This window comes from Callospermophilus lateralis, chromosome 14 (genome assembly GCF_048772815.1).
Source record: "Callospermophilus lateralis isolate mCalLat2 chromosome 14, mCalLat2.hap1, whole genome shotgun sequence".
Taxonomy (NCBI): Eukaryota; Metazoa; Chordata; class Mammalia; order Rodentia; family Sciuridae; genus Callospermophilus; species Callospermophilus lateralis.
Window position 1 is genome coordinate 60,412,647 of NC_135318.1, and position 72,089 is coordinate 60,484,735.

At 39.6% G+C, this 72,089-nt stretch overlaps 1 protein-coding gene and 3 pseudogenes across 1 annotated transcript; 3 read left to right on the forward strand and 1 right to left on the reverse strand.

Annotated features, from left to right (window-relative positions):
- Window positions 1–20,542: 20,542 nt before the first annotated feature.
- On the forward strand, window positions 20,543–27,426 carry LOC143380484 (uncharacterized protein C2orf78-like). Its single transcript, XM_077105158.1, has 4 exons — window positions 20,543–20,639; window positions 23,949–24,710; window positions 25,280–25,336; window positions 25,511–27,426. The coding sequence occupies exons 1-4, from the start codon at window positions 20,543–20,545 to the stop codon at window positions 27,424–27,426; spliced, it is 2,832 nt and encodes a 943-aa protein (XP_076961273.1).
- A 10,249-nt stretch (window positions 27,427–37,675) lies between these two features.
- On the forward strand, window positions 37,676–38,212 carry LOC143380721 (CYFIP-related Rac1 interactor B pseudogene; annotated as a pseudogene).
- A 1,045-nt stretch (window positions 38,213–39,257) lies between these two features.
- On the reverse strand, window positions 39,258–39,981 carry LOC143380000 (activated RNA polymerase II transcriptional coactivator p15 pseudogene; annotated as a pseudogene).
- A 7,919-nt stretch (window positions 39,982–47,900) lies between these two features.
- LOC143380001 (centromere protein I pseudogene) lies at window positions 47,901–57,739 on the forward strand (annotated as a pseudogene).
- Window positions 57,740–72,089: the final 14,350 nt, after the last annotated feature.

Here is a 72,089-nt window from a genome sequence, read left to right on the forward strand (position 1 = left end):
GGGACTTGGCCAAGTGAACTCAGAAGCATGAGGCCAACCCAGAACATGGCCTGGAATAAATCACCATTGACTCAATACCCATGCACCAGGGCAGCAGAGATACACTACTTCAGTTAACATTCACACAAAAGGCCAGTATCACTCTGACACTTTACTAATGATCAAATTGTTTGCAGAGAAGCAAGGCCTCAATCTGAGGCCTTGGCCTCAATTGCATGGGGTTGGCAAGTGCTCAGCAGGCAGCAGACCTGGCTTTCAGAGCACAGCTTCCAGAGGTTACTAGTAGAGAGATCATGCTTCAAAAGGGGGATAAATACTGAACTGATTGGCTGTCAGGTCCTCCTCCATTAATTCCGGCATGTGCCACCTTCAGAGACATTGTCATCAACCGATGCTCATGAAAAAAATTAGTTCTTGGCGTCCATCTCCAGCCAACGTGAGTAGAGTACGCATGTGCAGGGAGCAACCTGCCAACCACTTTAGGACCCATCAGTCCAAGGGTTGTCTGAGGTGCCCAGGCTTTGCAAGAGGTAGGAGTCCTGGGGCACAGATGCCCCATGAGGGACCTGGTGGGAGGATAGGGGAGAAATGGAGTGGGGCAAGAAGATGACGGAGGCAGCAGACCATCACGATCGAAAGATTAGTAATTTATATTTTTAAATTATTTCTTAAAATTCACATAAAATTCATTAAAAACGTGCAGTTCAGGAGCATTTAGGACTTTCACGAGTTGTGTAACCATCACCAATTTCTAATTCATAACATTTTCATAATCCCAAAAAGAAACACTGTGCGTGCGTGTTAGGTCATTCCACTCCCACCACCCCCTGGCCCCAGGCAACCATTAATCCCTCTGGTTTTGCCTTTTCTGGACATTGCATATAAGAGGAATCATACTATATGTGACCTTTTATATATGGCTTCTCCCACTTAGAAGATTGTTTTCAAGGATCATTATCCATGCTGTAAAATGTGAGTCTTTCCTCCCCAGTTAAGACTGCCTGATATCATATTGTATGGATACACCATCTTTGTTTATCCACACATCCCCTGTGGGCATTGAATTGTTTTCACTAGTAATTTCATTCATGGAGAATTTTTGGCTGAAAGTTATGCTCAGCCTCTTGATCTTTAAAAGATAATGTCAATGATTTGCTCAAGATTAAGAACTATCATTTAACTGGGAATGTGGGATTTGAACTCTGGCATTCAACATTTGGAAGTAATATAATCACACAATAGAACACTTAAAAAGATGCAAAAGAGTCTAAATGGAAATCAACCCTTTCTCTCCAATTTTCCAGCCCCCATCTTCATCACTCTTCCTACAGGAGACTTTGCCTTGTCCCACTTTTTGGATCCTTCCAGAGATATTTTTTATTTAACCCCAAAATATATGTATCACAATTTGTTAAATAATCTGTCCGATTGATTTGAAATGACACCTTTATGGCATACTAAATTCCTATGTGTGTTTGCATTATTCTTTGTAGAACCCTCCTGGCTTTTTTCATTTTATATTGACCATTGTCTCTGAAATATTTTTTATCATCTTTCTAAAAAATTCTTTCTTCTTTCTTTTAGGTACTATTTTATGTTCATTTACTCTCTGTGTTCCCCTTTTGTCTTCATTTGAGTTCTACATCTCATCTAATTTCCATTTATACTTTTCTTTTTAATTTTTTTTAATTGTCAATGGACCTTTATTTTATTTATTTATATGTGGTGCTGAAAATCAAACCCAGTGCCCAACACATGCTAGGCAAGTGCTCTATCACTGAGCCCCAACCCCAGCCCTACGTTGTTGTTTTTTATTGTGGAACAACACATATAATATAGAACTCGCCGTTTCAACCATTTTTAAGTAGATAATAGCATAGCATTAAATAGATGCACAATGTTGTTCAAGCATTATCCACTATCCACCACCAAAATGTTTCACCATCCCAAACAGAAACTCTGTATCCATGAAATAATAATTCCCCGTTCTTCTTTCATGTTCTGTCACATTTTGCATTGTTTTATGTAATGTCTTTGAGCTAGGTTTGAAAGAGTTGTTTTCCATCTGATCTGCTTAGTAGGTTCTTTCGGACTTGTTATCATTGAGAGAATGCAATTTTTTTTCTTAGAATACCTTTATACGGGATCTGGTTTCCATCTTTTCTTGCTATGCATTTTTATGTGAAATTTGTTGTCTTTGTAAAAGTGTGTCACAGGATACAGTTTCTAGTGGAATGGAACAATGACTTCCTCCCTTTCTCTCTCTAACTGTTCTCTCCCTCTTCCCTCCCCTCCGCCTCCTCTACCCACTTATTCTCTTTCTGGTCTTCTTCTCCTCCTTTTTCTCCTTTTCCTTCTTCCCCTTCTTCTTGTACTATTCAAAAACATGGTGGCTTGCTTTCTAAGATCTTCTGGCCATTTCCCACCTGCAAGTTTTATCCTTTCGGTCTATTGTTCCTCCCAGCAATTTGTCTTCTGTGTGGGGCCATGTTCTGAAAAGGAGTGTTGGCTGTTCATTTCTCAAGAGAGTAGAGGGGCCAGACAGTGTCAGCCCTTTAGATTTGAATGTGGGACACTTCTACTTATAGCTGCTCCTCAGTATCCACAGACAATTGCATCTAGGAACCCTCACAGACACTAAACTCCACAGATGCTCAAGTCTTATTTAACATGAGGTAGTATTTGCATAGACACCACACACATCCTCCTGCATGCTTTAAATCATCTCCAATTATCATACTTAATACAATGTCAATGATTTGTAAATAGTTGTTGTACTATATTGATTAGGGAATAATAACAAGAAACAATCTGTACATAGTTAGTAGAGATGCGATTTTTCTTTTGCATATTGTTGACCTGAAGTAGGTTAAATTCACAGATGCAGAATCTATGGATATATGAGGCCAAATGTACTAACTTCCAGGTTAACCAGAACCCCTCTCAGTTTCAGCTGCTCTTCTCCTGCTGGCCCACAGTGCTTTGCAGGAGTGCCTACTGGAGCTTTGAAAGCCTCCTGTCTCCCATTTCCTCTGCTGCAAGTGCTGCTGCCAGGCAGGTCTGGTGCCTCCTGCTGGTGGTTGGCCCTATCCTCTTATTCTGAGGTTCCTAGGGAATACTGTGTTCTCTACTTTTGTGGTAAATGCTACTCCAGGGTTTGGCTTTCTTTCCTCTATTTCTATGGCCTCTGGGCCAAATGTGTCTTTTTCTTTTCTTTGTTTGGGGACAATCGAAACTGCACTGCTGCCTCCATCTTTGTGAAATCCTGATTATTCTTTTAACATAATTATTTTACATTTCGGACATTGAAGTTTTCAGTTCCCTAAAGAAAAGCTCCATTTCCCCCAAACTAGTTAAGACTCTGAGGAAGACTGTGACTCCCTTCTAACAGCACCTCTGTTTTTGGTTTCTGTTCATGTTTTGAATGAGAAGTTACAACAACAATCTTAGGGTTCAGGGAAAGGGACATCTGGACACAGGAAGAGGGAGTAGTCTACTGCACAGGTGGAGAATGGGAACATGGCCTCTAGTCCAAATGTGTGTTTTTCTTTTCTTTGTATCTACTTTCTAAACATGTATGAAAAGGAATCTCCAATTTGTTCTCCTTCAACTGGTGGAGGGGAGTCTGGGATGGTGATCTGGTCTATGCAAAATTTCCTTTAGTTAATGTCATCTTTCCAGTTGCCCAGGCCAGAATCCTTTGACATCATTTGACTCCTATCTTTCTCTCCCAACTGCACACTCAAAATAGTAGCAAATTCCAAATACCATCTGCTCTCTCTTCAAATTGCATCCATTTCTGACTACATCCCTTCATTTCTACTCTCGCATAACCCCTACAATTTCCTGCCTGTTTCTACCCATATTAGGGGTCACAACCATTTTGTATAAAATGCTGGGTAGATGTCAGTGTTTACAAGACAGATTTTCTCTGTCTCTACAACTCCACTCTGCACTTGTAGAAAGAATGTGGCCATGCAAAATAAGTAATCACATGGACATTAGTTGTGTTCTAATAAAACTTTATTCACAAAAACAGGTTGCACTGCTTCACTGACTCTGGCTCTGCCTGATTTACTTCTATGATCCCTTCACTCACTGCACTCTAGACCTACTGAGCCCACTTGCTGTTCCATGGCTGGATCGCTCTTCTCATCCTTCAAGTTTTTTGTCCAATTGAAACTTTTCAATGAGGATTTCTCTGACTATTCTATTTGAAACTACAATCACCTCATATTTTTTCTCCATTACTTGTGTCTGATTTCCTTCCCTAGAGCCCACTTCTCCTATAGTGCTCTGAACTTTAATTACATTATGTAATTTACTTCTTTGTTATCTTTATGGCTTATACTCTCCATCAATCCCTTACCATCACTAAAATGTAACATAGTCGAAGGCAAGAAATTTTGTTGTCTGTGTTGTTCACTTCGATGCACCCCATGTCTTAAATGGTGTCTAGAACATAGAGATAATCAAGACATGTTTGTTGAATGACTGAATAAAAGAACTTTTTGAAGGAGTACAAATAGATTGGAATGGAATTCTTTCTGCCTTAAAGAAAGTTATAGTGTTATCTCACTCCTTGGAATATATCCAAAGGATCTAATATCAGCACACTATAGTGTCATGGCTACATCAATGTTTATAGCAGTTCAATTCACAATAACTAAGTTATGCAACCAACCTAGTTGCCCTTCAACAAATGAAGGGGTAAAGAAAGTGTGGTATATAAGGGCATATAACTCACAATGGCTTATAACTCAGCCATGAAGAAGAATGAAATTATGGCATATGCCAGTAAATAGATGGAACTGGAAACTACCATGCTAAGTGAAGTAAGCCAATCCCCTCAAACCAAAGGCCAAATGTTCTCTCTGATATGCAGATCCCAAAACACAATGTCAGGTGGGAGAGGGAAGAATACAAGTTCATTGGATTAGATAAAGAGGAATGAAGGGATGGAAGAAGGTAGGAATAGGATACAGTAGAATGAATCAGACAGAAATTTTCTATTTTCATATGTGAATACAAAACCAGTGTAACTCCACTTCATGTACAACCACAAGAATGGGAAGTTATGATACATGTATATATGTCAAAATACATTCTACTACATTGAGCACAGTAGCACACGCCTGTAATCCTAGTGACTCAAGAGGCTGAGACAAGAGGATCACGACTTCAGAGGTAAACTCAGCAATGGCGAGATGCTAAGCAACTCAGTGAGACTCTTTCTCTAAATAAAATACAACAATGGAATGGGGATGTGGCTCAGTGGTCAAGTGCCCCTGAGTTCAGTTTCTTGTACCCACCCCCCCCCAAATTACATTCTACTATCACATATAACTAAAAAGAAAAAAATAATTTTTTAAAAGTTAATAATTAGAAATACAAAAAAGTTATAGTATCTGCTTATAAGCCACTTTATAAAATAAAGATCTTAAATTTTTAGGAAATAAATTGTATAACTCCTAGCTAACTAGCCAGAAACAAAGGAAAAAAATATGTCTAAAATACAACTGATTCCTTATGTACACATATAATCGTTAATTTTAATAAACACACATATTAAAGATCTTTCCAGGCATGCATAAGAATATGTTTTCCAAACTTGTCATTCTTCTTGAAGACAGGAGATACAGTCTTTAAAGAAACTATAGGTGGCACTCCAAAGCACAGATTAATCTCCATGTTATGATTTTTACTGTAGCTTTCTTTTTTAAATTTTTTTAGTTATTCATGACAGTAGAATGCATTTTTGCACTTTGATATATCATACAGAGATGAGATAGAATTTCTCATTTTTCTGAGTGTACATGTTATAAAATCATATTGATCATGCAGTCACATGCCTTCTTCTTAAGGGACAACTTCATTAAGTAATGCCAACTCGAAGTAAAAAAACATAATTTGCATGCTATAATAATGTACAACTTTAAAATTCCAATGCATTTGAGACACTTTCCTATATTTGAACCAGCTCATCCCATCTTTTTCTTCCCAAGTATTTACTTTTCAACTTCTATCATTTTATATTCCCAATGGGTTCACAGCAAACATTTTACCAGGATGAACAATTTGTGAACAATTTCATTCCATTTCTGCTTTCAGAGCACCCCCATTCCCTAGCAATGTTCCACATAGGCTGCTGTAGCATTGCAATGCATGCAACTCACCTAGCATCCTCTGGAGGAATTTCCTCAACTTTAAAGTTATTTGTCCTTCTGATGGCTTTAAGCCCTCATAGATGAAAGCTGTAAAACAACAGGAACTATTCTTTTTCATTATAGATCCATTGGCTAACATGGATTCATGACCATGATAGCTAATGAAGGCATCTAGCCTTGAGGCTTTATGCTTCTGCCTCTGACTGCCTTGTGCAGAAGACTTGGACTCAAGAACCTATCAGTTGGTTTCTCATTGTGTATCTTGATTTCACCATACTTAGCTAGCCCATCCATATAATTGATTTTAGGCACAGTGAGACAACATTTATATCAGATATATATGAATGACCAGGAATATGTATTGAATATCCACTGGGGTCACAAAAGAATGTAGGTGCTGAGAAGGGAGATGTAAGTAAGTCAGAAAATCTCCTGTGTTTCTGGACATCATATTCTAATATGAAATGAAAGACAATCAACCCAAAGCATATCAGAGAGAGGTAAGGACTATCAAGAAAACTGAAACAAGACCAACTGTACAGGGTAACTGGGTAGCTCCTTAGAATTGAAGGACAGAGAAGTTCTCTCTGAGGAGGTGACATGAATGATAAGATGGAACCAGCCAAGTGAAGGGCACTACAAAAGCACCTCATGAGAGTAATCAGCTGGGCAAAGGTCTGGAGTGGAACTGCAGATGTTCTGAGGGTGTGGCTGGAGAGTAGCAAGGAAGAAGGAAAGTGGGAGATGAGGTCAGAGAGGCCACAGTGGCTGAATCACTCTGCAATCTAGGATAACCCATAATCACCAGTACTGGAAAAAAAGAGTATGAATTCTAATCCGAAGCCTCATGGGAGGTCATTGGAGGATTTTCGGTATTTTTTCCAGATACCTAATACATGGAGAGGAAAATAGAGATAGGAGTAAGGGATATTTGGAGCAACTATGAATTAGTTGACACTAATACAATGTGACAGTTCTGGATAAGACCTATGTACCATATGGATGCTTGAGGGTTTCCAATCTTTAATAAAATTGAGAAGAGAATATAAAAGGACCTCAGTGACAGATATTATGGTAGGGTGAACCAATATGAATCCCAGTCATTCTGATCAGTACAAAATGTAGGGATGGGGTTGCCCTTGGGACAATAACCTCAGTATAAAAACTGAGGGTTTTGGTCAGGGGAGGACTTAATGCTCAGTTCCAGAGTGTTGGACCAAGATTCCTTAAGTTCTTCTGACCACATTTTAGACTAGTTTTAGAGGGTACGATGATGCTGAGACTCCAAGTGAGATGAAATTATGAAAACAAATTTTTATGAAGCCTGGAAACAGGAAAGGCAAACAGCATTTGAACCTGCATATTTCAGTATGTACAAATTATATTGCTCTCAATTATGATCTTTCCACATGCTGTAAAGTTGGATCTGGAATGTCCCATAAAGGCTTAGTCTCCAGCTTGGCACTACTGGGAAATGGTGGAACCTTTAAGAGATGGGGCCTAAACCAGGCACAATGTTGTATTCTAAAATCCCAGCTACCTGGGAGGCTGAGCAGAATGATCTCAGGATCCAGAATGGCTTGGGCACCTGAGCAAAACCATGTCTCAAAATAAGATTTTAAAAGAGGAGCTGGTGATAACTCATAATCCCCAGTACCGGAAAAAAGGAGGGGTGCCTAGTAGGATATCTTCTGGTCATTGAGGTTTGAGGGTTTCCAGTATTGAAGGGGACAATTGGGCCCAATACCTCCTGTTCCCCATGCTTCCCTCTCTCTTCCATCCAGATCGTGAGGTAAGCAGCTTGTTCACCATGAACTCCCTTTCATCATGTGCTGCCTTGCCAACTGACTATGGAATGAATCATCCAAAGCTGTGAAACAAAAGAAATCTTTTCTTTTTTATAGGGTGATTATCTCAGGTGTTTGTTTCAGTTACAGAAAGCTAACAATACACCACATTCCTCCTGGTTTTATGCCTAATGCTTTTGAATGATATGGAAATGACGAACCTCCCAAACAGTGTGGCCTTTGAAGAAGATGGGGGAAGAAGGAAGAACATTAAGAACATTGATCTTTCCCAATACATCCTTTACTAGTGACAAGAAAATCTCTAGGCAGGAAGCAAACATTACCCAGTGATAGGACAATCCCTGGAAAGGGCAAGCATTGATCCTTTCCCAATATATCCTTTCTCCATGGCAGTGCAATAGATGCTCCATTATTGCCCTGTAAAAACACTGCTTAGTTAAAAAAAATTTGTAATTTTTGCAAACATTTTCCTGAATGTCCATTTCCTATTAAAGTCTTCAAAGGCAAGTCACCTCCCAGGGTGTAACCTACATAAATCAAGACTGCTCCTGTAATGGGTGGCCATTTTCTAAGTGTCCACCTGATGCCTGACTCCACAGCTGAATAAAGGCTTTGCTGAATTCATGAGGTCTGCACCTGTCTCCATCCCTCCCACCCCACCCGCAACCTTTTTCTTTTCTCAGTCACATGTAATGAACCATGAGACCTGGGAAGTGACTATTGAACACCTGTCACTCCTTTGGCCCTTTGAGGTCAGGGAAACCCCAAGCCACAGCTCACATAGCTACTGCTGAATCTTTAAACTGACTGTACCTCTACCTCCCTCCCCACCCTATACAAAGAGACCCTTCAGGTCCTCTAACTCCACTTTGACTCTCAATAACAGCATGTGACCCCAAAACAATGCGGCCCTGGGCTAGGTTCTTGTGGCCTTATGTCAACAGTGCGAGGATCTGCATCAGATTGTCTATTGGCTTTGAAGCATCTTCTTTCTGATCCCCTCTCCTCACCCTTGCCATCCTATTCCCAATCGCTCCCCTCCCCAATACCCTACAGCCCTCTGGATCAGAGACCTCTTTGCCATTTTCTTCCCAGAGCCAACGCTGGCTTTCACGTTCTACAGAGAGGTAACACCCTATCTGGTTCCGAGCAGAGAGATACCCTGCCCAGGGACACCACCTTTTGACTAGCCAGGACCCTGGTGTTACCCACCATTGAGACTGGAGTTGAGGACATTCTCCTCTTCTCCAGTGTATCAGTCCGGTCCAGTAACATGAGATTTCAGGGGATTCCCTCATCTCAAAACATCACCTCAAGCAAACCTCTCCAATATGTGAACTACGCAGTTATTCCTCAGGTCTCCCCATTAGAAAGTCTTATTAGTAATTTTAAGAATGTTTACTCCCAAACTAACCTCAATATCAAATGTCTCATTAGTCTCTGCACTCAAATTTAGCCCTAATTTAAATTATTTTAAATTTGCATGAATGGCCCAAGTGACAGGACCTTTGATAAATAAATTCTCCAGGATTTCACAAGTTACCTCCAACAATAGAGGAATGGCAAAGGGCCTAAAATAGCTTATCTCTAAACTTTCTTTTTCCTCAGATCAAAGCCTCTTTAAGTCAGCCCTGCTCTGCTTTACAATGAATCCACACAGACTCACACCTCTCCTCTTCATTCACTGATCCAGAAATAGCAGATGAACCCAATCCTTACAGATTCTGGGGTCTCATGACCCCACATCAGACTCCTCTCCTCAAAGTCCCACAACTCCCAATCTAACCCCACCCCTCAAACCCCACACTCATACTCTACCTTCCCCCCGCCATCACCTCCTCTACAGGATCCAAAGTCCTTAGAGTGCAACATGTGTTCCCTCTCAGTCAGGTGGCAGGGGCTGAAGGGATGGTCCAAGTTCATGTCACCTTCTCTATGACAGCTTTGTCACAAACAGAGGCAGATTAGGCTCATTTTCTGAAAACCCTACAAAGTACAGAAAGGAGTTAATTCATCTGATTCAGGCTTACCACCTTACTTGGGCAGATGTTTATTATATCTGAGCTTCCACCCTGACTCCTGATGAACATGCTCATAGTTTACAGGTGGCTAAACCATGCCAATCTCCTCCACGCCCAAAGTTCCCTTATCCATCCTGCAGCAGAGGCTTCCATCCCTATAGCTGAACCTGATTGGACATATCAGCCTCAAGACACTGGGTCATCAGACTCCAGCACATGATTATTTGCCTCCTTTAAGGCATGACAAATATTCTCATACCCAGGTTAATTTTATCAGGTCCCTGAATAATTTAAAAGGCAATTTTTCAGGGACCTGATAAAAACCCCACCCTCTTTTTGGCCTGGCTTACTGAGGCTGTTATATATATACCAACCTAGACCTGGATACTTCTGGTGGCACTCTCTTTCTCCATTTTAACTTTATCAGTGGGTCTGTACTTGATATCCATAAAACACTTAGAAAGTCAGAAAAGGGCCCCGAGACCCCACTACAGCAGCTTTTAGATACTACTTTCAAGGTTTTTTAACAGTATGGAAGACAAAGCCAAAAACAAGAGAGATAAATGTCTTTAAACTAATTATCAGCTACTGGCCTCAGCCATCCAGAGCCCTAAAAATGCCCCTGCGAGGCTGGGGATATAGCTCAGTTGGTACAGTGCCTGCCTCACATGCACAAAGCCCTGGGTTGATTCCCCAGCACCAAAGAAAAAGTGTCCCTGTCACTCGTGGTCCCACGTAATACACCTCCTGGACCCTGCTTCCGATGTGGGTGGACTGGATATTGGGCAAAATCTTGCCTTAATCCAAGGCCTCCCACCAAGCCCTATTGCAACTGTAGGCAATGGGGACACTGGAAGGCGAACTGTCCTCAGGCAAGGACACCATTCCCCTTGGTGCAACTATCTACTTCCCTTTTCCCATTCACTGAGTTACTAGAATGTGGGGACCTAGGCTCCACTGCCCCTATCACCTCAGGTTGTACGTCTGAGGAGCCCCAGGTTACAGGGTTAGTGAACACCCATGCAGTTTCATTTTTGATTGATACTGGGGCAAGCCTTTCACTTTTCACTCAATGCCATGGACCCACATTTTAAGGCAGACACTCCCATTATTGGACTTTCAGGAACCCCTACATATGCACTAAAGACACTCCAGGTTTTTGCATGATTTGATCCCTCTCATTATCCATTCTTTTATACTTATGCCATGTTGCCCTGCTCCCTACTGGGACAGTATCTGCTCCACAAAATAAAAGCCTCAATCATCATCCCCCCTTGTAAACTCCACTACCATCTTCTTAATACATTCTGGCCCAGATCTAGTCCCTGAGTCCCCTAAGCGTCCTGATTGTTCTTTGCCCATTGGAATCAACCCCACAGTCTGGGATACTTCTCAACCTAAAATAGCTAAACATCACTCCCCTGTTCATATCCAACTAAAAGATACCAATCACTATGTTCCCTTCCCCAATATCCATTAACTCCCTCACTCTCAGAAGTTTAAAGCACATCAATCATCTCCCATTTATTACAGGTCCATCTCCTCATACCAACCAACTTTCCTCACTCCTTCCCCATACTCAGAGTAAAGAAACCCAATGGCCAATTCTGGCTAGTACAAAATGTCAGAAAAATCAATGCAGCAAGTGTTCCCACATATCCTGCAGTAACCAATCCCTATACCCTTATCTCATATTCCAGCCTCCACCACACATTTCTCAGTGCTCCACCTGAAAGCTACCTTGTTCACTATTCCCCTCCATCCTGCCTCATGCTCACTTATGCCTTTACCTGGACTGACCCAGGCGCTAATGTGTCTCAGCAGCTCACCTGGGGTCTTCTCCCACAGGGCGTCCGCATAGCCCCCACTACTTTGACCAGGCTCTCCAAAAGATCTGGCCACCTTAAATTTATCCCCCAGCCATCTCATACAACATGTAGATGATTTCTTGCTCAGTAGCCCAACCCCCCAATTCTCCAAACATCACCAACATCCTACTTAATGCCCTGGCCTCCTAGGGTACCAGGTCTCTCAATCTAAGACCCTGCTCTGCTCCCCTCAAGTGCAATAGTTAGGTATCCTACTGACCCCCCAACTCCCATAAAATACCCCAGAATGCCTCCATGCCTTAAAGAACATTCCCCTACCTTACACAAAAAGAGATAGGCTTTCCCTCTTAGGCCTTTTGAATTATTTTCACATGTGAATACCCAAATTCTCTCTCATAGCCAAACTCTTTTGTGAAGCCTCAAAAGGGAATATTTTAGATCTTCTTCCATCTCCCCATTCCTTTTCTCCCACCCTTTCTACTCTCCAGAATTCTCTTCTGGAATCCTTAACTCTTTATTTACCTATCCCTAATAAGATTTTCTTCCTGTCACTCCACTCTGGTAAAGAAGACAAAGGAGTCCTTGGGACTTCTTTACCAGAAGTCCAGGAAAATCCCCCACCCCATTACATTGTTATTCAAACAATTAGACTTAGTTTATCAAGGCTGGCCCCAATGCCTCAAGGTTTTAGAGACTGCAGCGCTATTGATCCTGGAGGCCAGAAAATTTGGATTCTGTCTAACTTTTACTATTCTTACCACACACTCCCTTTCAAAACTTTTCAGTTGTTGGTCATTTCTCTCCATTCCCTCAACCTCCCCCCAACAAGAGTCCAATGACTACATGCACAACTACTGGATCCCCTAACTACCTAGCAGCAAGACTCCCTATTGAACCCTGCCACTCTTTCCCAACAAAAAAACCTCTGCCCATGTGATTTCTCACTCGTGTGAGATATAAGTAGATTTAAGAATGAGAAGCTTCTCAGAAGGATTTTTAGTTTTCTATAAGAAACATAAACACAGCATAAACATACACATAGAAAAACAGTGGGTTTGGCATAATTACACACATTGGTTTGACACAGTGGACTCACAACATTTCCCCTTTGCTTGTTTTGTTCAAAAGTGTTTCAATCTGGGTTGGGGTATGCTTTCCTGTCATGCACAGGGCCCTAGATTCAATCCCTAGCACCATTAAAAAAAAGTGTTCCAATCTGGGTGATGAATTATACTTCATGTACACTGCTACATCCATGTTCATAGCAGCACAATTCACAATAGCAAAACTGTGGAACCAACCTAGATGCCCTTCAATAGACGAATGGATAAAAAAAATGTGGCATTTATACACAATGGAGTATTACTCTGCATTAAAAATGACAAAATCATAGAATTTGCAGGGAAATGGATGGCATTAAAGCAGATTATGCTAAGTGAAGCTAGCCAATCCCTTAAAAACAAATGCCAAATGTCTTATTTGATATAAGGAGAGTAACTAAGAACAGAGTAGGGACGAAGAGCATGAAAAGAAGATTAACATTAAACAGGGATGAGAGGTGGGAGGGAAAGGGAAAGAGAAGGGATATTGCATGGAAATGGAAGGAGACCCTCAGGGATATACAAAATTACATACAAGAGGAAGTGAGGGGAAAGGGAAAAAAATATAAGGGGGAGAAATGAATTACAGTAGAGGGGGTAGAGAGAGAAGAGGGGAGGGGAGGGGGGTGAGGGGGGATAGTAGAGGATAGGAAAGGCAGCAGAATACAACAGACACTAGTATGGCAGTATGTAAATCAATGGATGTGTAACTGATGTGATTCTGCAATCTGTATACGGGGTAAAAATTGGAGTTCATATCCCACTTGAATCGAAGTGTGAAATATGATGTAATGTAATGTTTTGTGAAATATGATGTAATGTAATGTTTTGAACTATGTAATGTTTTGAACAACCAACAATAAAAATTAATTAAAAAAAAATAAAAAAGACTATTCAAGGTAAAAGAAATATGACAATACATGGTAAAATTAGAACTACTTTAGGACTCCTAATCTGTGATAATGTCAACTGACTGAAGAGTGTCTACTTGGGAGTACTCAAAGTTATGTCATTCTAGAAACTGAGAACTGCTAAGTGCAATTTAAAAACCAATTTCCTTTTATTTAGCCTTTAAGTGTGAGGGTGAACAAAAAAATAGTAATGATCAAGAGTTCTTGGCATAAAATAAAATAATTGTATCATGATTTTTAAAAAATCCCACCCTTGATTTATTAAAGAATCCCTTTTTACATATAACTGATCAGCCACTCCCTGACTCCCCAGACTGGTTCATAATTGGAAGCTCCCACAAAGAGTCCCTGTTGGATATGGAAAATGACAAACTCCAAAATAATGTGGCCTGGCAAGAGGGGGTAAAGTAGAAAGCAGCACATTGATGGCCTTCATCATTTCCTACTGCATTCTTTGCCAGTGACAGAAAAATCCCTAGAAAGGAAGCCAGAGCACTGATCCTTCCGCAAATAAATCTTTTCCCAGTAACACTACAATGGGACCCTGAAGGGAAAGAGTTAATCACTAAATGCTGACCCCAGACCCTCCATTCTTCTCCAAGTAAAAACATTGTACAGTAAAAACAAATTTTCAAATTCTCCCAAACCTGTTTCCCGAGTACTCATTAATTAAGTCACCTCTCTGTAACCTACATAAGCATTGATTCCCTGTTGGGCCCATGGCTCATTTTCCACCAAAGAAGTGGGTTACCAGAGGCAGCACTCTGTTCCTGCATAAAAGCTGTGCTGATCCATGAAGTTTGTATCCAGCCTGGTCCTTTTGTGCTAACAGTTCCCATACCTTGCAGGCTATGCTATACTTCAAGGAAAGATTACAGCAGATTCTTCTTTTGTCCTCACCCATTTAATTGAGGCTGCTCCCCTCCCCTCAGGCACCACATCTCAACAGGCTGAACTTGCTGCTCTCACTGGAGATTTTATTAAACAAATCAGTCAATATTTTTACTGATTCCAAATATACTTATAACTTAATTTATTCTAACAACCTAATCTGCAGGGAAAGAAATTTTCTTCCTCAGGCAGGAATTCTTAATGCTAATTACATAAGAAATCTGCTTGAAGCTGCTCCTTTATTCCACAAGATGGCAGCATTGCACAGTGAAGGACATCAGGCTGGCAAGGGATACATTCCCTTAGGAAATAATACAGGGGACTGGCTAGAGAAGCAGGCTGCTCTCTCTCACCACCACCCTCAACCATCACAATCCACTATGTCCACAAATCTCCACTTTCTCCCTGATGAAACTAAAGTCCTATTATCTTACCCTGATATGAGCTCGCTCCAATGATTCCTGAAGAATTCACTAAGCTTTTCTTCTTCAGATTTACAGAATCTCAATCCTGCACCATTTGTCTCAACCCCAATCTCAATGTGAGACCCCTCCCATTTCTGACACACCAAGTTAGGGAGACCTTCCTGCCACAGATTGGCAACTTGACTTCCCCCACATGTCCCCTGTAAGAAAAACAAATAGCTCCTAGACTCAGTAGACACCTTTACTGGATGGGTCAAACCTTCCAGCTAACAATAAGAAGGCTTTTACCATTGCAACATAGCTTCCCAAGAAATAATTCCATGTTTTGATTTACCTGCCTCTCTGCAGTCTGATATAGACCCCAAGTTACTTTCTTTATTACCCAAGAATTGGCTAAAGTTTAAATATAAAATGGAATTTCCACATTCCTATCACCTGCAGTCCTCAGGAAAGGTTGAAAGGACAAATAGGACCTTAAAGGCAATCTTAACCAAATTATCTAGAGATATTCCTTGGATTTGATTAAGCTCCTCCCTTTGGCCCTTCTCTGGATCCAGGGACTGCCCTAAAAACCACTTATGATCAGCCTCTTTGGACTTCTTTATGGGAGACCCCTCATTCCCCCCACCATTCAACCTAAACCACCTAGCATTCCTCTGATGTCCCAAAACTCTCCTACCTCACCTCAGGGATGCCCTCTGGAAATATGCCCACACTCATCTTCCAACCCCCAATCTTCAGGATCCCCTCTTCCTATTTCCATAGGGGACTTAGTTTACCTCTCCCCTTTCCAACCTATAGTCCCCTTACCAAAAAAAAAATGAAAAAGGCCCTTTTGAGGTGATTCTGACCACACCCACCACAGCCAAACTACAAGGCCACCCATCCCAGTTATCTATCGTAACATTTCCTTTCATAAGGAACTGTACCTTCACAGTATGTGTATTAAATCCCTATGTTTTAGGGTCCAGACCCATTCAAATACCCATTCAAATTTTGTGATGCCTCACAAAAATCTATATTATGTTAAATGTGTAAAGTGTATGCTACAATAACATTTGAACTCTATGGCAAAGTTCAGAACAAACTATAATGACTCTCAAAAGGCTCCTTGTAAAATTAAAAGTACCATGGCAGGAGGCCCCTTAAGTAGCATCCACATAGGAACTACTGAGGCACCTGAAACACCACGCTAAATGGCTCATCTGGTGGCTGAGAGCTGGGACTGTTGTTTTGACTGGCATCATTACCTGTGCCTCACTGCAGTGGAGACATTGCTTCAGCAGGTCCAAACACCCATTACCTTCAACAATTCCATAAGAATGTTTCCAAAACCGGACAAACTAAAGAACATATGGATCCGGATCATTCAAACAAAATTCAACAACTAAAAGATTCTATTATTTGACTAGAGAATAAGTACAAGATTTGCGATGGGCTCAGAGACTTCAGTGTCATTGTAACATCACCCAATTTTGTGTCACTAGAGATCCATATGATGACACTGAGACACAATAGCAAAATGTTAGTAATCACCTAATGGGACTTGATCTTTTTCATATCAATACTTGTTTGAATTAAAATTACAATCTCAGGTTCTGCCACAGCTAATGCAAAAACACCTATTTTTGGTAAGAAATTTGGGGCAGTTTAGCTAAAGGGATTTCTTCCCTCAAGCCTTTGAAATACTTTTCTACACTTATAGCTGGGCTACTAGCTATAACTATACAGTTAATTTCTGTTCTTCTTCTGCAGGGTCTGTCAAGCAGGATGGAAATGATTAAAACATCAGGAAAATATGCTTCCAAAGTTAATCATGCTTGCAATGCTCCAAAGGACCCGAACTCCTGAGATCATGGAAAGTGTACCCTGAGTTTGAAAGGGATACAATGGCCTTGATTAAGGGAAATAGGCTCCCCAATGATAGGACCTGCTAAAATTGTTTTCCTAGAACTAACAAATCAGTTAGTGTTCACCTTTATTTTAATAACCTTTCTTCTCCCTATTCTTAATTGTGTACAAAAAACATTTTCTTAATGAGGTGAACCTGTCTGGGTAAAGCCCTCTCCAGAATCAGTCCAACATTCTGAAACCACAAAAGGAGGACTGTGCCTGAGCCCCCAAGTCTACTCCCACATATACTCTTCTTAAGCCTCAACCACCAGAGAACCCATGTTCTTTTCCAGAACTCTGAGAGCAGGGGTCCTCCTACTTTACCCTTTCTCAGCAAGAAGCAACCAGATCTGAAATCATTGCCACTATTCATTATGACTTTTCAGAGTCTGGAATGAAAGATCTGCAAATGACAACCCAAAAACAGTGTGGCCTATGAAGAGGGAGGGAGGAAAAAGCAGAACATTGATAACATTGATCCTTTTCCAATAATTCCATTCCCAGTGACATAAAAATCTCTGGGAAGGAAGCAAACATCACTCAGTGACAAGTCATCCCTGGAAAAGGGCAAGCATTGGACCTGTCCCAATATATTCATTCTCAGTGATAGGACAATGCACCCTCCATTCTTGCCCTATGAAAACACTGCCAGTAAAAACAAATTTCTCGTTTTTGCAACCTTTTTCCTGAATGCCCACATCCTGTTAAAGTCTTCAATGGGTAAGTTACCTCCCACTGTGTAACCTATATAAACCCAGACCAGCAGCCATTTCTAACCAAAAAGCCTGCCCATTTGATGCCTGACTCCATAGCTGAATAAAGGCTTTGATGAATTCATGAGGTCTGCACCTGTCTCCATCATTTTGTGCTTATACCCTTAACCTATAGTAGCTGTGGATACCCTTGATTTCTAAGAGAACGTAAGGAATGATCTGGCTTAGAGATACTCACTGTATGTTCTTAGTCTCACATTACATGCCAGTATTATAGAAGTAAGCTATCTGAGGCATGCAACTGAGATAAAAAGAAAAAAAATATGCCCTGAAAAAGTTGACATACTCCAAGCCATATCTTTATACCACCAAACATTTCACAATCCCTCTTAGCTAAGAATTATCCCACACACAACCAGCAAAAAAAATTATATTCCATAATTAGCGGTGTAAGAGATGGGAAAAATAGGCCTGTAAATGCAGTATTTATCTTTATTTATGAGCAATTTTTTCTATATATGCGCTTGTCTTCCTGTGGGTTCTTGACATCGTGAATCACACTATCTACTCATTGTCTCTAAAGAATTCCAAAAATTAAATAAAGGTCTATTGACAACTAATAGAATATTTTTTAAAAAAACAACTTACCACATTTCTGGGTGGGGTGACACATTGCCTATAATCTCAGCAGCTTGGGAGACTGAGGCAGGAAGATCTCAAGTTCAAAGCATACATCCGCAATGGCAAGGTGCTAAGCAACTCAGTGAGACCCTGTCTCTAATAAAACATAAAATAGGGCTGGTGATGTGGCTCAGTGGTAGAGTTCAATCCCTGGTTGAACTCTAGGTTGAATTCAACTCCTGGTTGAATCCCCCACAACCAAAAAAAAAAAAAAAAAAAAAAAAAAAAGCTAACCATCAAGGAAAATTATTAAATCTCATAGTTGTACTCCCCCAAACCAGCTCAGTACTCATATATATATTATTACCAATTCAGTCTTGACTGACTTTATTGCATTACAAGAGAAAGTGGTGAAACGAACACTCTCCAGGGGATCAAAAGCAAAAGCAATTTAGATGAAGTTGGGCTGAGCAGACACACCTCTTCATTGGGTGCACAGCATAACCACAATATTTTTTCCACATGTCTCTCTTTGCAAGTCTACACAAATCCATCAGGCCCTAAGCAACATAGTGAGACCCTGTCTCTAAAGAAAAATAAAAGGGGCTGGGGATGTGATGTAATGGGAAACTGTCCCTGGTTTAAATTCCAAGGACCCGTCCCCCCAGCAAAAAAAAAAAAAAAAAAAGTAATTGTCTCTTTTATTAACACAAAATGAGACCTCAATGTGTTGACTCCTTTCTAACAAAAAGTTAAAATTTAAAAGTCTATGTTAACCTCTCTTTTCTTTATGTTATCCATACTTTTTTATATTCTCTTAATGTTCTAACTATTCTCCTGGCCTTCCCCACCCAAACATGCAAGACAAAGAATGTGAGAAGCCCAAGATTCTATAGAGGCTGTTTACATGGGGGAGGAAGTCACAGTAACTGCCACACTGGATCCACTTACATAAGAAGAGAGAAAGGATCCTCAGTGCCTCTCACATATGAAAGAGGCTGATGGCAGAAAGTCTACATGACCCAGGAGCTGTCCTCAGGAAATTATAAGTTAAAGAACTACAACAAAAATACAGAGAGGGAAATTTTACAGTCAGCTAGGTCTTCCACCTCTCTAGAGTTGCTGCTATTGTTCAGAGTTCATTTTTCAAAGAATCACCTCACAGAAAAGAAGACCCCTGCTTCTGGAAGTCAAAAGAAAGTAATATCAATGTGTATAAGAATGCAGACTCAAGGCTTGTACATGAAAAAATGTCTACAATGAAGAGGGGTGGGGGAAGGAGAGCAGAAGAGAGTTACCAGTCTAACCTGGCCCAGCCCAGGCCAAAGAAAGTAGGGATCAAGAGAAACTAAAGAGGAACTTGGGCCACATCATTCCAGAGAGAATGCACTCAAGGAACTTCCCCCTAGGGCTGGGATTGTGGCTCAGTGGTAAAATGTTAGCCTAGCATATGTGAGGCACAGGGCTTGACCCATGAATAAAATAAAAGTATTGGGTCCATCTACAGCTAAAAAAACCCAAACAAACTAACAAAAAAACCCATTTTAACCCCTTTTTGAATCCTTGAATACTGCAATACCTTCACTAATCCAATCTAATTCTGTGTTCCAGAACCACTATACTTGCTCAACCTAAATGTCTCTTTCTTCCACTCCAGGGATATTAACTGCATATGTTAATAGAGCAATGTATCACTATTACCTCTTACACTGTGAAACATCATTTATAACATATTCATAATATTTTAATGAACATTTAACACGAACACGGAGATGATATCCCTAACACAAGAGCCTGGGGGAGGGGAGTCATGGGGTGAGCCCATTATGTCCCTCTTGCAGGGCTGCACCTACCAGAACTGAGTCATTTAGCTTCTATTATAACTTTCCTGTCACTTTCTGTCACCCAATCAACTCTCTTGTCATTTTCCCCACCCAATCCCACCTTCTCCTTGGGAGTCTGACCACCCTATTGGCTACTTCATACCTTTAAACGAACAGTTTTGTGACATCATTCTCCCACCAAACTTACTGCCACCTGCTAGAATCTTAGGCTTGCCATGCAGTTGTAAACAAATTTGGATCATCGCAAGTGACCAGTGACCAGTAACCAGTCATTAGAGTGGCCAGTAAACAGTGACCAGTGAACTCCATACTGGGAAACATGCATTCTCTACCCTCAGCCACCCACACATCCTCTGGGGTGGTCTCCTCATCCTTTGTATCTGCAATTGATGTGACCTCTTCTCTGACCATGTCAGGTAAGTAAAGAAACTTTTTAAAGTTTTTCATTAGACTTTTACCTTCCTCAATTTACTCATGGAGTCAAAAGAGCTTAGAATAATAGGGGAAAGGATGGAACTAGAAATCTGGACACCTAAATTAATTTGGAATTTGACATGTACTAGGTACAGAACTGGACTATCTTACTCTCTCACAAAATCTGTTTCTTGATTTGCTACATGAGGATAACAGATTGCCCATGTTCTGGTCCCTTACTTTTCTTGCATCTTGAGGGGCATGTTTATAGAGAATGAAATCAGATTTCATGGTTGTGTTGTTTCAACTGAAAGAGACAAATCCTAGGCAGGGTGGAAACCAAGAGGTTTCCTCTGTAACAGTCTCCCTCCACCAAGATTTGCACTTCATTATTTCAAATTTAGGGCTGTTCATAAAAGGGACATTCACATATTTGGGAGTTTTCTGTTTAAACTAGGTGAAAAGAGAAATAGGAAGAGAGGAGCAGGAGGACAGGGCTGTAAGGAGGCAGATGTTCTTGGGAAAGCAAGTTTGTGACTGTTTAAGCACAAGGCAACAGGAACTCGGTGGAGGAAGAAAATATAAAAATAAGGGAGAAGAAAATGTTAGAATAATAGAGATGAAGAGAATGATGTTCTCGAGAAAAAAGAAGTTGTTGGGATGGATGTGGAAGAAAAGCAAAGATTTTATTTAAACCAAAAGAGAGTATAGAGTGAATCCTCCCAGAGGCTGGTTTAGAGAATGTTTAGATTAACGGACCAGCAAGGAAACTAAGACTTGAATTGGGGTATCACTGGGGTAAGCAGGTTATCAGAAAAGTCATATTTGGCTGTTACAGTTTTTCTATGACCTCTTTGAAAACCGACGATGTTGACAGTTAGAACATGAACATGTTAGAAGTATGTTTTAGAAATGAGTCTTCCTCCAAACATGCCAAGGAAAGTGGTTCTAGACAGAGCTGGAGAAACAGCATTTTCCCTCCTATTTTGTTCTGATTTTTAAACTACAGGTATTTCTAAAAAATGGCTTGTCCAAACCTGCATCAGAAGGACACATTCCTTTGTGTGATAAAAGCTGTCAAGGTGAAGCTGTTTTCCATCTTTACAACAGTTTTTTTTTTCTAAAACAGACAATCTACAAATAGTCATTGATGATTTCTAAATCTAAGAACCAAAAGAAAGAACTATATGAGAATAAAAATTCAAGCTCACATCTCTAATTCCAAGTTTATTTAAATAATTATGTGAAGAATTTTGTTTTGTCTATATTTCAAATAATTGTTTGGGGCTAGGGTGTAGGGTAGCTCAAACATTTTTGTTTTAATTTTGTTTTAATATAAAAGAGAGAAGGAAATGTCATAATAAAAGACAAAAATTGTTTTAAATTTGTTATTTTATTAACTATGATGGTTTTCTCAGACTTTAGGGACAAGATTTTCCTCTAAATGTGATAATAAAGTAGGCTTCTATGATTTTGTTAAAGCATTTTTTCTACTTTATTTTATAACCAAAAGGATTATCAGAAAATCTGTTTATATTAATTGAAATATGTACCTAGTGGGATTAATGTCTTTTATTTGGTGTGGGTAATCCTTAGAGGAAGAGAAACAAGAACAGTAATGAAATTACTTTACACTTATTGTTTTTTTCTCTAGTATGTACAAAATTTCTTGCGTCCTTCCTTCTGTTCTCCTTCCCTTCTTCTTTCCCTCACTCCATTTCTCTCTCCTTACCTCCCTGCCTTGCTCCTTGTTCCTTCTTTCCTTCCTCTCATTCATTCATTCTTTCTTCCTTTCTTCTCTTCTTTCCAGTTCTGAGGATTGAACACAGGGTATCAAGCATGCTAAGCAAGCATGCTACACAAGCTATATCTCCAGGACATTTTATTTGTTTTCTCAGATAGGATCTTGCTGAATTCCCCAGAGTGTCTTTGAATTCCCGAGTGCTGGGACCAGAGACCCACCACACCATGCCCAGATTCATAGTGGGTTTTGGCTTCGGTTTTCGCTTTTCCACATGGCTACCCATCTGTTCACTTAACTTAAATTTGTGTTCACTTTACTTCAAATTACACACATTTTTAGTATAGTTTCTCTGTCTATATGTACTGCTTGAGAATGTATTCAAACTCACCTTCAATTATGAGCTTTGTTTTGATTAACAGTATTCACTAAAATCAAAGAGAAACATTCACTTTCATAATATTGTATGCATGATAACAGAACTCATTTCTTAGCAAATTTGATATACACTCACTTTTGCTACATATCCATATGTTCATTACTATCTAGTCATTCCTTTTAGTTCTGAGCTGTTTTTTATTTTTGCTTCTATCTTTCCAGAACATACTGTAACTCCCTCCAAATGAAACTTTTTGTAATATCTATTTATTAGTTGTAGTTCAAAACAATACCTTTATTTTATTTATTTTTACATGGTCTGAGGATTGAACCCAGGGCCTCGCATGTGCTAAGCAAGCGCCCTAATGCTGAGCCATAACCTCAGCCCCCACATGAATCTTATGTAACATGACTTTTATTCATGGATGAATCATCACTGTTGGTATTGTTATAACCACACTAAAGATGAGTAACCTGAAGCTCAGAAAGTTTCCATTTCTTTCAAGAAGCATTTCTTGAGAAACTGAATTTCAGGTAGTTATTTTCATGTAGGATCAGCAGTTAGGCTGAAAGAGGGCAAAGAATAACGCTTAAATTATCATTTGGATGGTAAAACTGAACTCCAGGAAATATCATGTGACCTGGACAAACAAAAGGAGATACTAAACATCACTGTGGTGATATCAGTAGATTTTCTATGAACAGGGAAAAACAAATTTCTGTTTCTCCAGATTTCTGATCTTTGGAACTAGAGTCCTGGCCAGGGAGTAAGTTTCCATAATCTGTTGCTGATTTTGAACAAGTCGATCTCACTTCACTGACCCTTGGTGTACTCATTTGCTAACTGGTAATGTTGGGGTTTTCCCTGAGTTCGAAAGTGCTTCAGTTCTAGGGCAAATTCAGGAGTCAATACTAGTGCAGGCTCAAAGGAACCGTAGGAGAGGAAAAGGATGCTTTTAGGGAACAATGTGTGAAACAGACCACTTGGGACTTCTGTGCCCAATTTGAGAGAAAAGGCAGGTAATCAGAAGAGTACTTGCAGACATCCTAAATGGAGTGATTTGGGGTCTCTCAATGATTATTAGAATGAGGGCCCTCCTGATTACTACAACATTAAGATGACATTATTCCTCAAATATTGTAAGAATCTGCCTGTCTCATCAATATTTTCACCACCCTCTTCTGCCTACAGAAAATTTCCAAAATTCTTCTTTACATGGAAATGCTGATTCTCGGCAGCTCTCTCTTCCTGTGGTGACCAATGCAGCTTCCGTGACAGGAGGGGTCTGCAACTTCTACAGAGCCTCTGCTGCAGCTGCCACTTCAGCATGGTTACTGCCCTCAACCTGTGGCACCTCCTTCCAGCCACTCATGGGCAGTGCCTACCTTTATCAACATGCTAGCACAGCCATGGTGTCTGGGGTTACTGGCCAGAACCAGATTCCCATGGCACCTGCATCATATCCAAGTATTTCTGAGTGGTATATCCCAGGAAGTGCTGAAAAGAGCTCATCTTCACTCGGGGACTTTAATCTGACTGTCACTAACCAGAACACAGCAGATTATTCCCTGTCTATGATATCCCAGTGTGAAAAAACTTCTGAATCCAATATCATGGTCCCTGGGTATACACCACTATCTGCTAGGCTTGTCCAGGTGACACTAACTCAGATTGCAAATCAGGGACAGAGCCTCTCACTACCCCACCAAGAAGGAAGCCAGGTCTACTACTATGATCAAAACTCTCTGGGGACTCTGCTCTCTGGAGAAAATTGGCCCTGCCTGCAATCCTATGGCTCTGTGCCATATGCAGGAAGTAGTGCCACTGCCCCTCAACCAGAAATGGTGACAGGGCTGAAGGAAGTTCAGCCCACAAATGTCCTACCATCAGTCCCTACACCTGTGACCTACTACTCTGTGTCCACTCAAAGAATAGAAGGAACAAATTTTCAAGGTGAGTACAAACACCAAAAAGGGGAAGAAATAAGATTACCACTCGAAACGAGGGTCCAGTTTTCAGCTGGTAACTGTGGGTCCACACATCCCTAGAATTCAAGTGCTGAGATTTTAACCACAATCTTGTTCAGCAGTCCCAATTTTCAGACTCTGAGAAGCATGCAGGACAGCATAATGGTCATCCATGCATTTAAGAGACCTCTAGGAGCACACGGAAGGAAGTGGCTGTTCACTATTTTTGCACCCAGTCCAGCTACACAACCACACTATAAATATATTTCCCTAATTTTACTTTGGTTTAGAAAAATACATCAACACATATCAGGGTGTGACAGTTTAATTAATCCTTAATTGACTGCAGGATTTAACCTCTGTATGTAGAGATGCTGTCCAAAGCAGGAGTCCAAAACCCCTGACCTTTCACATTGATTTCATGTGCAACATCTCCACCCTCTCCTAGTTCATGGTGTTAAGTGTTCTTACATTCTGGGGAGAGTGGAGAGAATTGAGAGGCCCCTATATAAGGACGAGAGACTTCATGAAACAGTTTTTCTGTGTTTCCCACAGAGGAGACAAGTGCTCTACCAGAAACCCATGCTGCCATGGTGATGGACCAGACCAAAAGTAAGACTTCAAGTGATCACCTGTAACTAATATGCAACTCTTAACAGATACCTGTCAGTGGTCCTTACAAAGAGCTAATAGAAATGCTTTCTCCACCATAGGTGGTTTCCCTGAATAGTGTGTTGCTGGGAAGGGGGAGCATCCTACTTACCATTGTCCTTATTTCCTTTGTAGGGATGGAAACTTCCATAGGGATGGAGGCTTCCTTGGGATTGCAACCTCCAAGTCAGACATTTTGTCTGCCACAGCCTCCAGAATTCCCATACATCTGCAATAAGAGAAAAAGCCAAATAATTGAGAACAACTCACAAACTGAACTTGGGGACATTTCCACAATAACTCCAGTCCAGAGTTCCACAGATTTCTTGGCATTGCCTCCAAATCAAAGCCAGGAACAAACAGAGATTAAGAATTTGTGTGAGATTAACACCATGCTCTCAGAGCCACTGGATGCCTACCAGATTGCCATGGAGAACAAGGATCCTCCACTACTCCCTTTAGACATCCCTGAAATCCACCAGCTTCTGGCTTCCATTGGTCCTCTGGACCAAGAGGAGAATCCACATTCTGACAATATCCATCTAGAAAGGAATAGCCTGAGTCTTGAGGACCAAGGCACACTTAGAAATGGGATTGAATTTAGCAGTGATTTTGCAAACCTCACTACACTGGTGGGGGATATTCACCTTCCTGAGCTTTTCAATTCCTTAAAAGAGTTTGACCAACCTAAAAGTCCCACAATAACAAAATCCAATGATACCAGAGCCATCATGGTGAATCAGGGTCAGGAAATCACAAGTGCCTTAAAGGGTCCTAGTGATCCAGTGAGGAAGAACAAACATAAAGCCTCAGAGTGTCCTGATGGAACTCCTCAGGCCAAAATGCAGCCAAGGAACCTGGAATTCACATTGGGAGGAGAAATTTCTTACAGGGATGCAGACAGTAGCAGGGCCCCTGTGCACACAGCCAAGCACTCTATCAGCAAAGCTCAGAAAGCTGCATCCAGCAACAACAGCAAGGCTAAGGGCCATGGGCAGGAAAAGACCAAGAGGACCAGAGAAAACAACTCCAGGAAAGCCCAGGAGAGGAAGGAGCCACGCAACAAAGTCAAGGCAGAGGAGAAGCCAACTCTGCTCAAACTGAAGGGGAAGAGGAACCAACCTGACCTTTGCCAAGAGGCCTTTAAGAAGCCTCGGAGCTGTCTCGGCATGCACATGCTGGAGTCGGTGCAGGTTTTCCATGCATTAGGGAAGAAGAATGATAAGAAAACTGGGCTCTCTTCCTCCCGGGCCCCGGGAAACTCAGGCCGTAACCAAGACCCCTGTCCATACCCAGCTATGAAACCATGGCTGGCAGTTAAGGGTCCTGAGAAATCACAAGTCAAAGCCCAGAATCCAGATATTAGTGCTGAAGGAAAGGGTCCCTCTCCATCCATTTATGAGCCTCCACCACCTGGGAAGGTTAAATTGGTACCTTTGCCTTTTCTGACCCTGGAGAAACCTCCACCTCGACCAGTAATCAATCGGAGGCCACAATCTCTGGCCTCACGCAGACCCACTGGGGCTTACCCTGCCAAGCCGTGTCCCGCTAGCTCAGCTCAACCCATGGCAGTCAACCAATCCCAACCAGCTACTGCTAACCCATCTTGGATGCTTTCTGCCAAGCCAGCTAAGCCCGTTTTGACCCATGCCATTCAGTCAGGTGTGAGTGCTTCTACCCAGCCTAGTGTCCCTCGGTCTGCTGCTTCTGGGTCTGCACCCTACAAAACATCATCTTGCACTTCTCTCCATTGGCAACCAGTTCCCAATGTTGGGACTAAGCCCCAGTCACAACCGCCCAAGCCTCAAAACCAATATCTACTCCAAGACTTTGCCTTACAACCAATTCCATGGAGGAAACCCAATGTTCTTGGGCAAGTAGTATCAACTCCCATCACCAAACAGCAGAGGCCAGAGCGGGAAGCCATGAAGAAGAAGGCTCAACAAGAGCGTGAGAATGCTGCCAAGTACACTGCTTTGGGGAGAGTGCAGTGTTTCATTGAGAAGGAAAGAGAGATGGAGATTTCTCGCTACTATGGCTACACAATGTAAGAGCTGCTGAGATCAGTGGTGCCACTTAGGGACCAAATAGTTTTCCACATGTATATAGATAGAGAGACACACATTTATTTATTCTCAGATGCTTTCAAAGTTTAATAAAATTATATAAAGAAATGTAATATAATTCACTAATACATGATAAAGAGGCCTTCTGGTACCACTGAGAATGTTAGAAAATAAAGAGGCCTTTGGGTACTACATGGGTACCAAATGGTGTTCTCATATACACATAGATAGATAGATGAAAATTTATTCATTAGGCACAGTTGAAAAGGTAATATAGTTTAATAAAGAAATCCTATAGTATTGATTAGAGGGTAAGTTATAAATTGGATTTATGTTGCCATTTGAATACCAAATAGTTTTCCACATATATATACAGAGAGGTACATAGATACAAAGGTATTCACTTATAGATTTTTAAGACTTAATATAGTTGAATAGAGAAATGTAATAGAATTGTTTGAGAGATAAGTAATAAAGATGCTTTCTGGTACTGCTTGGGCATCACATAGTTTTCCACATGTGTAGATACAAAGTTTATAAATATGTAGATACAAAGATACAAATGTATTCATTCTAATATATTTTTAAAGTTTAGTCAAATTGAATGAAGAAATTCAATAGAATTGGTTAATAGATAATAAAGAAGCCTTGTGTTACCACTTGGCTACCAAACATTTGTCCTCATAGACATATGTATATGTACTCATTCCAATATACTTTTAAAACTTAATAAAATTGAATAAAGAAATGTAATGGAATTGATTAATAGATAATAAACAGGAATTTTGAGTTTGAATGGCTGTTAAGTGTTGTTTAATTTGGTAGCGGTGGGGATCACAGCCTGCATGAGAAGAAAGGAAGTCAAAGTTGGCCAGGATAATAGAAGTAAAGGCAAGGAATGGGGGAAAGAGGAAGGCATATGATCTAGCACTAGGAAGGCAAAAAGAAGAGAGATGTATGGGCTTACTGGAAGAATCAGGAATTGGCAAAATGGCTGACCAATAACACAATGTTGGAAACTAGGGTTAAAATGATAAAATGACAATCAAGTTGAAAATGATAGGAGATGGGTTCAGGTTGACCAGAACAAATGCAAAAATCAAACAAAAAACTCTCATGGAGAATGGCCTAATTTTTGGCCTACCTGAAAGATATTTTACAAAAGAAGTTTCAGGGCACATCTTCACCACGTTTGGGTCACTTAAGATCCTAGCTGGGAAAGGTGAATACAAAACACGGGGAATCTACCAGGGGTGTCAGAGGGTTCACAGTTACCCTGAGGGAAGCTGGTAACGTGGGACTTGGCCAAGTGAACTGCAGCAGCATAAGGCCTACCCAGAACATGGCCTGGAATAAATCACCATTGACTCAACACCCATGCACCAGGACAGCAGAGATGCACTACTTGAATTAACCTTCACACACAAGGCCAGTATCACTCTGACACTTTACTAATGGTCGAGAAGCAAGGCCTCAATCTGAGGCTTGTGTCCTCAAGTCCTCAGTGTTGGCAAGGGCCCCCTGCAGGCAGCCAACCTGGCTTTCAGACCACAGCATAGAGATGTTGGGGTAGGGGGTGAAGGAGAGAGATCACACTTCAAAGGGGGGATAAATACTGAACTGAGAAGCCTGTCAGGTCCTCTTCCATTGATTCTGGCAAGTGCTGTCTTCAGGGACCATTGCCCGGAACCTGAAGCTCACAAGAAAAAAAATCACTCCTTGGCTTCCATCTCCTCCCAACACAAGCAGAGTGCGCATGCACAAGGATCAACCTGCCAACAGCTGCAGGACCCAGCAGCCCCAACAGCTTTTACCCATTCCCTCCAAATTGCCAGTCACCATCTTCACCACTCTTCCCACAGGAGACATCGCCTTTTCCCACATTTTGGAAACGTCCAGAGATATTTAACCCCAAAATGTATGTATCACAATTTGTTAAATTATCTGTCCTACAGATTCGAAATGTAACCTTTATGAGATATTAAATTCCTACGTGTATTTGTATTTTTCTTTGTAGAATTTGCCTGGTTTTCTTGCTTTTCCTGTTTACCAGGTCTCTGGGATATTTTTTTATCATGTGTTTCATTTTTTTAAAAAAAATTCATTATTCTTTCTTTTTAGACATTATCTATTATGTTCATTCATGTTTTTCCTTTTAGATTAGACTTCTTTGATTTCTTCCATCTCCTCTAATTTCCATTTATGTTGTTCTTTTTTATTATGAAACATAAAACTCAACATTTCAACTATCTTTATGTGGATAACTCTACAGCATTAAGTAGATGCACCATGTTGTTCAAGCATTATCCACTATCCAAATCCAAAACTTTTCACCATCCCAAAAAGAAAGCTATATCCATGATATAATTTTCCTTTCCCCTCTCAGGTTCTGTCCTAGTTTCCATTGCTTGGCCTTCTGTGTTTTAGCTAGTTTTGAAAGAGTGGGTTACCATCAGATGTGCTTGGGGGGTTCTCTTCTGACTTGTTTTTGTCGTCTGAGAGGATGCTATTCTCCTGTTTTTTAGAATACCTTTATTTGGGATTTGGTTTTTTTCTTTTCTTGCTATGCACTTTTATGCAAAATTCATTTTCTTTGTAAAAGTATGGTTGAGGATAGAGTTTCTTATGTGATGGAATGGCAACTTCCATCTCTCCTTCCTCCACCTCTTCTTCTTCTTCCCTCCAGTTCTGTCCCTCCCCATTCTCCCTTTGCTCTCCTCCTTCTCTTCCTCCTCTTCCTTCTTGAAGAATTAAAAAATGTCGACTTATTATCTAAAATTTTCTGGCTGTTTTCACAGGGAGTTTCATCCTTTGTGTCTATTTTTTTTCCCAACAATTTCTCCTCTGGGTGAGGCCTTGTCTGAAAAAGAGCACTGGCTGTTCATTTTCCAAGACAGTTTAGTGTCTGGATAGCATCAGCCCTCCAATTTGAATGTGGGACATTTGTACTTACAGCTGCTCCTCAGTATCCACAGAGAATTGCACCCAGGACCCCTCACAGACACCAAATTCCAGAGTTGAAGAGAGACTGCCCACATTCAAATGATCTAAATCATCTCTAATTATCATCACTACAATGTAAATGCTATGTAAGTAGCTGTTGTATCATATTGATTATACATCATACAGTACATATTGAGGAGACCTACTGCACTCACTTTGGGGTGGGCCAGAACCCCTCTCAGTTTTAGCTGCTCTTCTCCTGCTGGCCCACAGTGCTTTGCAGGAATGCCTGCTGGAGCTTTGAAAGCCTCCTGTCTCCCATTTCCTCTGCTGCAAGTGCTGCTGCCAGGCAGGTCTGGTGCCTCCTGCTGGTGGTTGGCCCTATCCTCTTGTTCTGAGGTTCCTAGGGAACACTGTGTTCTCTACTTTTGTGGTAAATGCTACTCCAGGGTTTGGCTTTCTTTCGTCTATTTCCATGGCCTCTAGGCCAAATGTGTCTTTTTCTTCTCTTTGTTTTGGGAGACTCCAAACTGCACTACTGCCTGCTACTTTCTGAAATCTTGATGGATAACATGATTATTTTAAATTGAGAATGTTGCAGGTTTCAGTTCCCTGAAGCAGAGCTTCATTTCCCCCTAACTAGTTAAGACTGAGGCAGATTGTGAGTCCCCTGTAAAGACCATGGCACCTGGTGTCTTTGCTTGCTGTGTTGGTGTTTGAGTGAGAAGCAATCTCAAGGTTCATGGGGGAGGGACATCTGGCCACAGGAAGAGGGAGTAGTCTGCGGGACAGGTGGAGAATGGGGACATGGCCTCTAGTCCAAATGTGTCTTTTTCTTTTCTTTGTATCTTCTTTCTGAACACATTTGAGAAGGAATCTCCTATTTGCTCTCCTTCCCCTGTGGGTGGGGGTGGGATGTCGGGTCTATACACAGTTTCCTTGTCTTCCTTAGCATCATCTTTCCAGTTGTCCAGGCCAGAAACCTTTGACATCCTTTGATTTCTTTCTCTCTCTCCCAATTACACACTTGGAATTTTCGTAAATTTCATCTGCCCTCTCTTCACATCACATCTAGAACCTAACCACTTCTAACTCCATTCCTCCATTTCTGCTCTAACACAATCCCTAACCATTTACTGCCTTTCTCTATCCATGATAGGGGACATACACATTTTCCATAAAAAGACCAATAGATGGTAAATACACAACTGTCTGTGAGCTAGATTGTCTCTGTCTCCACAGCTCCACTCTGCACTTGTAGCATGAACGTGGCCATGCAAAATAGGAGAACACATGGACATTAGTTCTGTTTTAATAAAACTTTATTCACAACAACAGGCTGTACTGCTTCACATACTCTGGCTCTGCCTGATCTACTGCTATGCTCCCTTTCAATCACTCCACCCCAGACCCCCTGAGCCCACTTGCTGTTCCAAGCGTAAAAAACGCTCCTCACCTCCTTCAAGCCTCTTCTCAAACTGTACCTTTCAATGAGGCTTTGTGTGACTACACTCTGAAACTGCAATTACCTCTCAGGGTTTCTCCTTTCCTTCCATCTGATTCCCTTCATCAGGGACCACTTCTCCTGCAGTGTTGTGAACCTTTCAATACACTGTGTAATTGAATTCCTTGTTGTCTTTATGGTTTAGACTTTCCATCACTCCCTTGCCAGTCAATTTCTGAAATGTAAGACCTTTGAGGAAACAAAATTTTCTCATCTGTTTTGTTCACTTCCATGTGTCTCATGTCTTAAACAGTGTCTTGAACATAAGAAGTGATCGATACATGTTTGTTGAATGGCATATACCCAAAGGGCTTAAAAGCATCATACTATACTAATGCTGACACATCCATTTTTATAACAGCTCAATTCACAAGATCTAAGCTATGGAACCAACCTCGGAGCCCTTCAACAGATGAATGGATAAAGAAAATGTTGTATCTATATATAATGGACTATTACCCAGTCATAAAAAAGAATAAAATTATGGCATTTGCCAGTAAATGCATGGAAATAGAGGCTGTCATTCTCAGAGAAATAAGCCAATCCCCCCAAAAAGCCAAAGGCTGAATGTTCTCTCTGATATGCAGATGCTAATCCAGAATGTTGGGGGACAGGAGAGGGAAGAATAGAAGTTCATTAGATTAGAGAAAGAGGAATAAAGGGATGGAAGAAGGTGGAAATAGGAAAGGCAGTAGCATGAACCAGAAGTAAATTTTCTGGATTCATATGTGAATACATGTTCATTATAACTGAACCTCACATACAACCACAAGACTGGAAAGTTAGGGATATGTGGGTTGGGCAGCTGAGCACTGGGACCAAGAGCTAAAGCTGAGAGACTGAAAAAATGCAGACCACCTGGGCACTGCTTATTTCTCCAGTTCTGATCTCCTGTTGTACAATCTAGCCTTGAGGTTTCATGCTTTACCTCTGACTGCCTAGTGGAAAAGACTTGGTCCCAAAAACAATGGTTGGTTTCTCTTTTTTATATAAATTTTTATTATTTGTATATGACACCAGAATGCATTACAATTCTTACTGTATATATAGAGCACAATTTTTCATATCTCTGGTTACATGCATAGTATATTCACAGCAATTCATGTCTTCATACATGTACTTTGGATAGTAATAATCATCACATTCCACCATCATTAATTACCTCATGCCCCCTCCCTTCCCCTCCAACACCTCTGCCCTATCTATAGTTTGTCTATTCCTCTCATGTTCCCATTCCAATCCCTCTATGAATCAGCCTCCTTATATCAAAGAAAATATTTGGCATTTTTTTGGGGGGGATTGGATAAATTCACATAGCATTATCTAGTCTAACTCCATCCATTTACCTGCAAATGCCATGATTTTATTCTCTTTTATTGCTGAATAATATTCCACTGTTTATATATGCTACATTTTTTATCTATTTAACTATTGAAGGGCATCTAGGTTGGCTCCATAGTTTAGCTGTTGTGAATTTTGCTGCTATAAACATTGATGTGGCTGTGTACCTGTAGTATGCTGTTTTTAAGTCCTTTGGGTATAGACCGAGGAGTGAGATAGCTGGGTCAAATGGTGGTTCCATTCCCAATTTTGCAAGAAATCTGGATACTGCTTTCCATATTGGCTACACCAATTTGTAGTCCCATCAGCAATGTATGAGTGTAACTTTTTGACCCACATCCTCACCAACACTTATTGTTCTTTGTATGCATAACAGTTGCCATTCTGACGGGAGTTAGATGAAATCTTAGAATGGTTTTAATTTGCATTTCTCTAATTGGTAGCATAGATTCACGACCATAATAGCTAATGAAGGCATCTAGCCTTGAGGCTTTATGTTTCTACCTCGGACTGACTTGTGAAGAAGACTTGGTTAAGAACATAATGGTTGGTTTATCTTTGTATATTCTGGTTATCACCATAATTGGCAAGCCCATTCATGGAATTGTTTTGGGTACAGTGAGACAACATTAATCTCAGTAATATGTGAACAACTGGGAATATGTATTGAATATTCACTGGGGTCACAAAACAATGTCAGCACTGAGAAGTAAGCTGTAAGCAAGTCAGAAAATCTCCTGTCTTTCTGGGCATCATATTCTAGTGGGCAATGAAAGGCAATAAACAAACCAAACCATATCAGAGAGGTAAGGAGTATCAAGAAAACTGAAACAAGACCAACTGATAAAGAGTAACTGAGTAGCTCAGAATGGATGGATAGGAAAATTCTCTCTGAGGAGGTGACATGAATGATAAGATGCAACCAGTCAAGTGAAAAGCACTACAAAAGCACCTCATGAGAGCAATCAGCTGGGCAAAGGTCTGGAGTGGAACTGCAGGTGTTCTGATGGTGTGGCTGGAGAGCAGCAAGGAACAAGGAAAGTGGGAGATGAGGTCAGAGAGGTGACAGTGGCTGAATCACTCTGCAATCTAGGTAAAGAGTACACAATCTAATCCCAAGCCTCATGAGAGGTCATTGGAGGAGTTTAGATATTTTTTCCAGATACTAATACCAGGAGAGAAAAATAGAAACAGGAGTAAGGGATATTTGGAGCAACAGTGAAGTAGTTGACACTAATAAAATATGACAGTTTTTGGTAGGGCCTATGTACCATATGGAGGCTTGAGGGTTTCCAATTTTTAATAAAACTGAGAAGAGAATATGGAAGGACCTCAGTGACAGATAGCATAGTATGCTGAACCAAGATGAGTTCCAGTTATTTTGCTCAGTATAAAATGTAGGGATGGGGTTCTCCTTTGGACAATATTATCGGTAAAAAACTTAGGGTTTAGGTCAGGGGAGGACTTGATGCTAAGTTCCAGAGTGTTGGATCAAAGCTCTTTAGGTTCTTCTGACCACATTTTAGACTAGTTTTGGAGGGTATGATGATGCTGAGACTCCAGGCTAGAATTAAATGGATGGAATTATGAAACAAAAATTGCAAGGAAGCCTGAGAACAGGAGAGGCAAACAGCATTTTCCTGATTATAACTGAATGTTGGATCTGAATATTTTAGTATGTACAAATTATTTTGCTATCAAAAATTATCTTACCACATGCTATAAAGTTTAACCTTGAATGTCCCTAAAGGCACACATGCTCAAGACTTAGTCTTTACCATGGCACTATAGGGAAAAGGTGGAACATTTAAGAGGTGGGGCATAAATTAGGCACAATGTTTTATGTCCATAATCCCAGCTACCTTGAAGGCTGAGGCAAAATGATCTCAAGTTCCAGGCCCCCTGAGAACTACAGTGAGATTCTATCTCAAAATAAAATTTTCAAAGATCTGGTAATGATCCAGGGTTCAATCCCCAGTACTGGGAAATAAAGGAGGTGCCAGGTAGGATAACTTCTGGTCATTGAGTGTATGGGCTTGAAGTGGACAATGGGGCCCAATACCTCCACTTCCCTTTCTTTCTCTCTCTCATTCATCCAGGTCATGAGGTAAGCAGCTTGTTCCACCATATGCACCCTTCCATCATGTGCTGCTTCGCCATCTGACTAAGGACTGGAACCTCCAAAGCTATGAAATAAAACAAACCTTTTCTCTTTATAAGGTGATTATCTCAGGTGTTTGTTCCAGTAACAGAATGTTAACAATACTCCACATTCCTCCTAGTCTTACACCTACCACCTTTGGAGGACATGGAAATGACAAACCTTCAAAAAAGTGTGGCCTTTGAAGAAGATGGGGGGAAGAAGGCACCACATTAATAACAATGATCTTTTCCAATACATCCTTTTCCAGTGAAAAGACAATCCCTGGGCAGGAAGCAAACATCACCCAATGAAAAGAAAAACCTTGGAAAAGGGAAAGCATTGATCCTTTCCCAATATATCCTTTCTCAGTGGCAGTACATTAGACCCTCTATTATTGTCCTATAAAAACACTGCTTAGTAAAAAAACAAAACAAAACAAAAAAACAACCACTAATTTTTGCAACCTTTTTCCTGAATGCCCACATCTTGTAAAGTCTTCAAAGGCTAAGTCACCTCCCAGCGTGTAATAAGACTGCTCCTATAATGGGTGGCCATTTTCTAACCAGATAGTCTGCCCATCTGATACTTGACTCCACAACTGAATAAAGGCTTTGCTGCATTCATGAGGTCTGCACCCGTCTCCATATACCCTTAACCTATAGTAGCTGTGGACACCCTTGATTTCTCAGAGAACTTATGGAATGATCTGGCTTGCAGATGCTCACTGTATGTTCTTAGTCTCATATTACATAACAGCATTACAGAAGTAAGCTATCTGAGGTATGCAACTGAGATAAAAAGAAAAAAAAATCTTAAAAAAGTTTACATAGTCCAAGTCATATCTTTATACTGCCAAACATGCCACAATTCCTTCTCAGCTAAACATTACCCCACACAGGCACCAAAAAAATTATATTCCATAATTAGCATTGGAAGAGATGGGGAAAATAGGTCTATAACTGCAATATGTATTTTAATATATGAGCAATTTTTTCTATATATGCGTTTGTCTTCCTGTGGGTTCTTTTTTTTACAGTTTTTATTAAATCCTAGTCTAGTTTAACAATTTCTGATTTTACAGACATCATCCCATGGTAAACATATTTACTAAGTGAAAGCTAATCAGACATCATTATTTTCTGTACACTAAGCAGTAAGATGACTACACAGAACACAACGAGGTAATGACACACACTTGCTTGAAGTTTTTACACAAGCCACATACCAAACTCTGTCTCCTCTAATAATTACTACAGATTTAGTGACTGTAGTTCCCTTATTTTAATTATAAGTACCTTATTGAACTAACATTTTGACAGTTTCACAAACTTTTCAAATTAGCATAATATATTCAATGAAAAAAGCGAAATAAAGATAAAGAGATTGTTATTAAGTGGAAATGAATTTTTAAAAAAGTGACTGGGACAAATTTTAACATTTGGATGAAAGAGATCATGGATTTCACAAATCTAATGTTTAAAAACTTAATGCAATGCGAATCTTTTTCATGTTAAAACTAATAGGTCTATAAAACTGTTAATTTTGGCCTTAAAGAGTATCTAGTTTTTTGATCAAAAAAGGCCACAACAGTTAAGACTGTAATTACTTGATTTTATTTTACACTAGGTGGTGGGAACAAAGCAATTCTCCTTAATAAATTTGACAGTTTTTAAAAAATATTTATTTTTTAGGTATAGATGGACACAACACAATGCCTTTATTTTTATGTGGTGCTGAGGATAACTCTGAGCCACAATCCCAGCCCCAGAACACTTTTAATAATGCACATTAAACTCGTTCGTGGCTGCGCCGCCACATGGGCAGATGCAAAGGAGCTCCTTGCTCAGGGCCCGGGGCTTCCCCTAGCTCTGTTGAGGAGCTGCTGCCGCTGGAGGAGGGCGGAGGAGTGGGGCTTAGAGCCTGAAGGCTCGAGGAAGGATGCCCAGCCTACATAATCTGAGAAGGAAATTTATAATCAGGTGAATGTAGTATTAAAAGATGCAGAAGGCATCTTGGAGGACTTGCAGTCATACAGTGGAGCAGGCCATGAAATACTAGAGGCAATCCAACATCCAGCAGATGAGAAGTTGCAAGAGAAGGCATGGGGTGCAGTTGTTCCACTTGTAGGAAAATTAAAGAAATTTTATGAATTTTCTCTGAGGATAGAAGCAGCCTTAAGAGGCCTTCTGGGAGCCTTGACCAGTACCCCATATTCTCCCAACCAGCATCTAGAGTGAGAGCAGGCTCTTGTTAAACAGTTTGCAGAAATTCTTCACTTCACACTCCGGTTTGATGAACTCAAGATGACAAATCCTGCCATACAGAATGATTTCAGGTACTATAGAAGAACATTCAGTCGGATGAGGATTAATAATGTCCCAGCAGAAGGAGAAAATGAAGTAAATAATGAATTGGCAAATCGAATGTCTTTGTTTTATGCTGAGGCAACCCCCATGCTGAAAACCTTAAGTAATGCTACAACAAAATTTGTATCAGAGAATAAAAATTTACCAATAGAAAATAACACAGACTGTTTAAGCACCATGGCTAGTTTATGTAGAGTCATGCTGGAAACTCCGGAGGATAGAAGCAGATTTACAAATGAAGAGACATTGTCATTCTGCTTACGGGTAATGGTGGGTGTCATAATACTCTATGACCATGTACATCCAGTGGGAGCATTTGCCAAAACTTCCAAAATTGATATGAAAGGCTGTATCAAAGTTCTTAAGGACCAACCTCCTAATAGTGTAGAAGGTCTTCTAAATGCTCTCACGTACACAACAAAATATTTGAATGATGAGACAACCTCCAAGCAAATTAAATCCATGCTGCAATAACTGTTCTGGAGTAAGCACCTGCTGTAGAGAGAAGACAGTATTCTGCAATGACTGAGAATGCAGTTTTTTAGTGATTGCAATTACTAATTTGCCTGATTATAACTGAATGTTGGATCTGAATATTTTACTATGTACAAATTATTTTGCTATCAAAAATTATCTTACCACATGCTATAAAGTTTAACCTTGAATGTCCCTAAAGGCACACATGCTCAAGACTTAGTCTTTACCATGGCACTATAGGGAAAAGGTGGAACATTTAAGAGGTGGGGCATAAATTAGGCACAATGTTTTATGTCTATAATCCCAGCTTTTATTTCTTTCCTCGGTTCTTCTTCCCTCTTTTTTAATCATGTTCTTTTTCTTAAGATTTCTTTTTTGTGCCAACATGGGTAAAGTTATACTCTGAGGGGACATTGTCCTTTCAAACAGGCCATCTAAGGCAGCTCATTATGCATTGCATTGGGTTCTCTACTGAGAAAAATCTGTGACTTGAACTAAATATTTTTTAATGTGGATTTTTTTTGAAAACTAACATTTAATATTGTTTCTCCTGCATGGCAAAACTGCCTACTCTGCTATTTAAAAAACTTCAATGACTTTATTTTCTACTGCTGCTTTTTTCATGTGCTGCCAAAATTAAAATGTTTAAATTAACTGTGTTGTACAAATGGTACCCAACACGAAACTTTTTAAAAATTAATTAAGACTTTTGTTTAAAGTTTTAGGTTTGCATTTTGACTTTTTAAAAAGGATGTATGTTATGTGTTTAACCTTTATTAACTGATGTTAAAAACTGTGATGTGGGTGTAGATATTACGTATGCATGATCATGTTTAAAGGATGGCTGTTAATGATAAAATAAAAATCAACTTTCATTTTTCTAGAAAAAACATAATGCACATTAAAAAATGTATTCATCTTACAAATTGTTCTGCAATCCAAATATACAATAGCTTGGAAAACAATGTTTAGAAAACAAAAGCCAATGTAAAAAGATAGATTAAAACAACCAAAACAGTACAGGATTTATATGGCTCAGATTTTACAGTTTTCTTCCTGCATCATCAACGTCAGAATCTGTTCCTTCAGCTGGCTCCACTGCTCAGGATTTAAAGAAATATCTTTTCTTGGTTTCATTTCACCTTCTGGATCCATCCAATATTCTCTAATATCAATTAGAACTTTCCCTTTAAAGGAAAGTTCTGACGTACCTCATTTTCCAAGACTGAAACATATTATCATCTCTGCTGCTGCTGTTCTGCTTGGAAGATGACAGAGCTCTCGAAGTTTCAACAGTCTTTTGCTTCTTTACAGGTTTTTGGGGAGCAACTTGCTTTTTTCCTCTTTAACATTTTCTCAACGTCACTGTCAAAATCACTTCCCAATGAGCTTGAAGAAACAAGTAATTTTGATTGAGGCTTTGCTCTGCTTCTGCAGTCGACAGCCCTCTGTTTGCTGGCTGTCAGAGCTTCCTGTGGGTTCTTGACATTGTGAATCACACACTATCTACTCACTGTCTCCAAAGAAGTCCACAAATAGATCAATCTAGGTGCTCTCAAAAGCTTACCACTGGACTGGGGTTAGGGCTCAGTAGTAGAGCACTTCACTACCATGTGTGAAGTACTGAGTTTACTTCTTAGCACGAAATGTACATAAATAAATAAAATAAAGGTCCTTCAACAACTAACAAAATATTTTTTAATAACAATTACCACAATTCTGGGCTGATAAACCCAGCCTAATTCCACCTTAGGATTGGGAGCCATCTCGTCCCAAAGTCATGAATAGTTTTATTTCTGTTTTACCATAAATAACTGTGATTTCTAAACTTGTTCGGAATCCCTGCCTGAGCCTTGAACTCACCCATGCCTGGCTCCCTCTGACCAGTTAACAACCCTCAGTAAAACCTCAGTGGCACCTTTTAAATTCTGATGTTGGGATATAAATGTATTCCCCAACTTGAAATGTTAACCCAAATAGATCATTAACCTACTATCTGCCTTTGTATTATGCTTGTCAAAATCCTTTTATCTGTATGTTCTAAGGACATCCCCCCACCCTTTACAACTGTTTATGATATAAAACCATGGTCCTAGAGAGCTGTGATTCTGATCTCTAGCCCAGATTTTGGGACAGACAGTCCTGGCCAGCTTCTGTGTACACAAATATAGGCTTGCTTTAATTTGATTCAAAATTGAAGTCAGTGGTCTTTGCTTTGCATTATGGTTTAACAGTATAATTCTATATACTTAAACATTGTGTTTTCATTAAATGTTAAAAGATGTGATTCTATATACAATGATTTATAGAAGATTTCTACATATTTCGACTTTTCCAATTAAGAGTAATCTATATAAAATAAAGTATTTCTTTTTTCTTAAAATAAAATAACTTGTCTAAATTCAGAAATTTACAAGGATTATACAACCATGGTTAAACAACAACTGTTGTTTTGAAATATTTTAATATGTTGTTTCCTTAAGACATGAACTTAATTAATAAAAAAATTAATGTAATTATGGTACTCTTACTATTATTTGGGTATTAAGTATGTTCATATCTTCCAGGTATACAAGTCTTTAAGGTAAAAGCTTAAAGAGAACATTACATGAAGCTGGTGTTCTCCAAACTAATGATGTATGGTAATGTTGTGTTTCTAAGGATGACAAACTTTATTGGAGATTTACTTATATCATTTAATATTCTATAACTGGACCTGTTACCAATAAGATATAAAGTTTTATGTTACTTTTACACTAGGGTACAATTTAAATGTATTTTTAGTTAATGAGAGTTATTCCATGTAAAAGATAATATTTTAAAACACAACCATTTTGCTACTTTTCAACAAAAGGTTAAAAGCTCTCAGCCTTTCTGTAATTCATGTTTTAAATGTAATATCATGGGACTAGTGTTGTGGCTCGGTGGTAGAGCACTTGCCTGGCATGTTTCAGGCCATGGGTTCAATCCTCAGCACCACATATAAAATAATAAATAAAGTGAAAAATCCATTGTCCACTGAAAAATCCTTTTCTAAAATGTAATATAATATTGTGTTAGCTAATATTCATGTGACCTCAAGCAACAATATATGTAAATTTTGTAAAATGATATTTAAGAAACAAAGGTCAGCTTTAGAACTAGACCACTTTGCTTAAGGTTTATAAAGATTTAAAAAGAGCCCTGCCTTACCTGAGATAAGGCTCTCCCCCTCCCATCTTACTACATGTCAGAATGACTCCAACACAGGCCAGACTTCAGTTTATTTAAAGTTGTGTTCAAAAGATTCATTCTTGTTGTTAAGATTACTAGGATCTCAAACATGGGTTGTAATATATAACTCAGTCAAAATTCAAGGTAGCTATTACAAGAACTAAATTCATTTTTACTCTTGTTAATTTTGTTTTTTTATTTTCCTTATATACTGTCTAAATGTTGCCTTTTCATGTTTAACAGAGGTATTGCTTCAAGAACACACAACCTGGGCTAATTTACAATAGTAAGCCATCACCTAAAGGACAGATAAGAGTACAGATGCTAATTAATAAAGAGGGGTAAATGACTGTAAGCTTATAGATATTAAAGTTAAATCCCAGTATGCTTAATTTAAGACTGGTGAGACTGACTTGCTAGATGTTTAAGACAAATAAGTAAAATTTAAAGTTAAATTAAAAGGACTCACAACCAATATTTGGCTCTTGCCCTCTGAGTCAGTCTAAACCCAGGGAACAGGGAACTTCTCTAAGAGCTTTGCAACTCTGGACCACATAACCTCACAATTGGGGAGATAATGAGACCACTAAAGAACAGAATGCCAATTGATGCACCTGCCATGAAGAGGAAGGTTATTGGAGAAGGGAGACATCCCTAAGACTTCCAAGGGAAGCCACATGGACAGCAATACCTGGACCACCCTAGCATAAATAGTACTAGCACAACTAAGAAATTACTCTCAAGTTCCCCCCAAAGAGACTGCCATGGAAACTCACCTGACTCTTAAAAAGAGCATTCTTGATTACTCTAAAGATGTTGAAGATTTATATTCCAATATAAAGGCCTTGTCTACTCTGGCCTTATCATGGGAACAGCTTCTCAGTCTTCACACCTCCTGGTGAGAAAATATTAACTTCTGCCGTCTTCATGATATTCACTGACATGTTCCACAGACTGCAATATTTGTTCAGTACTCATGTTTTTTTTTTTTGTTTCTCCTTCATAGAAGCACCCATCTCCATGGACTTTACAACCTGTTCTTCCCCAACCAGACTTCAAACTGACCTGAACTCCAAAGCTGTTTGTCCCAGCCAACATCACCCCCTCTTAGCTCTAAAGAAGCCAGAACAGTCATCACTCCTTTTTCTTACAACAATAAAGCCAGAAATAGATAGACAGTCAATATAGATAGGTAAATCGAGTCAGGTCGGACCAGGGAGGCCAATTTGGGTGAGTCTGGAAAGTTGGGGACTGTCACCTGAGAGATTAAAATTCCTTTAGAGCTCTTCCCTTCCCCTATCAAAGATTTGAAAAAGACACATAAGAGAAGGAGGGAATGATGCACTCAGCCTAATTCCATCTTATGTTTGGGAGCCACCTGGTCACAAAGTCATGAAAAGTTAATTTCTTTTTTACTACAAATTACTGCAATTTCTAAACTTGTTTGGAATTTCTGCCAATGCCTTGATCTCACCCAAGCCTGGCTTTCCTTGACCAGAGAACAACACTCTATAAAACCTTAGTAGCTCCTCATAAATCCTGGCTCCCCCCAGGAAGATAACAACCCTCTATGAAACCTCAGTGGCACTGCATAAATTCTGATATTGGGACTTGAATTTATTCCCTACCTTGAAATGTTAAGCCATGTACATCATTAACCTACTGTTTGCTTTGTATTATGCTTGTCAAAATCCTGTTATCTGTAAGTTCTCAAGACACCCTCATTTGCAACTTTTTATGCTAAAACTGTTCTAGAGAGATGGGGTACTGATCATTAGTCTCGAGTTTTGGGGCACACAGTTCTGGACAACTCCTGTGTACACAAATATATGTTTACTTTAATTTGATTCAAAATTGGAGTCGGTGGTCTTTTCTTTCCATTGTGGTTTAACAAGGCATGTAATCCAAGCAGCTTGGGAGGCTGAGGCAGGAGGATCATGAGTTCAAAGTAAGCATCAGCAATGGCAAGGTACTAAGCAACTCATGAGACTCTGTCTCTAAAAAAAATACAAAATAGGGCTGGGGATGTGGCCCAAACATGGAGTTCATCCCTGATACCCTTCCCCACCAAAAAAAGCTTACCACCAAGGAAAATGATTAAATCCATAGTTTTACTCCCCCAAACCAGCTGTGTGAGCATATATACATATATATTGTTGCCAACTCAGTCCTGACTACTTTATCACACTCATGAGACAAGTCAGTGAAAATAACATTCTCCAAGGGATAAAAAGCAAAGGCATTCTGGCGAAGTTAGGCTGAACAGACACACTTCTTCCTTGGGTGCACAGCATGAACTCACCACAAGGCTTTTTACACATGTCTTTCTTTACTTTTCTCAACAAATCCATCAGGTTAAGTTAATTCACAAAACTTCACCATAAACAATCATCAATGGAAAAACATGCCATATGTTGAACAATGTCGGATTACTTTAAAATATGACCAAAAACAGTGAGCTAATGTATAAAATATGATATGTCAAGAGCTTTGTAAGGTTTTGAACAACCAATAAAAAAAACCCCAGAGCATAGAAGAGCCATCCATATACTATGAACACATTAATGGGTAACAAAAATGAGATCATATGACATAAAACAAAATAAGACTTAAGATCTCTATTTTATAGAAATCATGACAGATTCTGGACTATCTACCTAGCTAATATAAAATAAATATATATATGATAATTATATATATATAATTATATTAATATATATTGGGGGGGGTGAACAAGCTAGATTCAGTGGAATATGCCATTAATCCCAGAAACTCAAAGGCTGATAATGGAGGATCACAAGTTCAAGACCAGAATCAGCAACTTAGAAATGCCCTAAGAAACATAGTGAGGCACTGTCTCAAAGGACAAATGAAAAGGGCTGAGGATGAAATTCAATGGAAAAGCTTCCCCAAAACTGCATCGCCCCCCCCAAATTTTATTTCCTCTTTTATTAACACAGAATGAAACCTAAATGTGTTGAATTGCTTCTGGCAAAAATAAAAATTTTAGAAATTCATGTTAACCTCTGTTTTCTTTATTTACCCTCTCTTAATGTTCTCCTAATGTTGTAGCTATCCTCCTGACCTTCAACCCAAGCATGCAAGACAAAGAATGTGAGAACCCCAAGATTCTATAGTGGCTATTTGCAAGGAGGAGAAAGTCACAGTAACTGCCACACTGGATCCACTTACATAAGAAGAGAGAAAGGATCCTCAGTGCCTCTCACATATGAAAGAGCCTGATAGCAGGATGTCCACATGACCAAAGGAACTGTCTGCAGCAAATATAAGTTAACAACAAAAGTCCAGAAGACAAAATTTTACAGCCATCTAGGTCTTCCACCTCTCTAGAGTGTGCTTCTATTGTTCAGAGTTCATTTTTCCAAGAATCAGCTCACAGAAAAGAAGACCCTTGCTCCTGAAGTCAAAAGAAAGTAATATTGATGAGTATATGAATGCAGAGTCAAGGCTTGTCCATGAAACATTGTCTACAATGAAGAGGGGTTGGGGAAGGAGAGCAGAAGAGAATTACCAGTCCCACCTGGCCCAGGCGAGGCCAAAGAAAGTAGGAGTCAAGGAGAAATAAAAGAGAATCTTGAACCACACATCATTCCCCAGAGAATACACTCAAGGAACTTCACCCTAGGGCTGGGATTGTGGCTCAGTAGTAGAACATCAGCCTAGCATCTGTGGGTAATAGGCTTGACCCTCAGTACCACATAAAAATAAATGAATAACATAAAGGTATTATGACTACTAAAACTTAAAAAAAAAACCCTTTCTAACTAATCCCTTTGTTAATCCTTGAAAACTGCAGGAACTTCACTAATAAGATGAACTTGTATGGTTCCAGAACCACTATGCTTGCTCAACCTAGATGTCTCTTTCTTCCATCTCCAGGGTATTAACTGTATATGTTAATATAGTAATATATACACTATTACCTCTTATGCTGTCAAACGTAATTTTTCAAATTTTCATAAGATTTTAATGAACATTTAGAAGGAACACTGAGATGGTATCCCTAATACAAGAGCCTAGAGGAGGGAGACATGATGTGAGCCCATATGTCCCTCTTGCAGGGTTTTACCTGTCCAGAACTGATTAGTTTCTATTATACCTCTCCTATCACCTTCTTCACCCAATCAACTCTCTTGTCCTTTTCCCCACCCAATCCCATTCTTCTCTTTGGGAGGCTGACTGCACTATTGGCTACCTCATACCTTTCAATGGCCAGTTTTGTGACATCTTTCTCCCACCAAACCTATTGCCACCTGCTAGAATCTTAGGCTTACCATGCAGTTGTAAACAAATTTGGATCATCACAAGTGACCAGTGACCAGTAACCAGTCATCAGAGTGGCTGGTGGCCAGTCAACAGTGATCTCCATACTGGGAAACAGCCTCAGCTACCTCAGCATGGACATGTTCTCAAAACAAACAAACAAAAAAACTGAGGTGGATTGGGATGGAAAGTGGAAGAGAACAAAAGATTTTAAATCAATAGACAGCATAGAATGAAATCTTCCCAGATCTGCACAAAATTAGGCTAGTTTAGAGAATGTTTAGAATAACCAACTTGCAAGGAAACTAAAGACTTGAATTTGGGTATTACTGGGGTAAGCAGTTTATCAGAAAAGTCACATTTGGCTGGTATGGTTTCTCTATAGCCTCTTGGAACACAGATGATTTTGACAGTTTGAACATTTTAGAAGTATGTTTTAGAAATGATTCTTCATATAAATATATCATGAAAGTGTTATAGACAGGACTGGGGCAACAGCATTCTCCATATCCCACTTTACTCTAATTTTTTAACTACATGGATTTTGAAAAACTGATGTACATTAACCTGTATCAGAAGGACAAATTCCTTTTTGTGACAGGTAGTTTTGGAGGAGAAGCTATTTTTCATATTTCCAAGAGTTTTCTTTCTAAAATAGAATACATACAAAGAGTCATTTATGGTATTTAAGCCTAAGAACCAAAAGAGAGACCTGCTGAAGAATAAAAAGTCAAGTTCCACATCTCTAATTCTACATCTATCTAAAATAATTTTGTGAAGTCTTTTTGATTTTTCTGTATATCAAAGAATTATTGTAGGTTGGGGGAGTAGGTCCATGGTGAAGGACATGCTTAACATGTATGAAGTCCGGGTTCTACTGCCTAGCACCAGTAACCATAAAAAAAAATTAGATTTAAATTTATTATTATATTCTATTGGTGATGGTTTTTTCACACTTTAGGGACAACATTTTCCTGTTATAAATGATTATACACTAGAATTTTAGGACAAATACAAATTACATGATCATTTTGAAGCATTTTCTCTGCCTCTTTATAACTGAAATGTTTATCAGAAAAAAATTTTATATTAATTGAAATATCTACCTACTGACATTCATATCCTTTACTTGCTGTGAGTAATATTTAGAGGAAGATGAACAAGCACAGTGATAAAATTACATTACACTTCTTGTTTTGTTCTCTATTTTGTAAAAAATTTACTTTTTTTCTTCCTTCCTTCCCTCCCTCCCTCCCTCCCTCCTAACAGAAGCCTGTCCATGGTCCTTAAAAACTGCTACTAGAAATGCCTTCTCCACAGTTGGAAGGTTCCTTGATTAGTGTGTTTCTGCATAGGGAGAGCATTCTGCTTATGATCTTTCTTGATTCCTTCCTTTGCAGTGATGGAAACTTCCTTAGGGATAAAGGCTTCCTTGGGATTGCAACCTCCCAGTCAGACCTTTTGTCTGTCACAACCTCCAGAATTCCCCAATAGCTACAGTAACAGAAAAAGCCAAATACTCCAGAGGAACTCACAAACTGAACATGGGGACATTTCAGTAACAACTCCAGTCCAGAGTTCTACTTTCTGGGCATTGCCCCCAACTCAAAGCCAGAAACAAATAGAGAGTAAGAAACTAAATAAGATTAAAACCATGCTTCCAAAGCCTCTGGATGCCTACCAGTTTACCATGAAAAACAAAGATCCTCCACTATTCCCTTAAAATAGCCCTGAAATCCATCAGCTTCTGCCCTCCATTGGTCCTCTGGAGAAGAAGGACCAATACTCTGAAAGAAGCCATACTCCGAAATTACCCATCTGGGAAAGAACAGCCTGAGTCTTGAGGACCAAGGCACACTTCAAAATGGAATTAAATCTAGCAGTGGTTTTGTAGACCGCACTGCACTGGTGGGGGACATTCACCATCCTGAGCTTTTCAGTTCCTTGAAAGACTTTGACCAACTAGAAAGTCCAACAATAACAAAATCCAATGACACCAGAGCCATCATGCTGAATAAGGGGCAAGAAAACTCAAGTATCAAAAGGGTCCTAGTGATCCAAGGAGGAAAAACACATAAAGCCTCAGAGTGTCCTGATGGAACTCCTCAGGCCAAAATGCAGCCAAGGGAACTAGAGTGCACATTAGAAGAAGCTGCTCACAGGGGATGCAGACAGTAGTAGGGCCCTTATGCACACAGCCAAGCACTCTAACAGCAAACCTCAGAAAGCTGCATCCAGCAGGAATTGCAAGGCTAAGGGCCATGAGCAGGAAAAGACCAAGAGGACCAGAGAAAACAACTCCAGGAAAGCCCAGGAGAGGCAGAAGCCAGGCAATAAAGTCAAGGCAGAAGAGAAGCCAACCATGCCGAAGATGAAGCAGAAGAGAAACCCACCTGAGTTTTACCAAGAGACCTTTAAAAAGCCTGAGGAGGGGCTGAGTTGTACCTCAGGGGTGGAACTCTTGCTTAGTACATGTGAGGCACTGGGTTCTATCCTTAGCACTACATACAAATAAAATGAAGATATTGTGTCCATCTACAATGAAAAAATGTTTTAAAAACATTAGGAAAAATGAGTTACTTTGGAGATTATGCTCAATGGAGCAGATGAGCCTGGTTCCTACTCTAGTCTACTTCCAGAAGAATAGCACTTGCACAATAACAGCATCCACCTGCTGGACTCATTCACTGTTACATCCCTAACACCTAGAAACAGCTATTTAATCAGTATTTATCAAAATGTTGAACTGACTGGATTTTGTCCTGTATAGGCTCCTGCCAAGACCTCACCCACACTCTATGCCCTCTTTTTGACCAGTATATTCAATGCCTCCATTTCTTTAGGCAAAACCACTACATTCATATTCTGAAGTGAAAGAGTCAACAAAGAAGTAGATGGGGTACTGTTTACCTTAGGTATGGTCTACTATGTGCTGTGTATAACTGTCTTCCCAAATTCTTCTGCAAGAGATCCATAAGTTAAATAGTGAAGCCTTGCATTGGTATGCATGTTAGTGTTTATTGGTGATGGGAGGGTGACCCACAATGTGCTTTCACTCATCTTAAAAGCCAATATTCATACAGTCATTTTAGAGAAGCTTAATTATGGCAAGGGTCTTCTGGATGGGGGTGGCAATATAACCCCAAGAAATATATACACAATTATGTTTGGCAGAAAAAAGGCACTGGATCTGGTAACACCTGAGCTGGATCTTTAAGTTATAATTTGACAAATAAGTTACCATAGGACAAGCTCCCAAGGAGCTCCCAAATAAAATTTCAGAAAGTGTCCTCAGAGTTAAGCTTTAAAACAAAGCATAAATTTTCAAGGTGGTGACATACAAAGTCTCCTGTGACAGGCCCGCTGAACCTTACTGGAAAAAAGGTGTGTACATATTCAAACATATGTATACCTGTAAGTAGAATATGGCACTCTATTTGCACTTGAGTATATAAACACCTTGACCTGGATTCAGGGGCAGAAACTTTATCTTAGAAATCTTTGTGAACCCATTGCTTTTGCACTATTGAAGCAAGTCAGTGACCCCCACCCAGAAGAACCTTGCCATAATTAAGTTTCTCTTTGTCAGATCATCAGGATGTCTGCAGAGGATATTTATGTTGGTACTTTCCTCTTTTTTTTTGAAAATGCCAGGTTTGCACACAAAAAGTGTGACAGAGTAGTCTGAAAGCTTCTTATTAAAAAAGTGATTTTTATGTTTTCTTGGTAGAAACTGTGAAACCTGTGTCTGTCTAGAGGATAGAATGAAACTCCATTGGTATATGAACCTCCTACCCCAGCCCACTCGACTCCCACTGGGTAGAAAATTAAAGGAATTTCTATCATCTTTTGTCAGAGGAAGAATTCTTAGGCAGGAGCCACCTCTGAACCCTGCCATTAATAAATCTGCTTCCCGAGAATTCCTTAGGTATCTGGCCTCTTCTATCTTAATTCACCATAACACTTTCAACACATCTTATAGGTATTCTTCCAGTCTTACGTTCTCCTCTAAACAATAAGTTATTCCCTCCATAATACCTCAGCATACAAATTTTGTGTAGAAAATTACACAAGCTGAAAAGAAATACAATGTCCTAGGTTTCAATCCCTGATTCGTTTAAGTGGGCTATTTTACTTGAATCAGCAATCCCTCTTGGAATATGAGTTTTATGTGAGTGTAACGGAGGGAATATTTCTTGGGAAACATCTACCCAAAAGCAAAAAAAAAAAAAAAAAATCAAATCAGCTTGGTCACTGTATTCTTTTAACTACTGGGGTCCATTTTCTTCTGAGTCTATTTTCCTTTAAAAGCTAGGCACTGCAGAGCTTGCTCATCATTGGTCAGATGTTGCAGGAGTTGATTCTAGCCCCCCTCACCAGCTTCTCACCCCTGGTCATAAATTCTTGGGAGTATAATTGACAGATTGGTATTAGTGGGCGTGCCAGCAGGCATCATCCTAAAGGAAAGGAGGTAAAGGGTCTTGGATGTGGTGGTAGGAATTTTGAGCATGGGACTCTGAAAGGAGCAGCTGCTGAATGTCCTCTACAATGCCCAATGGGCACAAGGGCATTTAAGGCTCTGGTCTCCTTGGGTTGTCGCCTGACCAGCAAGGACCAGCACTATCCTAGCTATTTCATATGAAAGGCCTACAACCTTAGGTGATTTTGCCTGGAAATGGTAATTCGGGCTTGAGTGCCTTTAAGAAGGGCACTCCAAGCACTTGTGGATGCATCCCTCTCTACTGAAAATGCCCCCTCTGCTCATTCCTGCTGCTTCCTTTCACCGCCTCCACAATACAGTTTACCAATGAGGCAACTTGGGGAAGTTTTAGATTTGCAAGAGGCTTTGTAGGAGATGCAGTGCCTCTGCATCTCTAGCAGTTCCCCAGCTTTTCATGACCATGAGGGTGGTTTAGAGGGAAAGTTTTATGAAGGAAATGTGACCTCAATATTGAGGAAACCACGTGAGAGAACTGGGCTAGAGATGACTAACTCTAGGGAAGTGTTGGAGTAGAAAACACAGAAACAGTGGCTAGATAAATGAAGGAAAATGTGTGGATTCCCCGGGGGTACTGTAATCCTGACTGAAGAAAAAAAATATTGAGAAGGAGTAAGATGGAATTATAGAAAAGACAAGAAATAGACAGTTGACTCTGGCTCTAAATTACAAGATAAATTGTATAGTTTGCACATTATAGAGAGTGCTGGCTGGGGAATACTACAGGTTCAATGCATGTCAAATACCTACTTTTCTTTTGGAGGTTATGGAAACTAATGAAACTCTCTAGAAAATCTGGAGTCTACCTGTAAGAATAACTGGAAAGATTTTTAAATTACTGGAGTTAAAGACACAGGAAAAGAAAACTTCCAGACTGGGAACCATGCCTCTCTCCCATATTCAAAACTACTTTGTGCCCCTTTGTTATTAAATGAGTGCTTAGTTTTTGAATATAAATAAATTGTTATTTTAAGATCTAAATTCGAAGCTGATATGGTGGTACCTTCCTGAAATCCCAGCCACCCCTCCAAACCGCACCCCCACAAAAACATTTGATGAGTGGGATATGTGGTCACAACAATCAGTGGCACAAGAAATATGAATGGGTTCCACTTATAACTAGAACTAAAGATAATGTTTCTCAAACTGGTTTAAAAAAATAAAGTAAAATTCAGCTGTGCCTGGTGCCTGTCATCTCAAAGTCCCAGGAGATTCAGGGGAATCACAAGTTTAAGGCCAACCTCAACAACTGAGCAAGGCCCTGAAAAACTTAGTGAGATTCCGTCTCAAAAATAAAAAATAAAATGAATTGGAATTTAGCTCAGTAGTAAGACATGCCTGGGTTCAATCCTTACTAAAAAAAAAAAAATTAAATACCTTGCCATGAAAATGAGGCACAATGTTTTAGACTGAAAAGAATAGTGGTTTAGTGAGCAGTAATAGTTATAAACATTCATTACCAGACCAGTTTCCCTAACCAAGTTTGGACATAAATATGAAAAAGTAAAGCACAGAAAATGTCAGTTATCCAGGTTAAATTAAACTGACCACACATGAAGTCACTTAACAATCCTCCTGTAAGTTCACCGAATGTGATCTTTCAGGTACTGGAGTAAATGCAAGTAGTTAGCTGGAAAGAGATGATGGAAGAAAATACAAGGTACTGTACCTACTTTTATGATGCTCTAGGCAGAGCAACTTAATGATAGCAAATGACTGACTTGAAGGGTAGAACTGAATCCACCTCAGCCTATTCTCGTGATATTCATTAACCTAATTATGCTACAAGGATTGTAGGTTTTCGAGTATGCCAATACTCTCATCATGATTGGAGCTTTCTTGATGTTCTCCACCTTGTTGTTAGGAAACAGACCTGATTTGATAAAAACCACAACATATTTTTTCTCTATATGTTTTCAACTAGAAGTTCGTGAGGTAAACACACTTTGAACCAGAAAGTGCTTGGATGATACTGGTCTTCCTTCTAATGCAATCTGTTCTCTTTTGTGTCTCAGAAATTCTTGGTCCTGATGTCTGACCATGGAGATGTGAGTCTCCCACATGAAGGCCAGGGGAAGACTCTGTCCCAGTTGGAGAGTACCCAGGAGGTCAATGAAAACATTCTACCCGGTCGATACTTCCCCACCTCACCTGGGTCATCCACACACCCTTCAGACTGCACCAAAAGTGCAAAGCCAGCTAAGCCACCAGTGGTGGACAGGTCCATGAACTCTTGAGCACTGAGCAACTCTAAAAGTAGTGAGTCCATTTGCTGTTATCCTCTTCCATTTTTTTTGCTGCCAGTGTCATTCTGGGGGATTCATCCCAGGAGTGCCTCTGTGATCCCACTTATCAGGCTTTGATAAGGGAACCCCCTTGGATAAGGACTGCCATACTCTGTTCTGTTACACTGGCTATCTTGTAAAAGAGGCCTTTGTTGAAACCATACAATTGAGCTGAAGCCAGGTGAATTTTCTGAAAAGCTGGTGCTATCCTTGAAAATCAAATCCTCAGGGCTGGGGTTGTGGCTCAGCAGTAGAGCACTCACTTAGCACGGGTGAGGCCCGGGATTCAATTCTCAGGACCACATAAAATAAATAAAATAAAGGTTAAAAAAAGAAAATCAAATCCACAGCTTTTAAGGTTATTCTGAGATTTAAAATGGTCAGTGAATTAGAGCTCAGCATGGGCTTTTTGTAAAAGCAATCTTCAAACCTACAATTGTACCTAGCATGGTACAATTCAATGACTGACTTTAAAAAATAAGAAAAAAAGGGCTACTGAACTGTGCTTGCCCTGAAAGCATTCTTGATTCTTAACAATTTAGAAAAAAAAAACATTGCATATAGTGATTGTTAATTCAGATCAACCATAAAAACTATTGGCCATCTTTCCTCCTGTCATTGATAATTGCAATCAAGAAAATAATAATGGGGGAAATAGTGAGTATATCTTGATTATTAGAGGAATTGGTGGAAGACAGGAACTGACTTTCAAGTAGTCATTTAAAGAAGTCAGCTTTGATGAAAATCATTCAGAAGTACAATGGAAGAAGGGAAGGAGACCTGACCTTTTGACCTCCACCCTATTTACCTGGCAGGCTTTGCTTCCACTAGTGTTCCTTTATACACATTCTAATTTTAGGGAAATTGAACTCTCATTTTCTCAGTGCATTACCTTACCCAAAGAGGTTTGTTATCATTTGCTTTTTACCTACACTTTTTCTGCCTTCCCTGCTTTTTAAATCCTTCTTCAAGGATTTTCCAGGTCCTCTCCCTTCAAGTAGATTGATTCTGTTCTCTGTAAAACTCTCAGAGCTCTTTTCATCTGCAACACAACTTAGATCATTTACCCAATCATGGGGTTATCTGTCAATAACTATTTTCACTTTCCACAAGGTAGAACCCGAGTCTTGAGTCTCATTCACATTTGTGTTCCCTGTGTAGGCTGAGCACAGTGTCTACTTGTATACATTGACTAAGTGGATTTATTAAATTGAAAGGGAAGGATTCTTCCAAATTTTAATTCATCATTCCTAGATGGCATCATCAGACTGCCGAATGACTGTGCACCTGCTGATCAAACATTGTCACTCTCCAACAGTTGAGATCTTCCTGTTGAATGTGCAGAAATTGAATATGCTTTTTAACTTTTTTTTCTTAATATGAAAATATAGCTGTGAAAGTTGCTCCCTAATCTTAGCTTGCTTGCTGGCTTTCTCATGGGGTTTCTCCATGGTGCTCCCAAACTGAGTCCATTCTTGGCAGCCTGAAGCAGTTTTATGACCCACTTGTTTGTGCCTTTTTAGAGGGACCAGACTGGTTTTTGTTTTTTGAGAACGTTGGGGTTTGGCATCTAAATTTTCTTCTAAAGACTCAATTTAGAAGTAAATAACTACCGAAGTCATTTTCCATTATCCAGACTACCTTATTGTAGGACTCTTAGAAATTCATACTCTGATATTGTTATGAGTTCAAAGAGAAAAGAAAAATAAAATGTTCAGTTTCATCCTTCTTCTTAGATTCTGACAGAGAATCCCTAAATTTCTTAGAAATGCTCTGGAAAGTAGTAGTTTACACTTGTCTCACCTTGACTAATTAAAGCCTACCCTTTTCTTGAAGCATCAAGAGTATGAACTCAAAAGTCCAAAGGTTCCGATAAATCAGATGTGGGTGAGACTCAAGGCACAATTCATCCTTCACCAGCTGTGAGCCTGTGAAATGAATAAGTTACATACTTCCAAAATACAATGGTGGAACAGGTATAGGACGGTTAGTCCCCCATTCCAAAAGGGAGGAACAAATGAACAATGGAGTAACTGGAGCAGGCATGGAAACGCATGCCTGTAATCCCACTACTGGGGAGGCTGAGGTGGGAGGATTCTTAGGTTCAAAGCAAGACAAAAAAGGGAAAACATTAAGTCATAAAGTTGAAGAACAATCTCTTTTGATTCCATGTCCTGCACAGGTGCACACTAAGACAAGGGTTGGATCCTCCAAAACCCCAGATGGCCCATTGCTATATTTTTGCTGGGCTCACTTCACCCAGCAGCTCTCAGAAGTTAGGAGTTTACCCTCATCTTGTCCAGACTGGAATTGTTGGCTGATGGCTCTTTGGTTTTAGGGTCTTGAGGGGCTGCCCTACTGCTACAATGCCAATTCATTGACCCAAAGGGAAGTCTCTTTGGTGGCTCTGATCCTGTGTCATGCCTGCATCCACGCTCTCTGGCTTTCTGCAACATACTCTGAAATCTAGGCAGAGACCTCATGGCTCATATAATTACAGAAGATGAGAAATCTCACAGAAGCCTTTTTCCAAGATGGAGACCCTGCAATGCTGGTCATGTGGCTCCGTTGACATCCAAAAGCCTCACAACCAAGGAAGCTAATGGCATAATTCTCAGTCCAACTCCAAAGACCTGAGAATCCAGGAGTCACTTAGTGCCAGTGTCTAAGAAAACACTTTTTATTTCCCAGGGGCCAGAAAAGACGAGTGACTTACCTCTACCTTTCTTGGGTTTCTATCTGGGCCTGAAGCTGACTGCATGGTACCCACCCATATTGAGGGCAGATATTCCCCACTCATTCTGTACAGCCACATATCAATTTCCTTTAGAACACCCCTGAAAGTCTCACCCAGAAGTAATTCTTTACCATGTTCCTATTCCTTAATGCAGTAAAGCTGATACCTAAAATTAACCATCACATCTCCTAATGAATTCTGGCTACAGGCTGCAGAAGAGACTTTACAACACATTTTTGATGCCATTAGAGTGAGATGCCCACTCAATGTCTGAAGTTGCAGGGATTCCAGTGACTTAGCATTGCTCTCCCAGTGCTAGCAGCTGTGAGGTCTGCTTGGAATGATTCAGCCTCATGGTCTCAGACTCTCCCCTCTCCAGTCCAGTTCCTACAATCCATGGATTGTGCCATGTGCTGGTGCCCAGGAAGCTGTGTCCATAGTTTGTCCAGTCAACCAGTGCCAACACTGCTTGGAGAGTAGAAACACATGGAGTTCGCTGTGGAAAACTGGTAAATAAATAAATAAACAAAAAACAAATAAACAAACAAACTCACTCTTTCCTGAACTGAGACTGTTTCTTTTTCCTTGACCTCCCAGGACTCTCAGAGAAAATAATCAGGATCAGTTTTTCTTTGTACCAAATCCTTCACAGAAGGAACCAAGGACTATATAGTGTAGTCACTTTGGATTTGTTGACTCTGTATTTGGTTACTTTTCAGAGTCCTTTGACTTGAACTGATTAATAGTAGAGTTAGAAATACCAAACTCTAAATTTAGTAGAAAGATCTAGCCATTACCTATACCATCATGTTTAGAGCACCTACTTTTGGTAAGGCTCTAGGAATATAAAATATACGTAAGGCACAGAGTACATGTCCACAAAAAGTGTCCAATCACTCTGGAGAGATGGAAGACATACAATAAAAAATAAATAGCATTCTGATACTACATACCATACAAGCACTAGGAATTTTGAGGAAGCAGAGATCACTGAAGAAAGGCACTCTTTTAAAAGAATCCATTCTAAGTGCTCAATAAATCCATGAAGGAAGCAGAACAGATTTAACCTGAGTCTTAATGAGAAAAACTTAATAGTAGACAGAAACTGCATTAGACATGAGCAAAGGAAAAGAATGGTACTCCACCTGGAACTTTTCAAGAACCATGAGTGCACTGCAACAGGGCTATGGCACTTACCCATGCTGTGCATCAGAAAGGACCCTGGGGTTGGTCTCAACATCTCTGGCTTCACAGAGCCCCCGAGATATGCCCAGTAACAGGCATGGTTGTGAGAGATTTAGGGAACACAAAAGAGACTCATGCTGTGGTGGGAAGGGCCTTTGATTGTGAAGATGTTTGACTTTCCACTGCTCAGATGGGCTCATTTTCAACAATTCTCTGCTACTTCCCTATAGTAACTGTGTCAGAGATGAGTTGATCTTACTGGGGCTCTATCACTGGTTGAGCAAATATTACAACAAGAATATATTTGGTATAAAATGAAAATTTATGAACATGGAGATAAGACTTTCCCAACTTCCTGGACACTCTCATCAGGGCACACTGCTTCCTACAGGAAGGGTTTTGTTCCTGTTTAACAGCTTCCTCTCTGGCATGGCCTCTGTTGTTGGTCACAATTCCTTCAGCTCATGAGCTGGTTTCCTTTTAGTAGTTTCTCAGGTGTGAAGCCTCTTCTTGACCATCCAGCACAGCTCTTCTTTACATCAACCATTTCTTTCAAGTGCAGTGTTCTTCACAGTCTGAAAGAGCCCATGCAAAACTGGCTGCTGTGGCTTTCTGTGTACATTCGAATGAAACCTGTGACAAGTAGTCCTCTAGAGACAACCTTGGATAAATTCATGAACTCTGTTTCTAAACTGATTCACTATGTAGGATGGCTGTCCACTACTACAATATCATTAGAGAGTAGCAGTACTTTCTTATTGCACTTCATTTGGGATTTCTATGAGAAAGTATGTGACACTATGTAAATTATGACCACCCTTTAATGGTACTATTTCCTCCTGGGATTTTTGACTCTGCACTCCTCAGCCGTGATACCAGTGTACTGAACCAGCTCTGATATATTATGCACAGGTATCCTGAAAGTTTGCTGCAAAGAAAACTGAGTTGGTACAAAAGGCAAAATCAGACTCATTTTTCAGCAGCAAGATCTAGCTATGAACAATTTTATCATTACTTGACAACCATGGTTGGCTGCCTGTGCACATACAAACCCTTTGAGAAAGGAACATAAATTGACCTCCAAATCCTAGAAAAACCTCTAGTAGTACAGTACTACAATATTTTAAATTTAGTCTATTGCCCTTCTCTATTAAGCTTTGCTGCTTCCTTTTCTGATGCAGGAAAGTCCAGAAGAAAGGACAAAAAAACATGAACTCTCTTCGGGGGAAGAAATGGAACTAATGCTCTCAATAGAGCATTTATTCTCAGAAGGGTTACTTGGCTTGAAAATCTTCATAGGAAGTAATATTCATAATTCATAATATTCATATTCATAATTCTTCTGTGCCATGATCACAGCTGTCCCCTTATCAGAGAGCATAACCACCATGATAAAAGTTAAATGAATGCTGACATACAAATGGAACATGCTGGCTTAAAATCCTTCCTCAATTCTAGAGAAGCCAAGTGGCTCAACTTGTGTTTCCCTATTCATTTCACTAACAGACTGCCATCTTCCAGGAGTACTCAGAACAGCCTTCTGTCCATGGCTCGGGAGGGCCTTGATGTGGCTAACCACATTTCATGATTTAGATTTTCAGCTCACTGGTGAAAACTGACCTCCTCAACATGCTCTGCCTTCCACCAAATTATACATGAAGAGAGACACCTGTTTCATGGTGGGATTTTCCATATTTTTGTAAACTATCAGCTGCATAGTGGTAGAAAATCCACAGACATACTCATGCAGAATACTCTGCTGCCTCTGTGAAACCAATGTAGATATTGCCATGTTTTCTTATGAACAGGAGCAGCAATATCAAATTCATAGGATACAATATATAGGACTCTAAGAGCCCTGAGTAGCTGACAGTTTCCTGGTAAAAATTTGTTTTGGGAAGAAAGGGGAAAGGATGGGGGGATAATCAAGATGTTTCTGTTTATACTGAAGGGTTTCATGAAACTATTGTATTTGTGTGTATATGTGTATGTTTAAATGTTCAGGCCTAAATACACTAAGTACAACTTTCCATTCAAAAGTAATACTGAGGCTTTTTATGAATTTCATATAAAGTAAACTGTCTTGTTGAAAATATAAATTTTGAAGGGCTGGGGTTGTACTTCAGTGGCAGAGAGCTGGCCTTGCATATGTGAGGCATTAGGTTCGTTCTCAGCACAGTAAATGAATAAAAATAAATAAACAAAAAAATCTCACCAACAACTAAAATAGTACTTAAATTTTTTTTCTTTACTACTACTGAATAACTCTCCTAGTCTTAAAAAAAAATCATATCATTTGAGAGGAATGAATCTGAATTCATCTTTGTCTTTATGGGCACATCCTTAACATTAATTTCCTATTCATTCAAATAAAAACGATGTTATTGGATAACAGAAATTGCATTCATCCATTCATAGACTGAATTAATATGTATTGCATTCCTTACCATGTGCCAGGTATTCTTCAGTGTGCTAGTTATACAGCTGTATCCCATATAATGTACCTGCTTTTATGGAGTTTACACCCCAGTGAAGAAGATTGACCATAATACTATAAGCAATACATAACATTAGGTGCTAAGAAGAAAAAGCAGGGATTGGGGACAGAATGTGGAGGTGGTTGCTACTATACATAAGGTGGTTAGGGAAGGTCTGTCTAAAGAAGCAATATAGGAAGAGAATCTCATAAACATATAAGCCATGCCACTAGGAAAGAACATTCTGCAAAGAGGTTAAGGCAGTGAAAAGGCCCTGAATGTTAACTTATGTGGCATGTTAAGGAATAGCAGAGGCTGGTGAGGATGCGGCATACTGATTAAAAAAAAGAGTCATAAGAACTAGGGGAGAAAGACAGAGACTATTTTATAAAAGGTACATTTAGCCTGGTACGGGTATGTAAATGAGGCCACTAGTGAGATTGAGAAGTAGAGTGGTACAATTTGGCTTACCTGTATGAATTTGAAGCTATAATAGGAAGGTAGGAATGAAGAGGACTGATGGAAAAGCAGAGAGACCAATTAGGTTATTATTATTATATTCCGGGCAAGAGTCTTAGGCTAGTCTCACAGAGGACGGACAATTGGTTACATTTTGGATTCAGTCTGTTTTGAAGATAGAAAAATTAGGATTTTTTGATGACTTGTATATTAGAAGGAGGAAAAGAGAAGAGTAACGAATGACTCCTACATTCCTAAACAACTAGGTGAATTCTGAGATAGAGATGACGCAAACTGGAGGATGGTTTGGAGCAGCTAGGACTCGAGTTCTATTTTGCCCATGTTGGGTCCAAGAGGTTGAATAGAAAATTGAATTTCACAGTGTAATTTAGAGCTTGAAAATTAATCCGGGAGTCATTAGGGAATAACCATGACATTAGATAAAAATCACTTAATGCAGCTGAAAAAGAGAAAATGGCAAAGGTCTAACCCCTGGAGTATTCAAACATTAAGAAGTAAAGAATAGGAATAACAAACAAAAAACTTACCACTGAACTAGAAGAAAAATCAGGAGATTGGTATGCTGTAAGTCAGGTAACTGAAGGATTTCATTTCACACAGGCGGAAATACTTCTATATGTTCTCATGTGTATGTAGAAGCTCAAAGAGTTGATTCTCCTAAGAGAGAGTAAAATAGTGATTGGCAGAGGCTGGAAAGAGTTGGGGAGTGAAGTTCGGAGAGAGGATGGTTTACAGGTAAAGGGGTGCTGTTGGGGGAGAAAACTAATGTTTTATAGGGTAGAAAAACTGAGTTTGACAACCATGAACTGCATATTTCAAAAAATGACTCCTTAATAGGATTTTGAATGTTCTCTAACATTGAAATATCACCCTGTGTACCATAAATATGTACAATTATGTATCAAAAAAATGTTTCAAATTAAATTAGAAATTCATCTCCTCAAAAAAAGAAGACAAAAAACCTAAACCATGTACTCACCATGTTGTTTAAGAAATCTTTTTTTAAATTAACTTTTTATTTTTTATTATTTTTTTAATTATATATGACAGTGGAATGCATTACAATTCTTATTAGACACACATAGAGCACAATTTTCCATATCTCTGGTTGTATACAAACTACATTCACACCAATTCGTGTCTTCATAAAAGTACTTTGGATAATGATGTCCATCATACTCCACCATCATTTCTAATCCCATGCCCCCTCTGTTCCCCTCCCAACTCTCTGCTCTATTTTGAGTTTGTCTATTCCTCCCATGCTCCCCCTCCTTACACCACTATGAATCATTCTCCTTATATCAGAGAAAACATTTGGCATTTGTTTTTTTGTTTTTTTTTTTGCATTAGCTAATGCCGGGGTCCAGCCCCAGCAGGGTCCAGGGAGTCCTGAAGGATGAGTGGGGGAACGCCTCCACCAAGCTAACTTCACTTAACATTACCTTCTCTTATCCATCCATTTACCTGCAAATGTGCCATGATTTTATTCTTTTTTATTGCTGAGTAATATTGTGTATAAATGCCACAGTTTTTTTATCCATTCATCTATTGAAGGGCATCTAGGTTGGTTCCATATTTTAGCTATTGTGAATTGTGCCGCCACGAACATTGATGTGGCTGAGTGTCCCTGTAGTATGCTGTTTTTAAGTCCTTTGGGTATAGACTAAAGAGAAATAGGAGAGCCAGATTAGGCAAAGCAATCCTTAGCAAGAAGAGTGAAGCAGGTAGCATCCCTTTAATAAACCTTAAACTATACTACAGAGCAATAGTAACAAACATAGCAAGGTATTGGCACCAAAATAGATTTGTAGACCAACGGTACAGTATAGAGGACACAGAGACAAACCCACATAAATATAGGTATCTCGTATGAGACAAAGGCACCAAAAACATATACTGGAGCCTCTTCAACAAATGGTGCTGGGAAAACTGGAAATCCATATGCAGCACAATGAAATTAAGGCACTCCCTCTCTCACCATGCACAAAACTCAACTCAAAGTGGATCAAGGACTTAGGAATTAAACCAAAGTCCCTGAGCCTAATAGAAAAAAAAGTAAGACCAAATCTTTATCATGTAGGATTTGGCCCTGACTTCCTTGACCAGACTCCTATAGTGCAAGAAATAAAAATCAAGAATCAATAAATGAAATGGATGCAAATTGAAAAGCTTCTTTTCAGCAAAAGAAACAATGAAACAATCAGTGAGGTGAAGAGAGAGCCTACAGAATGGCAGCAAATTTTTACCACAGGCAAATCAGAGACATGAAAAAGTGTGCTCTATATGTGTACTATGACTTGAAATGCATTCTGCTGTCATGTATAACAAATTAGAATAAATAAATAAATGCTTTAAAAAACACTGTAGAAAACAGTGGAAGCTGTTTCTTAATGTTATTTGTGAAAATAAGTAATTTGGCTAAATTCCACAGGACATTCATTAAAAAAAAAGACATTGTTGAATAACCTACTCCATGTTTCCAGTCTGGCTACAGCTAGCCATGCTTCTAAATATAGTGGTGTATGAAGCGCTGGCACTGAGGGTCACAGGTATAAGCAGACAAGACACCAAGCAGCTATGGCACTGCATAGGAAGTTGCAAAAGCTGTGTATCCTGGGCAACATGCAGGAATTATTGAAATTCAACCCAAATACCTGTAATTTCATAAATAATAACACTGTATAGAATAATCCTTCCATGGCATGGCTCTGAGAGCTAACAAGAGCCAAAAAGGGTTTTTTTTTTCTATTCTAGGAAGGTAGCTAAGCACATAAGCAATGTAGTCACGTTGCCTGAATACAAACGCTCTCCTCCCACACCCCCAGCTCTGGCTTTGTGGCACTGTGGACCATATGGATGCATGTGTTGTGAATCATAAGTCCCAGAAACAGCCACAAAGAAGGATTCCATTATTTGCATATGCATAAAACCGACAGCAAGATGGGTAGAGAAGGCAGAGTCAATGTCCACTCATAACTTACAGAGGTCAACTGTAGCATGATTATAGAAGCTACATCCCCAAAAAACCTCCCAGAAAAAAAGCTCCTCAACACAAAGTGTCACAGCTTCATTATACCTTCACTCTGAAAAGTCTATGTTATTCCTCTGATGGCCACAACAACTTGACTCTTTGATGGCTATGGGACCTACTCAGCCACCAAAGAGAAAAAGGGCACTCCTTGCAATCAGGTTCCCACCTGGAAGAAAGGATACCAGGCTTTTAACTCATACTGCAAAAGGGAACCTATGTTTATGATGAGTAAACTACTAGTAAAGTTTTTTTTAACAACATTCTAGTGAACAATTTGTATTGAATGAATTTTCGTCTAGTGTTAAAATTTACATATGTAGCTATGTATATTAAAATTCTATATTAATTTGGAAAAGGAAAAGAAAGCAAAATCAGTGTTCTCTGGTGAATTTAGATTTCTGAAAGAATACAGAATTAACTTTTGCTTACCTTTTGCAAAGGAACTTTGAAAGCAATGAATCAAATCTCAGGCATCCTCTGTCCAACTGGGAGGTGGTCTTTCCACCTAGTGGATATGTTTTTGGTTAGTCAAACTGTATGTTAGCCTTGTCTCCCTGCACAGAATAAAGGCTTCTGGAATACCACAGTCATAACCCACAAAGCATGTCCCTATTCTCAGCTTCTCATTCTGCCACTTAACTTATTCATCCCTGCCTGATAGTAACCCATAAATTCCTTATTCCCATCTGCCCATCTGGAAAACAGATCCTAGGCAACAGAACAAAGGTCTCCAGAAATAAGTAATATCTAAAATCAGATGGTCAGAACTTCTGCATTCCTGACAAAAGCTAAAACCAGCACCAAATACTAAGGTGTTATTCAAACAATAGTTTAAATTCAATTCTTTCAATAAACATGATGTTTTAGTCTTCATACAACTGATGGTATCAAATTCAATCGGTAGAGAATTTAAACTTCATGTTTGAAAACTCTTCCAAGGGAAAGGGACTGTGAACTTCTCTTGAAAACACTAGGGGTCAACCCTGATAAGTGATATTTGCGCTCACTTCTATACTACAAGTTAAAATTAACTATAGTTAATTCAATATATTTGAAGCATAGAAAGTCAAGAGTAGCAAGAAATGGGACTGAGGAGACAGACAGGATCCCAGACCATACAGGACCCTATAGACCATGTAAGGAGATTCCTTTTACTCTCAAAATAATGCTTTACTCTGATGTCTATCAGAACTATGAACTTCTTCCAGTTCCATTTCAATTTCATTTTTTTTTTGTAATGACCTATTTAAAAGATTTGTGCAAAGAATATACTGAAAGAATGGAAAGCATAGATCTATGGACACTACTAGACTCCACTGCCATAGGTCAGGCAAGAACTGCATTATGATGTTGAAGGAGAATCAAAAGCTGGCTGATTCAAAAGATACTCAGGAGATCAAATGAAAGGGACTTAATGTAAGCTTGGAAAGGAGGAAGGAAGCTTTCAAGGAGTAAACTGTTTCACTGAAAAATGAACAGAGTCTCAACACTAACCTTCTGGATTACTGGAAGATCTCTCAGGTGACACCTGTTAGGAAGCTCCAGTTTGCCTTTGGTGATTCCTGAAAATAATGGAAAACAACTTTTCAAGACAGGTCTCACTCCAGATACTGAGAAATTCATTCAAATTTATTTTCTTATTTTTTATTTTATTTATTTATTTGGTACAGGGGATTGAACTGAGGGGCCCTCTGCCATATCCTCAGCCCTATTTCATTTTGTATTTTATTTAGAGACAGGGTCTCACTGAGTTCCTTAGTGCCTCTCCAGACTCTCTTCTCTCAGCCTCCTGAGCAGATGGGATTACAGGCATGCTCCACCGTGCCTAGCTGAAATTTAAATCTTTTTACTCATATATTCTGTAGTTCAATTGAGAAGGGTTTCCATTTGGATGATTAAGGAGCGTCCCCAACACCAAATCCGACTCAAAGCACTAGTTGACCAGAGGAGCAATGGACAGAGCCTCCCTTTTAAAAGGGTGGGCAAATTCACTGACCACTACAGCTTCTTTCAGCTTCTGTGGGTGGCGCAACCAGAGTCAAAGTCTCCAGCTTGGCCAGTTTGTCAAGCTCCCGGCAGCGACAGTGAGAAGCTAAGATACAAGACATGGATCCCACACCCAGAAGCTAAGAGCCAGAAGGGCCATCCCCAGCACCCAGGGCATATTACCTTTTCGCAATGCGGTTTCCATCCCTCCTCTTTGCTGAGAGACGTCCAGAAAAGTTGGGTGCCCGGTCCCAGCCACTGAGGCCATGACGCCATTGACACATGTGGGCGCCGAGATGCCGTCCACCCAATGCCAGCGGGTCAAAGGGTCGAAGACTTCAGTCGGCTCCTGGGTGCCAGAACAAGACACCGTGTAGGAAGAGCCTCTCTGGCACCTACCCACACAGTGCCAGGCGTGTCGCCACTGCGCCTGCGCCACCACCCCTCGTGATGGCATCACAGGCTGGTTTGCTGAGTCGCTAGATTGACCAACAGAACTTTGGCTGCAATAGTGCCATCCATGGCCGGAGGCCTGTAGCACAGGTCTGTGAGTTTCTGTGAGCACTTCAGAGTTCAAATCGTACAGGACCTGCAATAAAAAATTAGGTCCCTCTGCACCCAGTTCCTTATGTGTTCTTCAAGCTGTGTACCAGTGTTTACATTTACATTTTGTGTGTCACATAAATATCTACTTTCACATATGTGTGGATCCTTTACTTACATAAAAGCAGCATAGGATACATTCTCTATGATGTGCCTAGAATATTGATTTTTCTCCATTTATACATATATCCAAGTTTTTAAATGACCATAAAGCATTGCATGGAATATAAGTAACATAACTAAAAGTAACAGCTTTCATTTCACCAGTCCCATGTTGAAGGATCTCTAGTTATTACAAGTTTTTTGGGGGGGAGGATGGTCTTCTGTTACAGATCATGCAATGGAATATCCTACATATGTACAACTATATCTAGAAATAGAAATACCTAGAAAAATCTTGAAGTTAAGGATACACACTTTAAATTTAGGAGGATACTGCTTAATTGATCTACCAAAATTGTGTCAACCTATTCTCCTATTCATAGACAGATTTTTACTGGGTTATTATTACTATAAATTAACTATAGTTAATTCAATGTATTGAACACTAAAGTAGGTAACTCTTGTGTTTTAGCAAATACCAAAAACAAACCAAAACTGAGAGACTTAAAAATGCAGCTCAGTGCAATATGTGCACATACTTATCAGGCATCAGGACTCAACATGTTAGGAAAACTCTGAATTCACCTACAAGTAGAAGAGCAAAGAACAGTATGTCTCAAGACAGAAAAAAGTACTAAATTCCAGATTAAATTGTAGATAATTATGATAGTTATAGTATTTAAAAGTAAATTTACTTTTTTCTTTCTAATGTTTTAAGCACCTTACATTCACTGTAATTAATCTGTACAACAATTTCTGAGTTGGGTAAACTGATGGTCAGAAAAGTCAGTTATTAAATGATTGAATGAGTGAAGGAGCTGGAAAAAAGACCACATTAGCTTTAATTTTGGGGAACTATCATATTCCAACCAATTTTCAACTCACAAGCATTTACAATTCTGAAATTTCACCCATAATTAAAACTAGGTCCATATCAGTAGGCTAGAATGAATAAATGGTACAACTAGTATAAAAAGGATAAAACATGGTACAATTTTCTCAGAAACTAGGATAGGAATGTTGGTCTTGCACTTTAAGTTTTCAAAAAGACAGAATTAGGGCAACAACAAACTCAGTCATAGTTGACACAAAAAAATCCAGACCTAGGCAGGATAGAGTCTCCAGGAAGTATGGGAACCGGCAAAGAGTAGGCCTTGGAGAAGGGTGATTCCAACAAGGGGTAAAAGAATGTATTCACGAATACCTAGTACACTGGAATGGAAAACAGAGACAGGAGGAAGGGATATTTGCAGCTACAGGTAAGTAGCTGGCACTAAAAAAAATGTGACAGTATCTGGTAGCGCCTATGTACCATATAGAGGCTAGAAGATTTCAAGTCCTTAAGAACACCAAAAAGAAAATATGGAGAAAACATGGAAGGACATCAGGGATAGAAGGTATGTGTCCAAGATGAGTCTCAGCTATTATGATCAGTACAAAACGCAAGGATGGGATTGTCCCTGGGATAATACCCTCAATATAAAAACTGAGGGTTTAAGTCAGGGGAGGACTTGATGCTGAGTTCCAGAGTGTTGTACCAAAGCGCTTTAGTACTTCTGACCACATTTTAGCCTTTTTTTAGAGTCTATGATGATGCTGAGACTACAAGCTACAATTGAATTATAAAGAGAAAATATTTATCAGGCCTGGAGACAGGGAGAGGAAAACAGCATTTACCTAACTATAAGTATATATTGGACCTGAATATTTTAGGATATACAAATTTTATTGCTCTCAGAAATCATCTTGCCATATGCTATAAAGTTTGATCTGGAATGTCTCCAAAAGTTTAGTATCCAGCTTGGCACTAGTGGAAAATTGTAGAACATTTAAAAGGTGGGGCCTAAACCAGGCACAATGTTATATGTCTATAATCTTAGCTAAATGGGTGAATGAGAAGAATATTTTCAGATTCCTGGCCAGTCTGAGCACCTGAGAAAGACCCTGTCTCAAAATAAGATTTTAAAAGAGTAGCTGGTGATAACTCAGAATGATCCTGAATTCACCCCCAGCACTGGGAAAAATGGGGGTGTCTAGTAGGAGATCTTTTGGTCATCGAGGACCTAGGCTTCAAAGGGACAATGGGGCCCAATACCTCCTCTTCCCCACCCTTCTCTCTCTCTTCCATGAGGTAAGCAGCTTGTTCCACCATGCACTCCCTTCCATGATTGCTGCTTTGCCACAAGCCCAGATGCAACACAGCCAACTGACTGTGAACTGAAACCTCCAAAGCTGTGAACCCAAATAAATTATTTATCTTTGTAAGTGATTATGTCAGGTGTTTTTTTAGTAACAGAAAGCTAACTAATATACCACATAACAACCAGTCTCACATTTACCACCTTAACTTATAGTACCTATGGATTCCCTGAATTCTATAAGAACACAGGGAATGATCTGGCTTGCAGATATTTATTATCTTAGTCTCATCTTACATACCAGAATTACAAAACTAAGTTATCTAAAGTAAGAAACTGAGCTAAAGACAATAAAAAGAACCTTGAAAAACTTTACATAGTTCTAGCTATATATTTAGATTGCAAACCTTTCACAATTACTTCTCAGGTAAGAATTATCCTGCATACAACCACCAAAAAATCATATTTCATAATAAGCAATGGAAGTGATGGGAAAATACACCTATCAATGCAATATTTATCTTTATATATGAGTTTTATATATGAGCTATTTATCCTTTATATGAGCTTGTCTTCCTCTGGGCTCTGACATCTTGAGTTGCACACTATCTGCTCACTGGATCTAGAGGAGTACCCAGAGAGATCCATCCAGGCTTCCATAAAAGCTTACCACCAAGGAAAACAATTAAATCCATAGGCTGATTTACTCCCCCAAACCAGTTCAGTCCATATATAAATATAAATCATTAGCAACTTAGGCCTGACTTACTTCATCCCACTTACAGGAAAAGTTAGTAAAATAAGCACTTTCCAGAGCATCAAAAGCAAAAGCAATCTAGGTCAAGTTGGGCTGAACACCAGCACACTTGATACTGGGTTGCAGTATAGCTTACAGCAATGCTTTTTCCACATGCCTTTCCTTAATTTTCTCTACAAATCCATCAGGTCACCTTAATCCATGATGCTTCACACATAAGAAAAATATGCAGTATGTCTTCCAATGTTGAATTCCAAGTGAGTTGAAAATCCAGAGCCTTTAAAAGCTCTCCACAGTCTACACATTAATGAGTGAAAAAATCAGATGATATGACATAAAACAAAATAAGATTTAAAATTTTTATCTTCATTAGATAGAAATCATGGCAGTTTCTGAACCTTGTAGCTAGCTACCTTAATATATATATATATATATATATATATATATATATATATATATATATATATATATATATTTTTAAATTTATATTACAGGCACTGCGGCACAACCTGTAATACCAGCAACTCACGAGGCTCGCAAGTTCAAGAGCAGCCACAGCAACTTAGCAAGGTCCTAATCAACTTAGCAAGACTCTGTCTCAAAATGAAAAATGAAAAGGGCTGAGGATGTGAAACAATGATAAATTGCTCCTGGTTTAAAGTCCCAGGACCCCTCCCATAAAAACTTATATTGTCTACTTAACTAGCACAAAATAAGACCAAAGAGTGTTGACATGTTTCTTACAAAAAAAATTAATGTTAACCTCTGTTTTATTTACCCTCACTTTCCTTATATTCTCCTAATGCTGTCTTCTAAGGATTCTCCTGGCCTTCCACCCAAGCATGCCAGACAAAGAATGTGAGTAGCCCAAGATTCTGTAGTGGCTCTTTGCAAGGGTGAGGAAGTCACAGTAACTGCCACACTGAATTCACTTACATAAAAAGAGAGAAAGGATTCTCAGTGCCTCTTTCAAAAGAAAGAGCCGGTTGGCAGGATGTCCACATGACCCACAGGAAATTATGGCTGAAAGAATTAAAACCAAAGTATAGAACAGGGAAATTTTATGGGGAGCTGGGTCTTCCACCTCTTGAGTGTTTGCTTCCATTGTTCAGAGTACATTTTTCAAAGAATCAGGTCACCTAAAAGAAGAGTACTGCTTCTAGAAGTTGGAAGAAAGTAATATTGATGAGTATAAGAATGGAAAAACCAGAATACAACAGACTCCAGAATGGCAATACGTAAATCAATGGTTGTGCAACTGAAGTGATTCTGCAATCTGTATATGGGGTAAAAATGGGAGTTCATATCCCACTTGAATCAAAGTGTGAAATATGATATATCAAGAACTATGTAATGTTTTGAACAACCTACAATAAAAATTAATTAAAAAAAATAAAAATTTATATTAATCATCTAAAAAAAAAAAAGAATGGAAAAACCAAAGCTTGTCCATGAAAGAATGTCTACAATGAAGAGGGGTGGGTGAAGGTGAGCAGAAGAGTTACAGTCCCACCTGGCCCATCCCAGCTCAAAGACAGCAGGATTCAAGGAGAAACTAAAAGAGAACCTTGACCTCATTATTCACTACAGGGTGCACTCAAGAAACATGCATTCTCTAGCTTCAGCCACTCACACATCCTCTGGGATGGTCTCCTCATCCTTTGTATCTACAACTGATGTGACCTCTTCTCTGACCATGTCAGTAAGGAAAGAAACTTTTTAAAGTTTTTCATTAGACTTTTCCCTGCCTAAATTTACTAATGGAGTCAGAAGAGCATAGAAAAATAGCGGAAAAAATGGAACTAGAAATCTGGACACGTAATTTCACTTTTGACTTTGACATGTACTAGGTATGGAACTGTGGATCATCTTCTATTCTCTCACAAAATCTGATTCCTAATTTGTTACAGGAGGATAACAGACTGCCCATGCTCTGGTCCCTTACTTTTCTTGTATCTTTGAGGGGCATGTTTATAGAGAATGAAATCAGATTTTATAGTTGTGTTTGTTTCATCTGAAAGAGACAAATCCTAGGCAGGGTGGAAACCAGGAGGTTTTCTCGGTAACAGTCTCCCTCCACCATGGTATTGCTAACTTAGTGCTGTTCATAAAAGGGATATTCACATATTTGTTAGTTTTCTGCTTAAACTAGGTGAAAAGAGAAAGAGGAAGAGGGGAGCAGGAGGACAGGGCTGTAAGGAGGCAGATGTTCTTGGGGAAGCAAGTTTGTGACTGCAACAGGAACTCAGAGGAGGAAGAAAATATAAAAATAAGGGAGAAGAAAATGTCAGAACAAAAAAAAAGATAAGCATGATGTTCTCAAGAAAAAGGAGGTTGGTTGGGATGGATGTGGAAGAAAAGCAAAGATTTTATTTAAACCAACAGACAGCATAGAGTGAAATCTTCCCAGAGGCTGGTTAAGCGAATGTTTAGATTAACGGACTAGCAAGGAAAGTAAGACTTGAATTAGGGATCACTGGGGTAAGCAGGTTATCAGAAAAGTCACACTTGGCTGTTACAGTTTTTCTATGACCTCTTTGAACACAGATGATGTTGACAGTTAGAACATGAACATGTTAGAAGTATGTTTTAGAAATGACCCTTCCTCCAAACATGCCAAGGAAAGTGGTTCCAGACAGAGCTAGGGAAATAGCAATTTCCATGACCTATTTTTTTCTGATTTTTAAACTACAGGGATTTCTAAAAAGAAAGAACTATATAAGAATAAAAATTCAAGCTTGCATCTCTAATTCCAAGTTTGTTTAAATAACTATGTGAAGACCTTTTGTTTTGTCTACGTTTCAAATAAGTGTTTGGGGCTGGGGTGTAGGGTACCTCAAACATTTTTTTTTAATTTTGTTTTCATTTAAAGGGAGAAGAAAATGTCAGAATAAAAGACAAAAATGTTGGAGTTTTCTCTGAGTTTGAAAATGCTTCAGTTCTAGGGCAAATTCAGGAGTCAATACTAGTGCAGACTCAAAGGAAAGGTAGGACAGGTAGAAGGATGCTTTTAGGGAACAATGTGTCTAGCAGACCACTTGGGACTTCTGTGCCCAATTTGAGAGAAAAGGCAGGTAATCAGAAGAGTACTTGCAGCCACCCTAAATGGAGTGATTTGGGGTCTCTCAATGATTATTGGCCCTCCTGATTACTACAACATTAAGATGACATTGTTCCACAAATATGGTAAGAATCTGCCTATCTCATCAATATTTTCACCACTCTCTTCTTCCTACAGATAATTTCCAAAACTTTTCTTTACATGGAACTGCCAATTCTCTGCAGCTCTCTCTGCCTGTGGTGACCAATGCAGCTTCCGTGACAGGAAGGGTCTGCAACTTCTCCAGAGCCTCTGCTCCAGCTGAAACTTCAGCATGGTTACTGCCCTCAACCTGTGGCACCTCCTTTCAGCCACTCATGGGCAGTGCCTACCTTTATCAACATGCTAGCACAGCCATGGTGTCTAAGGTTACTGGCCAGAACCAGATTCCCATGGCACCTGCCCCCTATCCAAGTATTTCTGAGTGGTATATCCCAGGAAGTGCTGAAAAGAACTCATCTTCACTCAGGGACTTTAATCTGACTGTCACTAACCAGAATACAGCAGATTCTTCCCTATCAATGACATCCCAGTATGACAAAACTTCCGGCACCAATGTCATGATCCCTGGGTATCCACTACTATCTGGTAGGTTCGTCCAGGTCACACTAACTCAGATTCCAAATCAAGGACATTGCCTCTCACTACCCCACCAAGAAGGAAGCCAGGTCTACTACTATGATCAAAACTCTCTGGGGAGTCTGCTCTCTGGAGAACATTGGCCCTGCCTGCAATCCTATGGCTCTGTGCCATATGTAGGAAGTAGTGCCACTGCCCCTCAACCAGAAATGGTGACAGAGCTGAAGGAAGTTCAGGCCACAAATGTCCTACCATCAGTCCCTACACCTGTGTCCACTCAAAGAATAGAAGGAACAAATTTTAAAGGTGAATACAAACAGCAAAAAGGGGAAGGAATAAGATTACTATTCAAAAGGAAGGTCCAGTTTTCAGCTGGTAACTGTGGGTCCACACATCCCAAGAATTTAGCGCTGAGATTT

What these genes read in the sequence shown, in the direction of transcription:
- LOC143380484 (XM_077105158.1), top strand. Translation starts at nt 20,543, where the DNA reads ATGCATTCTCTACCCTCAGCCACCCACACATCCTCTGGGGTGGTCTCC. An exon ending in CTCTTCTCTGACCATGTCAG is followed by an intron (nt 20,640 to 23,948) that starts GTAAGTAAAGAA and finishes TTCTGCCTACAG; the next exon opens with AAAATTTCCAAAATTCTTCT. An exon ending in AGAAGGAACAAATTTTCAAG is followed by an intron (nt 24,711 to 25,279) that starts GTGAGTACAAAC and finishes TGTTTCCCACAG; the next exon opens with AGGAGACAAGTGCTCTACCA.